The following is a 65,084-nucleotide window of genomic DNA, read 5'->3' on the forward strand; positions in this document are numbered from 1 at the left end:
TACAAACACAGATGAAGAAAGAATCCCTGTCCTGGAGTCCATGGGACAATCTTGGTCGTCAGAGCTGTGCTTGCAAGTAGAACTTTGCAAGCTCTGATCATAGATTATCAAATGATCTGGCTCTGCTGGTATCAATAGCAGTGTTGTTTTCTTTCTTTGTCTTATCCTTTCATTGGGTTCAGGAACAGAGGATGACGCTGGTGGGAGTCATTTAGTTTTGCTGGGGTTGGTCAGAGACTCTTCTTCCATGTGGGGGTGAAGCATCTAGTCAAAAAAAAAATCACACTGTCTACAAAAGGATACATATTGTCGTAATAAAAAGGAAACTGAGATACAAAATGATTTAAACAGGAATTACCTAATTTGCAGAATGTCTTGTTTACTTTAGGGCAGCCTTGAAAAATTCTAGTCACTTTCTTATTAGGTGAGTATAATCTCATTAGCTTTTTCATCATCATCATGGAAAGGGCAGGTGAGTAGCATTTTGGCCTGAGCTAGCAAATCTTCATGATGATTTTGCAACTCTGGTGAAGGTCTCCCTCCGAATCTATTTTTTGTTTAATTTTCGTAGTCTAAAAGACATTCTGAGAAACCCCTCAGAGTTTCCTGACTGACCTCACAGAGGAGTAATCCACTTCTAGCTGGTAGATCACTTAGTCAACTGGTTAGGAATAATTTAAAAAATGAAAACAAAAAACCTCTTTCCCCAGGAGTCTGGACTGTATGTTTTCCAGTACACAAGTTTGCTGCATCCAAAGTTCACTTTGTAAATTCCTGTTTCAGAGGGATGAGAAGAAACCATTTACATGGTGTGCCAGGGCCCAGAACTGGGAAGAAGAAGATCTGGTTCTTTTTATAAGTAACTGTAGAAAGGTAGTGGAATGTCTCCTTGTGGCACAGTGGCTCTCTCTCCATCTGGTACCTCCTGCCACCAGCCACTCTTATCCTCTGCTGGTCTGCCTCGTCCCGTGACTTGACCTTCTGGGCATATCATAATTTGTTTCCACACAGTCCAAGGTTACAGAGTTTTTTAACCAGTCCAACAGAAATATAAAAGTAAATCTTCAGCCCAATCAGCAACCCTCTCACTCAGGTGAGTCTCAGCTATTGTGTGACTTCTTCACATCTGTCTGCAGTCTCCTGTGCCCCACTCCAGATGCAGGCCATCATTCCTCAGCTGCTCCTGATCTTTCTAGAGCCTTCAGGCTCACCTCAGGAACAGTGTGTCTGCTTCTGTACCCTCCCAACCTTCTAACAGGTCCCTTCCCAAAGAAAGGGCACTCCCTCCCTCTTTCCTTTGGGTCTCTTCCTCTCAAATGATCTCTCACTCCTCTGCTAATTCCATCTGCTTCACCTGACCATGTTCTCCCCAGGTACAATCAGCAAGGTTACTTGCACTCTCAGGCTCATTTAAGAATTTTGGTGCCTGCATGGGGCTTACACCCATCACAGTGACATTTTTAAATGCCTGATTGTCTTCTATAGAATTCTCTCTTTGGGTCACATTGGCCAGGGGAAATCACTGGAGTTTTGCCCAAATACGTAATGTTCCAGTTGTCCTGGAGGCTGTTGGGTTAAAAGAGCAATGGGAGCAGTGCAAGTTGGCTGCTCAGAAGAAGCCTCATGGTGTTTGGAATGTTTGTTTGTTTGTTTGTTTAAATGGGGAGACCAAAACAGGCGCTTTGGGGGTGGGGGTAGGGGGTGGGGGTCAGCATTAAAAGACCATTTGATCCTCAGGGCCAGCATTTCCAACCAGTAAGTGAACAAAGGTGACGAGTTATGTTTACCACAAGTAAGAGTGCTGATGCTTTAATAAAGTATATAAATAATTACTAGCCTGTATCCTGCACTAGGCTAGATTAAGCTACGCCTGAACGGTACCATTGACTCCTTTTCTAGTAACCTGGTTATTTGACTTTCTTTAACTACCCTTGATTGGAAATGCTGGCCCTCAGGATAAAATATTTCAACCTTGCATCATAATATTTTCATGCAGCAAATATCTCACTACCATGAGGTCTCAGTTCAATCATTGTAGTGTTGAACTAGGCCACTTTTAGGCTTAATCCAACCCAAGGCAATGGTGTTATAAATGGATAGAGTGAACAATTTACGAATATATCTACAAAATATTGTTTGTACTTATGTTTGCTTTGCCTTAGTTTCATTTTCATCACACAGCAGGTTTAGGTCCACTCAGAAGTGCCATTGTCTATCACATGGAAGATTTTTTTCCAGATGCTTTCTATGCTTCAGGGTTTAAAATGATCTCTAACTATTAGAAATCAGAATAAACTCTATGTGGGGCATGGAATACACACATCTGTCTAGTGGGAGGTTCTTGCACTTGTCTCTAAAGCATCTAATGCTGGCCGCTGTCAGAGACAGGATACTGGACTAGATGGACCTCAGATCTGATTCAGCATTGCAATTCCTATGTTCCTCAATGAACTACTCTGGACTGAGGAGGGTGTGAATAAAGTTTGTCTGAATTTACCACGACTGATATTGCCAACAAAATCTCGTGACATTTCTCTAGACACTCACCCATCCACCCACTCCTTTCTTCTGCTTGGCCACTCCCTTTACCTGCACCCCTGCTCTAGAGATCTCACAGTCGCTCCTTCCTGCTGCTTCATTACCTCCAAAAGCTAACTGATCTGACAGATATGCTCTTATTTATCTCTGCTGAAGCGTACTATGTCAGAGTACATCAGTTTTAATAAATTACAGTATATATATATATATATATATATATATATATATATATATATATATATATATATATTAAAGGATGGAAAGAGGCTGGGAAGAACATCTAGGTACATCCCACTTGTTTGAGTTGGTGTATCTTACAGGATTTCCTTCTTCCAAGTATTTCTCTAATTCCATAGATACATCATGTATATCCATGGGGGCAGTGACCTGTATGGCCCTTTGGACCCACAACAAAACCCCAAATTTGATCAAACCGCTGTACCAGCAAAACCTAATTGTGCAGCAGCATGTCATGACCCAGCTATGGGCCAAACTGTGTCCATAGCTTGCCTTGGGAGTCACACCACCATAAGAAAAATGTAATCTTCAAGAAGCACAATCTCTCCCCAGTGCTCGAGGAGAACAAGTGCACTGCATCATCCCTTCAGATGACTTCAGTGGGACGTGTGGATGCTCAGCATCTCTGAAAACCAGGCCATTTACTTAGATCCCCCATATGTAGATTTAACATTAGGCTCCTGAGGTTAAAAATGTTGGCCTTAATAAAGATTAATTCTGCACCAGAGCCTTCATCCATAAATATTATGTCATCAAGGGATTAAACTACAAGCTTTGTACAATGTATAGTATTTACTGCACTGCTGCCATTGGTAGTTTACTTCTATTTTCTGAGCTCCGTGGAGAGGATTTGTTTCCAAATTCCTTGAATGCCCTTAACTTAAGCTGCCATATTTTTGGTTTGTTTGTACCTGGCATTACTTTAAATATCATCTTTTTTTTCCCCCTCAGATCCATGTGCACCTCAGTGAGGCTCTGTCTTCATCACTATATCATCACTACCAATAAAAGAGCTCTAAAGAATATAGACCCCATTAATCTTCTCTTTTGGAATAACTAAGATCCTTGAGTCCCTCTCCTGTTGTAGCATCCCCCAGCACTTCCTTTTTCATTTTTATTATATATTTATTTGATAAAGAAATGCAGAACAGCACATGATATTCCAAATGTGTGTCTCCATGACATCTCAGATCTGTTTTTTGTACCTGTATTGCACATCTTACACTTGTTCAGAGTGTGGCGTTCCTACTGATGTCAATTAGCCTGGTTAGCCATACTTATCCCTGTAGTTCCATTCATACATGGAAATAGAAAGTCACAGAGTAAATCTGAAAGAATGAACTGTTAGGACGATCCTACAACTGTTAGCTGTATCTGCATCTCTCTGTGCATGAACAGATGAGTGGCAGGTAGATCTTAGGTTTCAGAGTAGCAGCCATGTTAGTCTGTATTCACAAAAAGAAAAGGAGTACTTGTGGCACCTTAGAGACTAATAAATTTATTTGAGTATAAGCTTTTGTGTGCTACAGCTACATGCATCCGATGAAGTGAGCTGTAGCTCACGAAAGCTTATGCTCAAATAAATTTGTTAGTCTCTAAGGTGCCACAAGTCCTCCTTTAGGTAGATCTTAGTGTTGCATATCTAGCTGAGGGAGTGTTTTCACCTCAGTTGTATACACCTCAAAGAAGTGGTCAAGACCAAGTAGCTGCAGCTCAGACAAACTGGTTCAACTCTAGCCTTGAATATGAATCAATATTTACATGTGTGCTTAATACAAGTTGATATGTTTCAGCTTCCAGCTGTCAAATGTGCTCTGTATTTTCCCAGTCACCTGATTGCATGCAAAATACCCTTCTAAGACTGATGCACAGTTGTGCGAGTGTAAATGGCACCCTTGTGAGCCCACCTCAAACAGCAGACCTTTGGTTGTTGTTTACTGAAAGCCTGAGACGACTGTTTAGTTGTGGTACATATGATATCATGTGCTGCATTACCCAGTGAAGAACTCGGGAGTCAGATATTTAATAGGTAGAGCTGTTTGAATAATTTGTAACAAATAGTGAGATGAATTTTCCCTTTATCGCTTTTGTGGAACATCTATGGGCAGATCTGTATTTTCTTGAGTGTACACTATTCATTACTCTAAATTATTCAGTGACTTTGTTACATATTTCTTCAAGACTATGGCTTTCATAGTTGAAATTTGAGCTGTGTTGCACCGCTTGGTAATCACATAGTATTATTTCAGCTGTCTGACTGGATGAGCAGAATACAGGGTTCAGGGCAAGTTTGCAGTGGTCAGGACAAAATATAAAATGGCTGGCTTCGACTCTCTTGCCATCTTCCCCTCATCTCCATTTTTAATGTAGATTCACAGAATTAAGGCCAGAAGGGACCACCAGGTCATCTAGTTGGATCTCCTGTAAATCACAGGCCACCTCTACCACCTACTCACAAAACACTAAAATCAGCAACCAATACTAGACCCTGGTTTAAACCCCTACCACCACTCTTCCTCCCTCCAATTCCCTTCAGTCAATCCCCAAATCACCCATGTGCTCATCCTCAGAGTTGCTCACCCCAAACTCTCACAGGCATCAAACCTACATGCTCAATAAACCAGGACAAGAGTTCTTCCCTCCCTACCCCACAGTTCAGTGGAAGGGAAGCAGGAGCTTGTAGCAACAAGGATATCCCTTCGTGGTCCTATCTAGGAGCCCTAGGGGTTCTTTTTTTCTTCTCCCCCAAAGACCAAGAAAAGGTTATTCTTTACCCTCTCTTTTCCCATGGGGATAAGGAATTCATCTGGTGGTGGAGGCCCACTGGGCTCAGAGTACACTACTTCCCTTTTCAAGCATCTGTCTCTCTCCCTGTGCCAGGGGAAAACAGATGAAGGGGCTGCCTAGAAGAGGATTCTGGTGACCCTTGCTACTGTTTGCAGGATATTAGTGGCTTCAGATCAGTGAGACTATTTGGGTAAATAAGGCAAACAGGATTTGGCTCTGGACATATTATAGGACTGAGCTGTTACCACGTTGTTGTTGGGAAAGAAGAGAAATAAAGGATACTAAGAAAGTCCCATGGAAAATCCACTTTTAAGCCTGCAATAAAGAAAACAGTTGGTCACCTCACACAGAATTATTAAATCCCATCTGAACATACCTATGGGTTTTTGAGAAACTTCTAGGTAACTTTTTGAATTGTAAATGCTGCCATCTGCAGGTAGACACTATGTGGTAGCTCTCAAACCAAGTATAAAGAAACAGTGCAGAGAGAGTCACAATAGTTATCGTATGTACACTTACTTTGAGAGCAGGCAATGTAGCTTGTCAGTTCCTACCATGCAGCTACATTGTCTCATAACATAGGCTGTATGAGTGTGCAGATGTGACTTTGCTCTATGGGTGTGTTGCCTAGAACTGTGACTGGGCAGTTGTGAAATGATCAGATGAAATGGGATGCATTCCTTGTGCTCAACGTGTAATAGAGTCTTCTCAAAAACAATATACAATAATAGAACATAAGAGCCATAGCCTGGTAGTTTGTTTGATTGATTGTTGCATGCTTGCTGCTTGCCCTGTGCCTTCTTGATTGAAGTTTACAGTGTGGTCTGTTTGGGGGGCTGTGTGCTGAGTTTAGTGGCCTGCTAGGCAAGGCTGAGAGCTTCCTAATGAGGCTCTAGCCTGCCATCCTTTGAACCCTAATTCCTTTAGGATCCCTTAACAAGGGGGCAGGGCTATTCAGGGAAAATGGGGGTTTAAAAAGCCAGTTCCTAAGTAACCAGAGGAGCTAGCGAACAGGAGAAGCAAACAAGGAAGTTTTGCAAGGGAGTTTAAAGAGGGAGCGTGAAAGCCAGATACACCTACCATTCTCTAAATCAGTGGTTCTTAACTGTGGTCCACCACTTGTGCAGGGTAAGCCCCGGCAGGCCAGGCCGGTTTGTTTACCTGCCACGTCCGCAGGTTCGGCCAATCGTGGCTCCCACTGGCCGCGGTTTGCCGCTCCAGGGCAATGGGGGCTGCGGGAAGCGGCACGGGCTGAGGGATGTGCTGGCCGCCTTTCCTGCAGCCCCCATTGGCCTGGAGCCGCGAACCGCAAACTGTAAACAAACCGGCCTGGCCTGCCAGGGGCTTTCCCTGCACAAGTGGTGGACCACAGTTGAGAACCACTGCTCTTGGGGGAAATATCTGAGGGATTGCTGATTGGAGAGGGGGCAACAGAACATCTCCTGTGAGTAAGATAAGCAAGATTTAGCCTTAGAGTGCAAGATGTGTTAAACACTATGTAGTAGCCACAGTCAGCCCATAAATACATGTCAACTATTACAGCTAGCTCCAAGCCAAAGGATCTGAAGAATTAAATGCCTGCAACTAGAACTAGGTGTATGTTGTGTTTTAAGGGAAATTGGTTTAAGGATTGATTTGGCTTTGATTCTGTATTGCTTCCCTTCATTACTAGAACTAGACCTTAGTATTATTTTCATAGGATTTTTTTTCTTGATGGGTTTTTCAGGGTCAAAATTTCAAAACTGGTGATCTAAATTGTCCTGACTAAATCTACATTTGCATGTTAAAAAGGTATACATAAGTAACCGTTTTGTGCATATAGAAATTGGGTTATTCTTTCTCATGGAATATCCAGTTACCTATCTTCTTGGTTTTCTGATTCACAGAACAAATACATCATGATCTTTTGCCTATAGCAACTATTCTACATTCTGCGGTGGTACTACAATGTCAGATTATAGTGGACCAGAAACTGTGAGGTGGTGTAGCAAAGTGAGACTCACTGCCACAGTGCCTCCTGCTGGTTATCCTGGGAATTAGGTCTTCCAGCCCAGAGCACCCTCTGCAGGCCAGTGACTCACCTGCCTTAGGGCCCCCATGTCCCTCCCGGACCCCGGTGCCCCTTACCCTGGGGTTGTGCCCCTGCAGTACCCCCACACTATGGGTCTCCCCGCCCAGTGGGAACCCCCACCCTCTAAACCCACCTTGCCTCAGTGGCTACTGCCAGTCATTATCTAGCCCCCACTCACTGGGGCAGACTGCAGTCTGTAAACCATTCATCATTGGCAATGGGGTAGGACCTGCTGCCTTTGCCTATTCCCAGGCTACACCTTTGCAACCCCAATACCTGTTTTGGCCTTTGACCAGGCCCGCAGCCTGGGGGTTTGCCAGGCTGGAGCTCCCCAGCTCCTCCTCCCTTTCCCCAGCACTGCTCTGTCCCAAGTACCCTTCTCTCCCAGACAGCTAGGTCCTCCTCTCAAGAGCTAGAGAGAAAGTGACTCTGCTCTTGGCTCACAGCCCTTTTATAGAGCCAGCTGTAGCCTAACTGGGCGTGGCCCCAGCTGTGGCTGCCTTCCCAGTCAGCCTATTCTTATTGGCTCTCAGCCCCAGCCCTCTCCAAGGGCTGGCTTTTAACCCTTTCAGGGCCGGAGCGGGGTGACTGCCCTGCTACAGGTGGTTGGACACTAGAGACTCCAATTACTCTGGAGATTCTGTGAGATGGGAAGCCCAGTTACTCATAACTGCCTTGTCCTTTCTTGATAATGGATCACATCCTGAGAAGTGCTGAGCATCTCAGACACGATCCTATGAGGTGCTGTACTCTCAGTGAAGTCAACAGGATTGCAGGTGCTCAGTCCTTTTCAGGATTTGGCCTAGTAATTGTAAAGTTAGGTGATGCTATAACAGCAGTTGTAATGAACAGGCATCCTCACTTGGGGGGAAAATAAACGTAAACGGTATTATTCTTTGGGTTCTTACTCTCAGCTGCCATCACCACCATCTTTTAAACATGCCTAGGTATTTTCTAAAGTGCAGGCTGTTCTCAAATATAGTGAAAACACGCTATAAAATATTACTGTTTTTGTTCAGTAATTTTTCATTATCTTGTCTCCCAGTCTCTTTTCCCTGATGCACTGTCACAACTATAAAGTGTGGTATTTATGCTTTAACCATGAAATTTCCATTGGCCTTAACAAATTTCAGACTAAAGCTCCATGGTTCAAATTCAAAATCCCCCGTTAGTGTAAATACTTTTATTTATTTATATTCAGAACACACTAATTATGTCTAATGTGAAAATTTAGAGGGCTGTCACTGATGGTGAAGTGAATACTAGACACACAATGTAACTGTTCACCTTAAACCTCTCCTTCTAGTACTGTCTTAAATTGTCTTGCCTGGATGCACTCTTTATAAGGACACTTGCAATTGTATAAAGCAAAGTCTTCATGTTTGGTTGTTGTGCTTTGACTGTCTTGGAGAAACAGCATGTAATTATACAGCAATATGTGAAAGCTACTATTTAAAAGAAGAAAAACTTCTTTTATATTCTTCTCTAGGAGCACATGACTCCCACTAATGTTAGTTTGGGAATTACAAGCCAGTATCAAGAGAAGAGTATAAGAACGTAAGAACGGCTATACTGGGTTAGACCAAAGGTTCATCTAGCCTAGTATCCTGTCTTCTGACAGTGGCTAATGCCAGTGCCCCAGAGAGAATGAACAGAACAGGTAATCATCAAGTGATCCATTCCTTGTTGCCCATTCCTGGCAAACAGAGGCTAGGGACACCATCCCTGCCTATCCTGGCTAATAGCCATTGGTGGACCTATCCTCCATGAATTTATCTAGTTGTTTTTTTAACCATGTTATAGTCTTGGCCTTCACAATATCCTCTGGCAAGGAGTTCCACAGGTTGACTGTGCATTGTGTGAAAAAATACTTCCTTTTGTTTTAAACCTGCTGCCTATTAATTTCATTTGGTGACCTCTAGTTCTTGTGTTATGAGAAGAAGTAAATAACAGTTCCTTATTTACTTTCTCCAATCTGTCATGATTTTATAGACCTCTATCATATCCCCCCTTAGTCGTCTCTTTTCCAAGCTGAAAAGTCCCAGTTTTATTTCTCTCCTTATATGGCAGCCGTTCCATACCCCTAATAATTTTTGTTGCCCTTTTCTGAACCGTTTCCAATTCCAATGTATCTTTTTTGAGATATGGTGACCACATCTGCATGCAGTATTCAAGATGTGGGCATATCATGGATTTATAGAGGCAATATGATATTTTCTGTCTTATTATCTATCCCTTTCTTAATGATTCCCAACATTTTGTTCGCTTTTTTGACTGCTGCTGCACATTGAATCGATGTTTTCAGAGATGTATCCACAGTGACTCCAAGATCTCTTTCTTGAGTGGTAACAGCTAATTTAGATCATTTTATATGTATAATTGAGATTATGTTTTCCAATATGCATTACTTGGCATTTATTGCATTGTATTTGTAGTATTACATTAACACTGTATAGTATTAACATATATCATAGACACAATAGACACAATGGACCAGAGTCTCCACTTCTTGGAGTGCACTCCTAGCCTTACTGAAGTCAAAGTCAATGGCAAAATCATATTGACTTTCGTGGGGGGCCAGGATTTCACCCCTTAACTTCAAGGTGAATTTCAGATGCACCAGCAACGCAGGACTAGGCCCTGTGTAGAACAGTTTATCATCATGAATAAACTGTCCTTATGTCTAACAAATGGCTTTTTCAGATATTTTCTTTATCAGAATATTATCCATGCCACTATTTTGTTGCAAAAAATATATTCAGTCTGCATTATACAGCATCTAATACAAAGCTGCTTAATTAATCATACTTTTTAGTTACTATGCTTTCTACAAAAAAGCCATAATCTTAGAATGTTATATTTTCAGATGATCAATATACAAGAAGCAAATCAAGTATTTTCTTTTTTTTTCAAGTTGCATATATGTTTACTTGCTCTAACAATAAATGCAAATCTGACCATGATAAAATTTCATGTAAAAACCTATAATTAAGTTTTGCTTTTGGTTTGATGTGCAGCGCACAGAAAGTTTGAGGCTGAGTATAATTAAGCACAGTATCTGGACTAGGGAAATCTTTATCAATGATCTTTATCCAAGTGTTTCAAACTTCTGTTCTGCTCATTGCTTTTATTTAGGCTTTTAAATGTGTGCTGGTTAGGCTACAAATCATTAAACTCATATTCTTTAGTTTCATTTAAAAACAGGTCAGACTGGATATCGATTTCCAACAACCCACAATACAATCAGCAGCTACAATTTCCAGACCCAGGAAGGTTGTAAATGAGGTTTTATTCCCTTCCAATTCTCTGCCTGGTGTGTTTTAATGTGGTTTCTTTTCTCTTTCTCCCTCTCGAGGGCAAAATGACAAAAGGCCATTTTGGGCTGTGCAATTTAAGATTTTAAGAGATGCTTTTGTTTTCTCTTGCAACAGGAAACTTGCACATAATTATGTGTGTTTGCTTATATTATTATTTTATTTAAAATATACAATCAGGACAAGGAGGGAATGGTTTTTGATGATTGTTTTCAAATGAAGGAGAAAAATAACATGCACAATGTTCCCTTGGTATAAACAAGGGATTCTTAAATTTTCTGTGGAATAAAAACCAGGAGCTTGCAATAGAAAAGTAGTTGATTATATAGCTTGTACGTTTTTTATTTACTGAGTACATACTATAATTAACTGGCATGCTTTAAAATTAAACTGCCACGACTCTCAGCTGTTCTATGACAATACCATAAGCCATAATGGCAATGCTATATAATAGTGCTATCTGCAGCCATACCACTTTGTGCTGTGCTCCTTATTCCCAGGGGAATTCTACACCAAAAAAAATAAAAATTCTGTGCACAATATTTTCAAATTCTGAAAAATTCTGCATATTTTATTTGTCAAAATAATACAATATAATCACTCAAATTTCAATTATTTTGGTAATTTATTTCAAAATACTAACCAGCAAGTATGTTTGTAACAATACAGACAACAAAAAAGATTCAGGAAATGTTTTTTGACAAATAGATACCTTACTTGACATATTAATACAGAACTCTGAGTAATAATTCATTTAAATTACAATACAGAAACATACTGCAAAAGCTTGGGGGAGTCAGGGGTAACCAAGGAGCTTAGGGAGAGGGAAATAATTGCTGGGAAGGAGCCTGGGAGTGAATCTGGAGGGTTGTTGGGTGTGGATGGGAGAAGTATGGAACAGGGTTGTTGTTTGTTTTTTTTTTGGAGGGGAGGATTTTTAGGGGGCTGGGATGTCTCCCCCATGCAGATCCTGGCTAACCCCTAGCCTTTCCCATTCAGTCAGGCACATCTGCCCCAGTCCCCATGTGTCCCTGCACCCCACCTGACCTCATGTGTCCCTGCAACCCCCACTCCCATTCAACCCCTGGCTCAATACTGTCACCCCACTAGCTCCTGTGCCCCCACCCAAGTCTGTTCCCCCCACTAACCCTTCTGAACACCAGTCTATGTGATCTCCCTCCAACAGCCCCATGTGCTCTGCTCTGTTTGTCCCCCCCATATCCTGTGCCTTCTCAGCTAGCCCTTTGGGCAGGGTGCTGTGAGGAAGGCAGCCACTGCCCCCTCCATCTCCATGGCTGGCTGCTCTGGCCCTCAGCTGGCTGCTCTTTCTTATGGTGGCACAGCAGCCCCTTGTGGGCAAAAGGTGTAACTGCAATGTCTCCCTGGCAGAATCTATTTTCTGTAGGGGGAAAAATCTGCAGGGGACATGAATTCTGCACGTACGCAGCGGCGCAGAATTTCCCCAGGAGTAGATCCTGCCAAATCTCATGAGTTAAGCGGAATTAAACCTGTTCTGTACTTGGATGGGACTCTACCAAAGAATAGACAAGGATGCTACAACACAGAGGTACATATAACAGTGCTCCTGGAAATGCTGTCTTTTGGATAAGAACTAAGAGTGGAGCCCTCTCAATTTGTGGTCATTGAAGATTTTATGGCAATTTGTGTAAGAGTAGGGACATTAACCCAAATGTTCTGGTTACATTCAAGTTTGTTTAATTACATTCCACGTAGACAACATTCTCCCTGGATTCTAAATTGGTAACAGGTTATTTTTATTCTATTATGATATTTTATTTCAGATTATTTATTTTCATTCACTTCCTGCCCTAAAATAGCACTTTGGGATTCTTTGGAATGAAAGGCAATATGTAAATTTGCAATACAAATCTGTCTTAAGTGTCCACTAAAAGGATGGACAAAAATGGTCACTTCAGGTGCGCTGTCTTCTAATAAAGATAGAGCAGAACTGAACTCATTACATGTGATGATATTTTGTCAAAACATGAGGTTGCCTAGTAAGGGAATTCTCTTGATATATAAATCAATGCTAGGACCTTTTAATGTCAAGCTTATTTATTCATTTGTTTAGTAATTTATAAAGTACAAAATGTCACATTATTGTACAAAAAATGGCTCTTTGTTAGGACAGGAAATCTTAAGGCAATGTGCATCATCTTAAATTTCCAGAGTTCACCATCTATTTCTTCCTAATTGCAAACGATGCTAATCAAATTTGGGTTTAAGAATCTTTATAGGAAATGATAAAACCCTTAATATTGTGTGGAAAATATGATAAAGGTCCCTCTTTGATTATTCCTTTGGTGTAAAAAATGGCTTTGTTTGTTGTATTTGCTCTGTCTACCAGTAAAAGATATTTTCTCTAAGACGTTGTGAATCTGAACTTACATTGTAAAATTTACTGTCAGCTTATAGTGATCCTTATCTTGCATCATCTGCTCACTCTGTGAAATCACTAAAGTGTTGGGTGATCTATGAATGCGGGATCAGGCCCAATGTAGGATGCAAAAATTATACAAGTTAATCTTCTTAACCAATTGGACTGAGGCCAGAAAGTCTCAGTAGCATAAAGATTGACTTTTACCAGTAAGGAGACACAAACACAATAACAGACATTTGAGAGTACATATGTATAATGTCAGGATACAATATAGTCTTTATAGAATAACTATTTGGCAAAGAGGCAGTTTCATGTTTATAGTTTAAAAGCAGAATAGGAGATCTTCATTATTTTTGTTACAAGTCTAATGAGCTCTAATTAGAAGCATTGTAGATATTTAAAATGCATAGCCATGTACATCTTCCTGTGGTTTTGTGATGGTCAAATGATATTTCCTTTTTGTTGGTTTAACGTCTCCTGAATTAAACAGAACATACATATTATTGTTTACTGACACAGATGCATTCTATCAATTGTTTTATGCCTACAGTTTACATTCTCTAATTTCTTTATTTGATCTCAAACTTCATTTTGACTCAGTGTTGGATTTGGGGTAAAAAATATTTAGAAGTGCCTAAGTCCTATTTCCAAGACCCTTAGGAGTCTATGTTTCATTGAAAGTCAGTGGGGGACTTAGGATCCTAAATCAGTTAGGCACTTTTGAAAATTGTGCCTTTAATCTCATTCTGATCTGGTCACTCTCTTCATGTGGGACTCACTTCCCAGTCCTCAAATGCAAAGGGGGTGGAAGCCTTCCACAAGTCCTCGATTATGGGGGAAGAGCCAGTGAATGTAAAGCCAGGGGAGCCACCTTGAATGCCAATGTCCCATGTCAAAGAAGACACGTCAAGTTCCAGGAAGGGTGAGTAGGGGGAGTAGCTAAGTGCACACTATTGTCCTCAGCTGTCAGACAATCTATTGGGAAAGATTACCAGTTGGCACAAGTTAAAGTAGTCTGTGCCAGGACTGTGATTGGAGCAAAGAATCAGGGAGGTTGAACCCGTCTCCGAATTTCCTCTCTTTCTCACCACCACCACTTGCACTCCTTCAGCATTCTCATCTACCCCTTCTGTCACTCACTTCCTTCACAATGACCAATTTGTTACTTCTCTCTCTTCTCTGTTGCTCATGGTCCTCTACCTCCCTCTCTGTCTTTGCTCCCTTTTGCTGATGCCATGTCACCTACTTTGAACTCTGCCCTTCCCACTATCCTTGACTCCTTCACTCCCTACCCTCACTGTGCTATCTACTCCTGTTGTTTTGGGGCCTAATCCTGCAAACTCTTAGTTATATGAGTAGTCCTTATACAAGTGAGCTGTCACACTGACTTTAATGGGACTGTTGGTATATTCAAGGACTACTCACATGATTAGGGTTTTTCATGTTGGGGCCCCATTTTTTTAAAAGTGCTGTGCAAATTTACAGTGTTATGGAGATGTAGTAAAGTAATTATGATGGTAATGATGAAGATAATAATAATGAATTAAAATATAGCTCTGAAAACAGCACTGAACTTGATTTCTGAGTTAAATACAAAGGGCCCTTCAGTCATGAATGAGGTGTACATATTATTTGTTCCAGTTCTGTGCCACTCCCACATAATGTATACTGAAAATGTACTAGATAAGGACAGTAGAAAGATTTTTTTTGTCCTTTGAAATATTCTGCTCATAAAGAGCCTAGTAAGTCTCTAATATATCTTCTCTTTTACTTACCTTCCTTTAGGAACTGACTTAAACTTTTCGGTGCCTGGTAGTGCTATTTTCTACACCATTGCTATCTTCTGATTTACTGAAGAAAGAAACAAGTTTAAATCCAAAACCCAAAATAAGCTTTTAACATGCATAGACTGTATAATAAAAATCATAGTGTTCATCCCAATCCAATGATCTAATTACCTAGCATGCACTAAAAGCATTTTACATTTTTCCACTGTGATATTATTTGAAGGTATGAGAAAAAGGAAAAGAACAAATATGTATTTTACATTAAAATATTATTATAGCAAAATAACCTATTCAGAGACCTTTACCAATCAGGCAGTGACTAGCCTAACCATACAGTGCTTTCTGCATTCATTTCCTGAAGTCATAAAACCTTGGAAAGGATTATTACAGTGAAAAATTGACAATGTTTTTTTAATAGGTTGTGCCAGTGTTCCTACTACAATAAATCAGTAGTATAAATTCATTTTGTGCTGAAAATCAGGATATAGGGTGTTGTTCCCAAGTGGAGGTATAATAAAAACACACTTAAAATTACACTTCTATAAACAAAACATAAGAAATATACTGATTTTATTATTATTAAATTATTTTGCAAGTGTTCAGTATGGTTCATCAGTTCACCAAAAACTGAGGAAACAGTGTATAGTATGGTTCATCAGTTTTTGGTATTTTGGGTTAAAAAGGCCAAAATGTTAAGCTTTTAAATATTAATAATATAGGGCCCAATCCTTCAGTTGTTACTCTGGAAAATCAAGAAGGTTTTTGTCTAGCTACAGGACTGAATCTACTCAGTGGCTATTTTCTAAAGGTTTTTAAAATCCCTTGTTCTTTTTTAAGTTGGGAGTGAAATCTGTTCTTATGAAGAATGTCAAAGAGGCAGTCCTGGAATCCAGTCCTATCTGTTAAAAACATGGTTACACTACAGGCAATGAAAATATGATTTCCAATGTGCCCAACCCATTCTGGAGGGACCACCTAAGGGCGAGAGTGTAGTTTAGGCTCCATAGCGTTCAATCCCTAGCCTCTCTCTGATGACTGTGCTAAAAAGGGGCACATTAGCACCAATTGTTAATGTGGTTTTTGTGTGATGGACACTTGTCCAGCAGGAAAAGGACTAAAACTATCATTTCATTTCATGTAGTCTCCCCTTACAGTGCCTACATCTATTATACAGTAACTGCTGTTGGTCAACTCAGACCTGGGCTAGATTTAACTAGTGTAGACATGAAAAGTTCTACTTCTCCCATTACTTACACCTGAACCATCCAGTCCCCCTTGCAATACACTTTTTTGATGAGACTATTATTTATGACACCAACCATAAGGATTCAGGACAGCAACACACATCACAAAAAGTTAGACTCTGATGGAATGGCTCCAAAGGAAAAATTCCAGGCCATCTGCTACATAACTCTTTGCTTTAAACAGCTACTAATATATAGCTATTTAATTTAATACCAGAGAGCTTTAGCAATCACACAAACAGTAAACTCTATAAAAACACCTTAACTGTGTATTTATCTAGTAGGATAGAACTCCAACCTTGTAGATAAATAATGTATTAAATAAAGATCAGATGGCTTCAAAGGAGACTTTGCAGGCTTTCCAGTGAATATAATGTGCATTTTATATACTACGAGTAAGAACTTATTTTGTTCTCTTTTAAAAACAATAAATCCCGGTTTCAGTTGGATTGTTTGTGATGAAAGTACAGCAATGTGAAGCTAACACAGCTACTCAATCCTCAACATAAGACATACCCTCGGTATCCCAAAACACTTTCCAGCGTAATCAACATAATTACAGAGTTAAATAAATAACAGCAGCACTAAAGAGGAACTAAGAGGTATAATCAAGGAAGAAAATACTATATTTTTAGCTGCCTTTGGAAATGAGTGGGAGGGGGATGAGCAGGAGACTGCTCCAGATGGTAGGAGAGGTAGAGGAAAAGGCGCTTGCATCAGCAGTGTGGACACCATATAGAAGGACAAAGAGGAGACCAAGCTCTTGATGAATGGAAGGAGCGAAGAGTGGAGTAGAGAAAAACAAAGTTCATGGGAGCCTAGAGCAACTCCATGAAAGGAAGAGTACGTTTGAATAGGATCTTTAAATGAATGGGAAGCCAGTGGAGGAGTTTGGGGGAAGTTATTGTGCTTTTTAAGGTAATTGTAGTTTATTTCAATAAACTAGTACATTAATCCTGGTATAAGCATGGGTATCAAAGAAGGCTAAAGCTTGTCTTTACTGTACATCCAGAGTTCCATAAGCCTCTGGGAGAAGGAATTCACCCATAAGCTACACAGCAGCAGCAGAGCTGCCTCCCACCTGCTTCTTCAGCCACAGTGTTGCAGTACTTCTTGTGGCTGGTGTACTCTGCTACACCGCATGGATGGGAAATTGGCTAGTGCATCGAACTAGCTTCATAACTACAGCTCCTGCCCATGACCTTCTCCCAAAATCCACTACCATGGTGGCATGGTGATCCTAACTCCCAATAAAAGCTCCCCAAATCATCACCAACCCATCCCCCCACCACAAAACCTACCCACACCAGTTCTACTGTATGAAGGGTCTTTCATGTACTATATACAGAAGAGCCTTGTGTGTCCCATAATGCAGACTAAACTAGAAACACAGTACAAGTGAATGGACGGAAACATTCTGGACGAGTTTTCTATCCGAGAATTATCTCCCTCACCCTGAATAATCTTTGATGGGAACAGTATCAGGCCATTCTACCAGGTCAATTCTGTGGTAAACAATAAATGAAAACACCCCCTACCACCAAAAAAACCCCCCAACAAAATAAATAAGAGGGAAGATGGCAGCATTTTACACATGCTGGACTTACAGAGAACTGGGAGCTAGGGATGTATTAGGGAATGAAATTAAAACAATACTTTGGCATTCATACTTATACCTTACAATATCTTATGTTAAGAGCAATATATATTTCTTGGCTCTAAGTTACCTAGTTTCAAAGTTATTTAATATTCCATTAAATGTTAGTACAGTCTAAGTATTGTAAAAATATTAGTCACTACTTACAGTTGCTCAATTTGTTCAAATTCTTTTTCATCTTCTGTGGGACAAAGAAAACTGTATGGTTATTATATTATGTGTTTACTGTTAAGAAGTTATTTGACACTGAAAACTATTTCACTTCATTTTTATAATAAATTAATTGTCTAACATATAAAAGAATCAGTAAAACAGTAAACAAGGAAATTCTATACTAATCGGCATACAGGATACACAGCTGAAGTACAATTTTACTATTCTCCCTTTTGTTCAAAATACCTTCCTGTATCCTGCCTAAGATTAAGCTGTTGAATTTCCTACAGACTTCTCATTTTAGGAAAGTTTGGGGAATCTCTAACAGTTTATAAAACTGAGCATTGAGCTTTTTCTCTGTACAGAAGTGACTTTTAAGTTACGTCCCATCAGTTGTCCTGAACACATGGCAGTTTGAGTCACATATACGTGCTTTTAACTTTTCAGATCCTTGGGATAAATTCAGCCCTCAGGTTATGCACTGGCAAATGCCTGAAAAGCCACCACTAAACTATGGAATTCAACTTAAGCATCCTCTTCCAAAATCCACTGAGATCACACTCTGCAGGTCTGTCCCAGCTCATATCACAGAATGGATATCTGAAAGGGATATTTGGGCACAGGGGCTGTGATCAATGCATTTTGTTTTAATACATTGCTACCTTCCCCCTCTGCACTATAATATTCTTGACATGAGTAATCTCCATCAGTGCCTGTGAGGGTTTGTGCACTCACTGTTCTGGGAGCATTTAAAATCAATCGTTGAAATCCTTATCTGCTAATTTTACTTGTGTGAGTAAGGTTGGATTAGACCTTACATAGGCACCTATGTCCCTACTAAAAGCATTTAGGACATGAATTTGACCCTAAATATTAGGAAATTAAAACTGAAATAATGATTAATACTCAAAAAAAGATATTTTCATTTACAGAAAAATATATAGACAACTATCATGCAGAATTAGGAGCCACATTTTGTCCTTGACTATAATTTAAATTGAAACGGTGTGTAGAGTATGCCACTGTATCTAACAGATTATAGTATTACAAAGTGCAGTAAGTGTTATTTAAAAAAACAAACAAAGAGATCATACCTGCATGCTTCTGTTTCTTTTTGGAGTACATCTCATACAGGAAAATAATGGCTACTAGAATAATAACTTCAGCAGCTATTGCAAGAAATGGTTTGAGTGGTGTCATATACGTGAGAACTTTAAGGGATACTTTTCCTTTGCTCTCTCCTAGTTTAAATACAGCTTGGCACCAGTATGATCTATCATCTTTCTCTGAGATCTTCAGAATCTTGAGTTTTGTTATGTTGGCATATTTTTCATCGATTATATACTTATCTGGCATCAAAGAATCATTAACAGCAACCTAATATAAAAAGATATTTGAAAATTATATGATTGCACTGTCAAAAATGTTTAATAAAATCCTTTATACTTTGAAAGTGGAAAATCCCTGTATTTACAACAGGTAATGTTAGTTATAACATTAAATGGTGTTGCATATGATCAATTCAAGAAAAGGCACTAAATAATAGTAAGTGAACATTTAGTTACTGCACAAAGACCATATGTTCCTCTAGATATCTGCGCAAACCATTAAGTGATACCAGTGGGCATTTCACTTGGCACTGTGTGGCGCGTATAGGCCTGAATTTATATCCCAGCTCACAGATAATAATTAAACATAGAATTCTTCCCTTTCTTCCAAGATAAGTCTGACACCCCTGCTTTATAGACTAATTACAAGCTATGTCCACACAGCCACAGTACACAACTGTTCAGTTCAATACATAACAGTACAGGTGAAGAAAGAATACCTTATTTAGTTCAAATAAGAGGAATTTTAGCTAGGCAACTCCAAGGAAAACAAAAGTGCTACAAGAATCAGGGCTTGTCTACACTTAAAATGCTACAGCGGCACAGCTGCGCTGGTATTGCTCTCCAGTATAGACACTACTCACACCGACGGGAGGGATTCTCCCATCGGCGTAGGTGATCTACGCTCCTGAGAGGCAGTATCTAGGTCAATGGAAGAATTCTTCCGTCGACCTAGCACTGTCTACACTGGGGGCTAAGTCATTATAGCTACGTCTCCCAGGGGTGTAGACATAGCTATCTATACCAGTGTAAATTCCTAGTGTAGACCAGGCTGAATTGTACCTTCAAAGTCACCAGTGAATTAATTGCTCAGTGTTCTGCTAGAGGTGCTCGCTTCTGGATGAGATGTAACACCTTGTTCTTGATCACTTAAAAATACCATGGCACTTTTGGCAGACTCAGTGCTCATTCCTGATTAAATTCTACTTGGATCATCAGTCTGCCTGGCTAAAATGCCTCTTTTGTGCATCCCCATAACACCTCACTGAGCAGTTAGTTCATGCATGACTCTGAAGGCAGAATTCAGCCTAGTGAACTACCAACATTGATTCTACCAGCATTTGTTTTTTCCCTGGAGATTATTAACCTGGCCCAACCCTGCTTGGTTTATGTGATCTGACAGTAATACTGCCTGAGGTGCTACAGCTGCAGATAAACTACACATATTCAGGGATAGAACCTGGGAAGCGTTGAGTACTTGCCGCATCCCTTGAGCCTGATCTTCTGGCACTTGCCGGACTCTATAGGAGATTTGCTTTTGACTTCACTGATGTACGATCAGGCCTATTAACTAAAATAAGAGTTGGAAGTGCTCAGCACCTTCAGGACTTGGTCTCAGAACATACATTATTTTCCGAATGTGATCAACATTTTTGTTTTGATCAACTTCATTTGTTGCTGTCCTTTGCATTTTGCCCACTCACTGGCACAGTTTCTTTGATGTTGAAACTTTGGGCCAGATCTTCAGCTGATGTAAACTGGCTTATCTCCACTGAAGTCAGTGGAGCTACACTGGTGTAAACATGTGAATTCAAGTATTTGTAAATAATGGGAATTGGGAGAGTGTGATGGCCACTTAAATAACATCTCCAGGTTAAAAACTGATCATTCATCAAAGCGAAAAGTTGGCAAAAATGAAAAATGTAATCAGTTCTAGTTATTACTTAGGATGAGACCTGGTATAAATGACTAAGGAACATTACAGCTGTAAGGGTTAATGTGGCTGTGTTGGTCTAGAAATTAGAGCAAGGAGTCATATGGATTTGGGTTCTAATCAAGGCTGTACTTCTAAATTACTGTATACAGTTGGGCAGAACACTTATCTTCTTTTGTCTTAGTCATCCCGAATGGATAAAAATCAAGATAACTTGATACTGCATTTTAGTTAAACTTTGTTAGGAAACTAAAGCCTCCTGTCTTTCCTATATAGAGTTTTCCAAGCTACTGAAAAATTAAATATCTGCCCTAAATGTACTGTAGTGGTCCTTATTCAGGACCCTGGGCTCCACCATAATTCTCCTAGAAGACAGATGCTGCAGGGGAAGGATGGATGGTGTGGAAATGTGGAAGCAGTGATCTTCCCATAGGGCTTCAGCTCCACAGTTGTGGATAGTTCAGGCAGATCGTCACAGATGTCTTCCAGGACATCATTCCTCACACTAGTGGTGATACAGCAGTATAAGGTAATGATTATGCTCTCGGCATTACCTTGTGCTTCCTTCCCCTCTGTGTTGCAAAAAATCTGAGAGATTATTTTAGACAGCAACAAGGTGGGAGACCATCTCTAGATGGGTTCTAAAGAGAAGCCATGTTGCGTGAACAAAAAGGTAACCCAGGGTATTTTGTGGAGACACTGGAAATACTGTGAAGCCATTGGACTCCATACAAAACGCCTGCCCTCTGGACTCCTGAGGATTAAGAGAGATGGCTAACTAGGTCCCACAACAGGATGATTAGGAGGAAATTGTAAGTTGAATGAATAATACATATTTTTCCCTATGGAGGACAGTATGTCTCTCGGTTCCTATTCAGAAAAAGCTCCCACAGGAGTCAACAGAAGTTTTGACTGAATGTGAATAAAGTGAACACCTCAGGATTGGGCCCACCCATCTGATTTGTTTTGAGTACATTTGATTGCGTAATCATATGGTGCAGGTCCTCAGTAAAGATATCTATGATGTCCGATACTGATAGATTATAGTTTTATCATTTGGGTGAATTCAAATCAACTCTATCTAAAGAATAAGGTAGGATTTGTGAAAGCTGCTGTAGGTCTACAAAGCATGAATTAATTATACCCTGCAAAATGACAATATGTTTGCAATCAATTGTTTCATTGTTTTGTGTGACCAATGAAGGGAAATCTTACCTGGTCACTTCCATTACTCATGTACCAGATCCAGTTGATGGGAACATATTTGATACTTTTACATACCAGGGTAACAGAATCTCCTACATAACTGACTACGTGATGTTCTTTTCCTTCAATCTGGGGTACTAAGAATAGAGAAAATTTATTAAGTTAGCTCTAAGGGTTTTAACTGAAATATATATCACATCAAAGCTTTTAATTTTTAAGAACGTGTTAGTAGCAAGTCCATTCCCTTTTCATATCCCCAGTTAATTTGCAAACCATTGTATAGCATATGGCTTCTAATGTGTGAACTATGTAAGGGTTACTTCTGGCTGGTGTTCCACATACAGAATTTTTATTGATATCTATGGGAATTCTGCTTGCAGAGCAGTTGCAGGATTTGGCATCAGTGCAGTAGCTATCATAAATTAACTTTAAAAGCTAAAGTATTAACTGACTTGTGGTATTTCTACCCTCCCACCCCCATACCCAGCTGTGAGAAATCCATGATTCAGATTCTGCTACAATCTATATGAATACATAAGCTAAGCATAAAAATTCATACAACTTCCAAAACTGCAAGACTTCTTTTCAAACTATAGTAACATAAAATAATAGTATTTGGTCAGTTTTGTGTGCTGAGAAATATTGCTTCAGAACAGTTTTCACTTCGTCTTGATTGAAAAAAATGAAGGGGTGATGGAAATGTTATACTTTCAAACACTGACTACTAGATGTAGATGCCAAGTGAAGTGCCAGCCCAATCCTGCAAGACACAGTACTGGGCCACAAGAAACAATGAATAAGATGTTAATTTGGAATTACTTGTGCTATAATTTTATCATCATTCTAGATGACCTAAAGCCTTCCCAGAAGCCCATATCCTCTGCTGAACATATTGCTGCACCCCCAATATAATTAGAACTGAGCAAATAAACCATGACAGATCATTTATCTGATGAATGTCACCTCTTTTTTTCCTGTTCTTGGAATGTCTACTAGCCGATCATGATTTTCTCAAATGTATTTTATTTCTTACATTTCACTGGCTCTGCCTTGCTATTTGAAATATGAGATGACGTGCTTAGTGATGCTACGTCACCACACAAGACATAACAGGCCAGATCCATGCCTTCAATGGAGCTATGATAATTTATAACAGCTGAAGATTTGCCTCAAGTAATTTTTTTCTCTTCCTTAATAGGATGAGTTTAAATTCTATACGTTTTCTGTTTGAATTTAAATAAATAAATGTAATATTCACTTTCTGTGAGTATTCAAGCTTGAAGTCTTCAAATTCACTTTCCAGGAGTATTCATGCTAGTAAAATGTGATTGCTTGCATACTCTGTGATTGCAGAAAAGTGTGCAAATGTGACTGAAGAGAATTCATAAAAAATTCAAATGAATATTCAAGAACATTTCTCACTACTTGCTCAACTCTAGATGAGTCTTACTAGTGGAAGCTTAGTTGTTACACACGTTAGCAATGTACATCAATCCAGCTGTCACCGTGTACCATCATTCCATATTTTACTCATTATATCTTTAAAAAGGGCCTTTAAAGTCAGAGTAACTTTAATCATTAGCCTGTTTTAGTAAAAAGGGACAGTATCAGTAAAAACTGTTGCCAATCCTGTGCAATTTGGGGGAAGAGGGCAAAAACAAAACAAAAAGATCAGAGCAAAGGAACTGGCACAAATAATAAAGGCGGCAAATTTGAGTAAAAAAATCTGAAAACGCTTGTATTCTTCCAGAGGATTTTTACTGAATTAAAAAATATTTTAGCATGCAATGGCAGAATATGGTTCTAGGTATTACAAGTACAGCTGCCACTGGCAGTTTATGTGACTAACACTATACATCAGGGAAGCCGTACACATAATTCATGCAGGGAAGAGAGTTTGGAGTCTTCGCCCAGGCTTTTGCATGGTCTTCTTGAAGGACACACAGAATTACGGCTCAGGGAAATGCAGTGGCTATTACCAAATTGATCCACTTTTGCAGCACCTTGGAGGCAGAAGGGGTGCTGAGTAGGCAATGACTTTGCCCAGCTCTACTTGCACTAGGGTTAGAATGCTGCATTGCTTGAAGTCCTAGATTGCTCCCTTCCCTGTGGGGAGCCACAATATAGCCCTAAATAAGGATGAACAGTTACAACTGAAAAATAAACCTCTCCTTTTAAGGAACAGCAGGATTTGAACTCAGGCTTGGAGGGGAACTAGGTAACAAACATCCCCACACTACACCAGTGGCAGATATAAGCTAGCTCCTCCTTGTGACCCACACTCCGCAGAGGTGTACCAAGAAGTGTTCAAATTACAGTGTGGATCCTGAGCTGGCTGTCATGACTGCCCTGCTGCTGAACACCTAGTAGTGACTGTGCTCTGACTTGGATTCTGACCCCTGGAATCCTAACACAGACCCCAATACCTGGTACTGATCCTTGGCCTGATTCCTAAGTCTGGCTCTGACCCTTGGCTGACTCTTCACTCTGACTCCAGCTTGACCTTCAGCTTCACTCTTGACCCTGATACTGGCTCTGACCTCTAGCTTCAGTTTCTGGACCCCAAGCTCCTGAAACTAGTCCTGCCTACGTTTGCCCAGGGTCCTGATGCTCCTATATCTTCTTGCTTATTGTAGATATGTATATGTGTTGTGTGGACATTTAATATTAATGAATACATTAGAGCACTCTCTGAGTGTTAGATCCTATCGTCTCTATAATCTCTTTCTCTTAGCTTCTCTTACATTCCTGTTGTTTCTTGTAGGCACCCTAGGTGAAATCCTGGCTCCAGTAAAGTCAATGGAAGTTTTGTCATTGACTTCAGTGGGACCAGGATTTCACCCTAGGTCTTTTTCACAGAATTCTAGCATTCAAGCTTAAGTGCTGTTAGTGCTAAATTCATCCCTTGTTTGTAATCATGGAGTTAATTTTAGTCGTGTGGACTTTAAACCACAGTGTTTAGCAATCAGATGTACTAGCATATCTGTCATTGCTTGTGATCTGGAAATTATTCTCACCACATTAGCAACTGGAAGATTCAGATCTCACTCTTTCCCCATTTCCCGCACATTGGCATCAATCTGAGAGCATGTCAAATCAGCAGCTTTTATGGCATCAAAAGTGGCAGCTCTTGACCATTCTGAAGCAATTCTCCCATCTTAGGTGATAAATCAACCAGTGCCTATTCATCGTGTTTTGACAGAGGTGACTTCTCTGATTAACTTTTTGCAGTAGCTATTTTATACTTTCAAAAGAATAAGAGTTCCTTTGGCCTATTTAAAATACACACTAGAATAGGCACTCAGCTAAAACTTATTCAGATGCTCATAATGAAAAAATATATTGCCATTTCAGACGATGAAAGAGAGTTTGAATAAAACACTATGCTTCTTTCTTTCTTTTTTTATCAACCCAGAAGTAATTGCACTGTAGCAGTCTTGCTCTCCAGTGGTTGGAGGTTTGAAAGCAGATGTCGTGCTTCTATGAAAGACTGCAGTGTAAGGGATAAAGTTTCTTCTTTTTTATTTTTTCAAAGTTATGTGGCCAGGTCCTCAGCTGATGTAAATCAGCGAGTTCCACTGATTTCCTTGGAGCTGTGCTGGTTTCTGGCCCCACTGATTACAAGTTCTGTATGGTTTATTTTTTTTATTTTAAAGAATGTCTCCAAGCAGAGTTCTACCCAGTGCTGCATACTGGCTCCACTGGTTTTCTAAACAAACCAGTGAGTGCTAACCTCTTTCTTGTTTGTTTGCTTGCTTGCTTATTGGTTTTGGGTGGTGAGGGTAGGGGAGCTCCTCAAGAGCACATTACATTTCCTTATTTGAGCATCTCTTTTCATTTTAATGGCTCCAAAAGTTAGCAAGGGGCAGAATGTCTTTTGGATTAAATGTCACTAAATTTTACAGTCCATTTTACCTGTTTCTCAGTCAACTGAATTTCACCTGCCAGTATTTAGGGTACATCCTAAAATTTCTAACATATTCTAAAATGCATATATTTAATGGACACACTAATATAGTCTATTCAAATAGATTGCAAATATATGTGTTTTTATATATATATATTCTTTGTAAATTCGCAAATGCTCATTTGAATCTGAAATTGCCAATATTCATCCAAATCTGAATTTATCCCAGATCGGTCTCAACTGTACCAGTCACTAGTGATTTTCCTATTAAACTCAATTATGTTTTGAGGTTTACATTTTCAAAAGTGACTAGTGATTTGGTTGCCTCAATGTCTTTTTCAATGTCTAAATTGAGACATCATTAAGAGGTCTGATTTTTCTAAGAGTAACGAGCCTCCACTCTGAAAATCAGACCACTTTAAGATGCCTCAAGCTGGGCACTTCAGAATTTAGGCTTACACCCTCTTTTAGCCTTTTCCATGTAAAGAAAGGAACTAAAAGGAAGGAACTAATTTAATCCATTGTTAAATAAAAGGTTAGCCTTTGTTCAAAACTCTTCATTTCATATCTTAGGAAGGGCTAGAATGGATAATTACTCAAGATTCTCACTATGGCCTGGTCTACACTGGGGTGGAGAGGATCAATCTAAATTGCGTAACTTCAGCTACGTGAATAACGTAGCTGAAGCCAATGTACTTAGATCTACTCACCGCGGTGTCTTCACTGTGGTGAGTCGACTGCTGCCGCTCCCCTGTCGACTCCGCCTGCGCCTCTCGCCTTGGTGAAGTACCGGAGTCAACAGGAGAGCGCTCGGAGGTCGATTTATCGTGTCTAAACTAAACGCGATAAATCGACCCCCATTGGATCGATTGCTGCCCGCCGATCCAGCAGCTAGTATAGACATACCCTTAGCTTAAGAGGCTTAGCAACTACTGCTATAGTTTTAACCATAAAGAAATAATAACGGTTTTCAGCTTTAATGGCCAATTATTAATATGATTAGCCAACTATGATTATAGGAGTTCAATGTGTTATATTGGAGGTCAGAATAGATGATCACAATCGTCCCTTCTTGCCTTATAATCTATTAATGTTTATATGATTTTCAAGTGAAACAACCAAAGTTAATACAACTTGCCTTGTAAATGAAATGTGGCTTTAACTTCTTGGTCCCTTTTAAAAACACAAGTGTAATTTCCCATTTGGTTTCTATCTCTGATCTTCAACCTAAAAAAAAGCAAAATAATTAATGCCTATATCTTTGCTGTCTCACATTTAAGATACTAGACACTTATAGAAAAAAAGGAAACTAGAAAATATTAGTACTGGAACATGAAATACAAGTTGCTAAAAGGGTTGGGTTCAGGTTTCATGCAGTCTGACAGAAAGAGAATAAATAAACTCTATGAAATATAAAAATTAGAAAATGTACGGATGGGTGAATATGCACATATATTGTACTCTTTCTGTATTTCACAAATTCACACATAGACACACACTCAAGATAGGATGTCTTTCTAAATGATATGCTCTATTCAACCACAAGTTACTGGGTTACATGCAAGTTTACTGAGTGAAATCTATGGCCTGTGTTATGCAGGAAGTCAGACAATATGAGTTCCTTCTGGCCTTAAAGTCTATGCATCATCATGAAGCCTATCGATCTTGCAGCTGTAGATCACCATACAGAATAATTTTTAAAGGGATGTCATACAGTAGAGCAAGTGCTGGACTCCCATTTGGCTCTGTCACAGCCAGTATGGAAGTCACGCGTGTAGACTGTGCATGCACATGTGCAGTAATGGGTAGCTGTGTACGTGCACAACCCTGATATTCCCTATCCCAATTTGAGAATTTGTAGTGTTATAAAAATGGTGGCTCTAGAGTGTTCTTCTCTGGAAACTTTTGAAATACCTGATAAAACTTCCTTTTAGAAGATTTAAATACAGTTCAATATTTTCCCCCAAAATATATCCACCAGGTAATATATGGAGGAGGAGTTAGTGCAACGGATGGAGTGGGGGGAAGAGAAAGGCAAAGAGCTCTTCCATCTCTTCTTCCCATGGTAGTGAATACAGGTGGTTTAGAAGAGAGGCTAACAGGTAGTATAGAGCAGTGGTTTTCAAACTTTTTTTCTGGGGACCCAGTTGAAGAAAATTGTTGATGCCCATGACCCAGTGGAGCTGGGGATAAGGGGTTTGGGCTGTGGGAGGGGCTCAGGGCTGGGACAGAGGGTTGGGGTGCGGGGGAGAGGGCTCCGGGATGGGGTCAGGAATGAGAGGCTCTGGGTTTGGGGGGGGCTCAGGGCTGGGGCAAGGAGGGGCTCTGGGGTGGGGCCAGGGATGTGGGGTTTGAGGTGCAGGAAGGGGCTCCGGGTATTAGGGGGGCTCAGGGCTGAGGCAGGGGATTGGGGTGTGGGGTTGGGGCGTGGCCTTATCTCCGGCAGCTCCTGGTCAGCAGCGCAGCCGGGGTGCAGAGGCAGGCTTCCCGCCTGGCATTGCGGACTGTGCTGCACCCCCGAAGCAGTGAGCAACAGGTCCGGCTCTTAGGCGGAAGCGTGCAAGCAGTTCCATGCGGCTCTCACCTGCAGGAACCGCCCCCTCCCATCTCCCATTGGCCGGGCCGGTGCTCGGGGCAGGGGCAGCGTGCAGAGCCCCGTGGCCTCCCTGCCTAGAAGCCGGACCTGCTGCTGGCTGCTTCCGAGGCACAGTGCAGGGTTGGAACAGGTAGGCACTAGCCTGCCTTAGCTGTGCAGCACTGCCAACAGGACTTTTAACATCCCAGTCTGAGGTGCTGACCAGAGCCGCTAGGGTCCCTGGGTGCTGAGCAAGGCAACCCAGTGCCTTACATGCCATGACCCAGTACTGGGTCACAACCCAAACTTTAAAAAACACTGGTATAGAGGCTGCTCTAGTTACTTGAGCGAAGGGAAAACCAACTTCTCCTTCCTAGCCAGGCACCATCTCCTCCTACTACTCCCATTTCAGATTCCGCTGCCTGGAGCAGTCTTCTGTTTACCAGACAGAGAGGAGAGGGGACTGAACCACCTCAAGCCAGGAAGAAGCGACAGAGCTAACCCCAACCCCTTACATAATCCTTGGCTCCCATGTATGGGTCATGGAATTGTTCCTCATTCAATGTGACCTTTTTAATGTCTATATCTTTTGTAACATACCTGGTTTTATAGATATCACACCTTTACATGGAAAACATTTTTCATCAGATATACTAGAGCACATACAGCCCAAGCTGATAATGGTTACCCAACAACATATGTATTTGATTTAATTCCTTCAGTTGTGCCAGGCAAACTGTAAAGAAGACTCACGTATATTGAGTACTCCAGACATTTTTGGTTTCATTAACGGTGACATTGCTACTTTTGACTGTTTCATTATCCTTCTTCCACGTCACTTCAACAGTTCCTGAACCAGTGGATGGGCGAGTCAAGTCACACGAGAGTGCAATGTTAGCTGGACTGTATAATATGACATTTTTTTCCTCTGGAGCACTGGAAAACCCTATCAAAGAATAAAACAGATGAAATTATCTGAAGGAAACATACTACTTCCTTTTGGGGGGTTGGGATATCTTTCAATTATTGGGCCAAATTCTGGTTTCATTTACACTGGTGAAAATACAGAATAACTGCACTGACAGCAATGGAATTAATCTGGATTTTACCAGCATAAATGAAAGCAGAATTTGGCCCCATTTTTTCATATATATGCTGCCTAATGTGGACAGAACCACAGTTTTAAACAACTATCCTTTAAGACAGTGTTAATGTAGAAAAGAGTGCTTTGCGTAAGACCATAGAACCAGAGCTTTAAATTACAGAAGAGACTATGGTTGTCACTTTCAAAAGTGTCCAGTATGTGTGACTGTCTTGGGGGTCACACATGTGACTGTTTTGCTGTGTGTGCCTAAGTGACTTAGGCACACACATCCCACTGAAAGTCAATAGTATGTGTACTCCTAACACATTTAGGTGCTTTTGAAAATTCCACACTCTGGTCCTTTTGGGCCTACAGTTTTAGATAGTCAGCAGCAAAACTCCCAAATTCAATGCTGCTGAATCAGGCCCCAACACGACTGTTGCTTGAGCTGATCATGTGTTGTTTAAGCTATCTTTAGATCCATCTGCTGCTGCTGTTGTTGCTTTCCCAATGGCAAACTACCAATAGTGCAAGCAGCAATGTGAGAACATTCCCATATCCACAGTGAAAATGACACATTTTTGGCTTTTAACAAGTTCCTTTTGGGTGTAATGATTTGCAGAACCAAAAAGGTTTTGAGTGCAAATAGACATTTTCTACAGGCTGAAAAACCATGTGAACAACAAGCCTTTTGATCCTGAAAGATATAAATAAATCTTCATATCCCCAAGCCCTGTGTTGACATTTCATTCCATCCTTGCACCTTCCTTCTTGGCCTGCTGCCTTAACTGCTGTTGGCCTGACTGTATGTCCGATGGAGTTCTGCTCTCTGGGAGCATACCCTGCAGCATACCTTGCATATAAGAGTTGCACTGCATTGCACAACTCAACTCCTTTTTGAGAAGAACAGCGGTTGAAAGGAAGCCATAAAGCATGCCCCACTAGTTCATCAGAGAAATTGGAATCTAAGAGTCAAGTAAGATACAACACAGGAAATGGAAAAGCATCATTCCAAGGCACACAAGGCCTCACCACAAAACACTTTTTTTTAATATGCTTTTGACATAGGCATTTGAGGCTTATAGATCAAGGGAGCTTAAAATTCCACAGGTGGAATGTTAAAGCCCCAGATCAAGGAATATTAAACTTTAAGTATAAGGCCTAGGTCTTGTGTTTTCTTCTGTAGGAGAGTGGAGTCATAACCACAATCCATTTACTAAAAATAACTATCTATTTCTGGTGACATCTCTTAGATGCAAAAATATAATAAGAGCATTAAATCTGCCAGATTTGTGTATAATCAAGAATCAAGGTGATTCTTCAAATGGATATTAGTGTAAATTTTGCAATCAGATGAATCATGAAGGCTAAAACAATATGGGTGACATTCAAGATTTGTTATTTTTAAAATGCTGCACTCCAGATGAATGAGAAATTACACTTCTCTGGTGTTAGATGCAGGAATTTCTATAGTGCCAAGCACCATAGCATCTGAGTAGCTAGAGGAAAATGTACTGAGAGATGTAAAAAGATAGAGATAACTGTTAGTGAAATATTAAACTCTAGTGGCTTCACATGGAAGTCTAGCACAAGGTCTATGCATCACTTCCATCCCAGTTCAGCCTTCAAAATATTACACTGGCCCAATGTACGGCATGAATTTCACCCAATGGAAGTTGAGGATGCTCAACACCTCGTGGAATTGGACACTTAGAAACTGCTGTCTATTTTAATCTGCTATAGTTGGGGATGGCTTGGGGTTTTTGTTTCTGCTACTAATTTGTTATAGCTTCCAGTTGGGTAACTGGAAGTTTCTGCCTTACATGATCCATCTGTGGCTCTCCATTCATCCTCCCAGAGTGCCCACTCCTGTGAGGAGTGGGCACTCTGAGTGGCCACACTTTGCTAGGAATGACAAAATGTGTGAACCATAAATCACTTTAAGGAGTGGGAAATACACTGTTCTAGTGAATCCACCTATAGATAAGTTTAGGGCATACTGCACCTTGCAGAGTGTCTCCTGCAAGGTGCAGTATGCCCTAAACTTATCTATAGGTGGATTCACTAGAACAGTGTATTTCCCACTCCTTAAAGTGATTTATGGTTCACACATTTTGTCATTCCTAGCAAAGAAGACAAAATACTTATTGCTCCAACTTGTGTTTTTAATAAAATGCTGAGTCTGATTTTCTGCAGCGTAAGTGGCTATTAGAATGGAATAACAATGAATAATGGGCCAAGCTTATTATTCTTTTCTCTCCTAGAAGGCATGTAGTTTAAGATTTTGCCTACTGTGGTATTACTAGTTAAACTGTGGATAAGAGACATGCCTACCTTAAATACATTTCAGGCATAAAGATGAAGCAGCACAAGCAAATAATTTTGTACTACCACAGCCATTTGATGTTACAGAATAACTGGAAAATAATTCTAACATTAAACATGCTACAGGGTGAAGAATAAGCACATTTACCATCTATGGATATGCTATACACCGCTAATGTGAGATTAGATACAGTCTCCTCAGTCTGCTGATTAAAATCTTGTGTGGTGAGATGTGAACCTATCAAAAAAGAAAAGTTGTCATTATTCAGCAGAGTGTTATTGATATATTGTAACTGTTTATTTTAATAATCTTAATAGAAATGCAGGGACCTTATAGAAGACTAATTTCCACTCAGCTTTTTTGCCATGTATCATGTATTAATTGTCAGAATATGAAATTAGTGGTGGCGTGAGATCATCATTATTGTTATGCCATTTTAAAATGTTAATTTCTGCCCGCTGGCTCTTGCTACAACACTGTAGCCATGACCATGACAAGTGGAAAGTGGAATATCTAGCTATGTTAGGACTTGATTCAGCAATGCAGTTAAGCACCTTGATGAAATGGGTCCTCTATGAATAGCTGGGATTACAGTGAAAATAAGAATCACCACGACTAGACATACAGTCCCGGGGTAAAATCAATGACTCAAATCTCACATTGATTTCAATGGAGTCAGGATTCCATTCCTGGTCCATAAAAATTCCTCCTATCATGAAGAGAATCTCCTGCTCTGCATAGTGATCCTATTAAATAACATTGCATTCATGTTTAAAAGACACTTCCTTCCTGCAGGAATAGAAGGAATTTTATAGGGCAAGGACTGCAATGGAAACTGGGGGTGGGGGAAAATTCCAGATTTTCCACATAAGAAGTTAAAACTCCTGTGCCATTAGACAAGAGACAATGAGCTGTTCTGAGGCTGCCTTTTTAGAGCTCTAGATAGCCTTAATAATGGAGGAAATAAGCAGCTGTCATGCAAACAGTAACCACTGTAAAGCACAATTCTATTTCTTTCAAATTCAATAGTGCTGTTTGCTCTCAGGTGTTGTCTGTATTTCAGGAATAAAGCAGGGAAGTAACTAAACCAAAAATTGCATATTTGAACAACAAATATATTTTGCACAACTAAAAAGACATTTTCTGATTAAAAAAACCCACAAACTGAATCTGCACAATATTATCAAGACCGACAAATGTGCGCACACAGATCACTAATAAATAGGAGCCCAATCCTGAGAGGTGTCAGTGACTGTCAATAGAGCCATTAGAAATTGAGCCTGGGGAACGGTCAGCATGAAACCTCTGCAAAATCATAGAAATTCAGAAAAAAATGACTTGCAACGACTGAGGTTTGCAAAACTGTGACCAAGAGGGTTAGTGCAAATTTTTTTTTTTAAGGAAAAGTGTTAAGATGGGGGAATTAAAACACAGAGGTTGAGCAACTTGCCTAAGAGGCATCGTGGTGTAGCTGATTTGGCCTGGCCCAGGACGTCAGAGATATGGGGTAAAATCCTAATTCCACTAAAGCCAAGGCAAAACTCCCACTGATTTCAGGGTTCAACCCATGAGTTCAAATTCTGATTCTTACAATGACTTGTTGTATGACCTTGGACAAGCTACTTAAACGTTCTGGGCCTCAGTCTCCCCTTCTGAAGAATGGAATTCATGAGAGGTACTTACTTCATAAGACATCATACTGTCACGGCCATTTGAGAAAAGGGATAACGGGGGAAAAGAATTATATTCTTAAGCATACTGTAGTATAAAAATTAAGATTTCTGTTTTTTACCAGGGGTAGATAAGTCATGTCCCTTTATGGTATAATCTGAAATGCTCTCTCGAGTTTGCTGATTGATATCTCGTGTTGTCATAGCTGTACCTATTGGGAAGAAAAAAGGGTTAAAACTATTTTATTTCCTTTCAGTTGAAATGATGGGACAGATATAACTGAATTAGAAATTGGTTCTTTTCATGATAAAAATATGGGCTGAATTTCTTTCAAACAGCTGTCTGGCTCAGTGTGCACAGCTATAGTTACCTTGCAGAAGAATTCCATTCAGTCAGTTTCCTTTACCACATACATGTCAATTGTCAGGGTGTGATATTAGTGGTAAAGCAGTAGTGTGAGGTCTTCATTAAAATCGCTATGGGCCAGATTCTGACTGGCCCCACATTGTTACACAGTAGGCAGGGAAACCACAAAGATCCTCCCTCCCACCAATTAATAAGGGATAGAAACATTCCAGTATGTATACTTAAGATGGGGAAGGGGTTGCTCTGTCACTCTTCCCTTGAGAATGCCTGATGCCCCAAGGTGGTGGAGAAAGATGAGGAGGAAGTAAGGTCATGTCTTCAGCTGCTCCCAAACGCTGGCTGACAGAATTTGCCAGTTTTGCAGTAGGCTTGCTATCTCTGCGTGCCTGGGAGCTCCCCAAAGGGGTACTATGGCTCCCCTAAATGGCATAATCTCACCTCAAGTTATTTAATAATTATTATTACATGGGCAATAACCAAAAACAAATGATTGCTACATTTATGACTAAAAAGCACAGAAAGAACAAAATTTGTTCATGTCTATAAGTAGATGAGATTGAAACAAAAACCAGGCTTTGCTAAACAGCCAGGACTGTAGCAAAAACAGGATGTGAAAGATTGCTGCTGCCCTTTGAGTAACTGTGAGCAGGCGTGTGTCTAGATGGAGTGACACTGTGTACTACCTTCAGCAGAAGGCAAAGTCAGAACATTTGCCAATTCCATAAAGTACTTTCCGCTTCCTACCAACAGCATTGCTGTCCAATATAGATTGAGAAGGATCTCTTTGACCTCTCTCACAGGTGTCTACAGCACAGAATCATATGAACTCTTTGTGCCACAATCAAGTTCAGACCAGACTTGTCTGACGCCATCTGTACTAGTTCTTTTTCTTCACACTTCAACCAGTCATGGTCATCAATGAACCAGTTTGATCGGAGGGATGATGTTGAGGGACAATGCTGCTAAGGGCCTGGGTATTAATGGGGTTGACACCAGGTATTTAATTGTATCTTACAGATAATCAGTACATTTGTTCCATAGCCAAACAGCTTTCTCCAACAAAGCATCAGACTCTGGGTTTTGTTTTTGTTTTTTCCCTATTTGCTATATCCCTAGAGTTTTACAAATGCTTCAACCCTCTTTACTAGAGTGTCAGGACCATGCTTGAGGAAGCTGGCTGATTAGCAAAGCTTGGGATTTGGCCTGCCTCTTTTTTTTCTTCTTTTTTTTTTTTTTTACAACTCAGGCTGAGTTAGGTCCACCTGCCTCTATCAAACAAAGACCCTGGCAGCACACGGTGGAAGCAAGTAGGGTTAAGAACATGAGGGCATCACTGCACATTGCAGGAACTAATAAAGAAGGGATGGAAAAATCCTAATCCATCAGGTAAATGAGGTAAGTGTTGTTATTGCACTTGGAAGCCCAGAACTGCTGCAGGTGACCGGTCTGATCAACACAAGGATTGCCTGGAATTGTGTCTGGCAGCAGGGTTCTAATCCTCATGGAAGGACAGCATGTACATGCTGCTGTATAGACATCAATGCACTTAAAGACACAGTAGGTTTTGAAAGCTTACAGAAGACTTAGTAGAAAGGGACTCTTTCTGGACTTTTTATCTTCTCACGTTTTCATAATAAAATTATGACAAGGCCATGCCATATCAACCTGAAGAAAAATATGTGGGGGCGAGACAGAAGACGCCAAGAAACTACATGAGTTTCATATTGCACAGACTGACTCAAACAGCCCTATCAGAGTGGAGAGGTTTGTGAAGACAGTTCTCATCTTACATGCCTCTGCTCAGTTTTTATCAGTTCCCCCCACAACTATATGCATTAGTAGATGGGATTATAAAATAGTTTTAAAATTAATAAACCATAAATAGCAGCAATACAATGTTCATTTATATAGGCCATGTCTTTTTGGCTGTAGTACAGGACACTCCAAAATAAGATAGAAAGTGCCTTGTGTCAGAGAAGTCACTGACCCGAGCTTTCCTTCCACTACTTATCTATCCAGCGCTGACACACTTAATTCAAGAGAGAGACCTTTGTGAACAGGCTGATCTTTCCTCCGAATAGATTGGCAGGCCCTGGAGTTGCTGAGAACCATGTCAATTACCCACAGGGTACAGACCATAGCCTTGGGGTCCTATTTCATGCTCCATTGTTTAAGTGCTGAATTTTAAAATATCATGATGTCCAAATAAATAAATAAGATCTTCAACAGCTGCCAAAAGTAGGCTGTCATGGTTAGTTTACATGGAGTTTTTCCAACAATAGCTTTCAGAAAGTGCCTCTTTTATAAAACAAAGACTTAAATAATAGTTTTGGCATTAGACTAAGGCTCTCGATTAATCGCAGTTAACTCACGCAATTAACTCAAAAAAATTAATCATGATTAAAAAAATTAATCACGATTAATCACAGTTTTAATTGCACTGTTAAACAATAGAATACCAATTGAAATTTACTAAATATTTTGGATGTTCTTCTACATTTTCATAGATATTGTGTTCTGTGTGTTGTAATCGAAATCAAAGTGTGTATTATTTTTATTACAAATATTTGCACAGTAAAAAAGATAAAAAATAGTATTTTTCAATCCACCTCATACAAGTATTGTAGTGCAATCTCTTTGTCGTGAAAATGCAACTTACAAATGTAGATTTTTTTGTTACATAACTGTACTCAAAAACAAAACAATGTAAAACTTCAGAGCCTACAAGTCCCCTCAGTCCTACTTCTTGTTCAGCGAATTGCTAAGACAAACAAGTTTGTTTATATTTACAGAAGATAATGCTGCCCTCTTCTTATTTACAATGTCACCAGAAAGTGAGAACAGGCATTTGCATTGCACTTTTGTAACTGGCATTGCAAGGTATTTACATCCCAGATATGCTAAACAGTCGCATGCCCCTTCCTGCTTCGGCCACCTTACAGAGGACATGCTTCCATGCTGATGATGCTTGTTAAAAAAATAATGCGTTAATTCAATTTGTGATTGAATTATCTGGGGGAGAATTGTATATCCCCTGCTTTGTTTTACCCGCATTCTGCCATATATTTCATGTTATAGCAGTCTCGGATGATGACCCAGCACATGTTGTTCATTTTAAGAACACTTTCACTGCAGATTTCACAAAATGCAAAGAAGGTACCAATGTGAGATTTCTAAAGATAGCTACAGCACTCGACCCAAGGTTTAAGAATCCGAAGTGCCTTCCAAAATTTGAGAGGGACGAGATGTGGAGCATGCTTTCAGATGTCTTAAAAGAACAACACTCCAATGCGGAAACTACAGAACCCGAACCACCACCACCAAAAAAAAAAAAAATCAACCTTCTGCTCGTGGCATCTGACTCAGATAATGAAAATGAACGTGCATTAGTCTGCACTGCTTTGGATTGTTATAGAGCAGAACCCGTCATCAGCATGGACGCATGCCCTCTGGAATGCTGGTTGAAGCACGAAGGAACATATGAAACTTTAGTGCATCTGGCACATAAATATCTTGCGATGCAAGCTACAACAGTGCCATGCAAACAGCTGTTCTCACTTTCAAGTGACATTGTAAACAAGAAGCGGGCAATATTATCTTCTGCAAATGTAAACAAACTTGTTTGTCTGGGTGACTGGCTGAACAAGAAGCAGGCCTGAGTGGACTTGTAGGCTCTAAAATTTTACATTTTTTATTTTTGAATGCAGGTTTTTTTGTACATAATTCTACATTTGTAAGTTCAACTTTCATGATAAAGAGATTGCACTACAGTACTTGTATTAAGTGACTTGAAAATACTATTTGTTTTGATTTTTTTACAGTGCAAATACTTGTAATAAAAATAAATATAAAGTGAGCACTGTACACTTTGTATTAATATATTTGAAAATGTAGAAAACATCCAAAAATCTTTAAATTGTATTCTACTATTATTTAACGGTGTGATTAATCGCACAATTAATCGTGATTAATCTTTTTAATCATGTGATTAACTTTTTTATCATGCGATTAATTGCGATTAAGTTTATTAATTGCTTCAGAGCCCTACATTAGACTGCTGATTCTTAGACCTTTTGCAGTACTTGACATTTTCAAAGTACTGTACCCCCATTAACTAATGAATCCTCCCAATAAATCTGTGAAATAGGAAATTTAAACTCTTAGATTAGCCCCTGGATTTTAGTATCCAATATACCTATGTGTAACCCCACACCCGAGAAAAAGAGGAGACTGGCTACTAAATAGACTGTGACGTGGAAGATGCTCTAACTTGCAGTCAAATTAGGTCTCCTCAAAGATCACAGTGCAAGAACTACTTTGCACTTTCTACTGGTACACACTGAGACTGTTCTTAAAGTTTCTAAGGAGCAAGAACAATCCCCAGCCACTGCACAAACACAGAAGGAAGGGAGGGTGATTGAAAAAAAAAAAAAGTCTAGCGCAAAGCGGCAGGAAGCGTCGGTCGCCTTCCAATTAATGCTCTAGTTTCTTCTGAAGAGGAACAAAAACAAAACAAACAAACAAAAAATACAGTAAACCCCCCCGAACCCCTGCATCAAACAAATCTGACGTGCCCATATAAAGTGATTGTTTTCTCATGGGGCGTGTGGGAGAATTTCACTATCTAAGCTAGAAACTTAGGGATGCTTCAGGGCGGAGAGGATCTTTGCTGGGCTGCAGTTAACAGAGACAAGAGAGCGCGTCCTCACTCCCAGTACGATCCAAAGAGGGGATGGATGTCCTGAAGTTAGCCTAGCGAGACTGGCGGCGGCTGGCGACGCCACTTGCAGGAGACCCGCTCGCTTCGCTCGCCTAGCTGCCCTCCAACACCCCCTGAAGGACGCAGCTGCCGGGGGCCGGTGCGGAGAACAACAGGGAGGATGCTCATATTTACCTGGTTCGTTAGCATCCGACAGCCACAGAGCAGCCAGGGAGAGCAGCAGCTGCAGCCGCACGGAGCCCGCCCCGGAGCCGGAGACGCGCATGGTGCGGGCCGGGCAGCTGCAGTACCTCCGCAGCGAGACTCCTTCTGCGCCCGGCTGCCGCGCCGGAGTCACGCAGCGGCGCCTCCCGCCTGGCTGGTGCTCAGCACGCGCGAGGGACAGGAGCAGGCTCAGTGCGGACAAGAGAAGCCGCTCTACTGCGCCCGCCCTCACTTGCCGCCCGCCTCTGCTCCGGGAGCAAAATGGGACAGAGGTAGGGGGCGGGAAAGAGTCGGAAGGGAGGGGAGGGAGAGCAGATGGCTAACAATGGCGGGGGGAGGGGGCTCAATCTGGGGGCAAGGGGGGTTTGTGCTCCTCTCCAACCAGTGTGGCTCTGGGCTACTGCCTAGGCAGGGATGGGGCATGGTACCCACAGGCTAGGCCCAGCTTCCTGTAACCCTGCTGCTCTATCAGCAACGCCAAGTCTTTGCCCAGCACAATCCCCCTCCCCTGGCCCAGCATCACTACGCCTAGTGTTGGTATTTAACTAGGGTTGCCAACCCTCCAGCATTGGCCTGGAGTCTCTGGGAATTAAAGATTAATCTTCAAATAAAGATTACGGCATGTGGTGAAATCTCCGGGAATACACCCAACCCAAATTGGCAATCCTATATTTAACAGCCTGGAGCCCCTACCAGCAACCTTTTGAAAGCATGGGGCAAATTAAACAACATTAAGTGCCCTGGAGAAGGGAACTGCAAGGAAGTGGCTGTATCCGCCCGTTCCTCCAGATACTCGATAAGTGTGAGAAAATGACAGGTATAAAGCATGGAAGCCCTTCTATGACCAATCTCCATGGCTGTGTGTGATCTCTAAATGTGCATAGAGGCCTCAGTAAGATGAATAACTAAATTAATTTAGAAATTTAGACTAGTGTCCTAAATCACATGAGCTTTTAAAAAATGTTACCTTCAAAGTTTTGGCTCATCTAGACCGACTATTCCTTATTGATGGCTTTGGTCAGAGTTATGTGGGGATCCTTAACATTCCGTTTTCTTTGAGAAAAAAATGTTTTGCTTCAAAGCAGTAGTGCTGGAACTAGGAGTGCTGGAGGTGCTGCTGCACCCCCTGGCTTGAAGTAGTAATAACAACCACCAAATACATAGTTTCCATCATCAGCACCCCCACTTTAAAAATTGTTCCAGCTTCAAAGACAATCCTTTATTTTTAAATAATACATTTTAGTTTTGTGCATAACTTCATAATTGTTTGCAGTGTTGTAGCCATGTTGGTCCCAGAATTTGAGACAAAGTAGGTGAGGTGATATCTTTTACTGGACCAGCTTCTGTTAGTGGAAGGGCCACGCTTTTGAGTTCCACAGAGCTCTCTTTTCGGGTCCAGGGAAGATAACCTGTATTTGGCTAAATACAATGTGGGACAGATTGTTTAGCATAAGAGGTTCACACATGCTGTAGGAGATCTGTAACAAGGCAGGGCCCTGCTCCTCTGTCTTTTTAAGTTACATACAGTTTGGAAACCTTCTGGTAAGCACATCATGTTGTTTATTTCACTGTCCTCCCCACCACCTTTACAGACTGTGCAGCCCCATATTTACAGTAACATGTAGTTCTCCTCAGTCTTAATCAGGCCTACTCTAGAGCAACTAATTGGAGCTGTAGTGACCAGAGTGCTGGATCAGTGGGTGTTTCCCAGCACTCTGTCACATACCTGCCCCCTTTCATAACAGAAAGGTTTTTTCTTCCCCCATGTTCTCCCTCCTCTCCCATCCTTAGGGTAATTATACAGGTCCCCCTTATGAGGGCCTCTCAGTCTCCTCCCACAGAAATCACACTTGGTGGGGCAAGGTTGCCCCCACAGCTGTGTTTTGGCTCACAAATCTTCATACCATAGGCACCCTGGGGAGCCCATCTCTCCCGAGAATGGTTGAATGGTCTCTCCTCACCTTCCTGATTACTCAGGGACTTGGTCTCCTAACCCTCCAATCTGCACCTCATCTTCTTTTCCTTGGCATTCTAGTGTTTCATTTGTGTTTCATTTCCCCCCTCCCAGGATTCCTTTCGGACAACTTTGGCCCCTACATCAGCTCAGTTTCCTGTTGGGAAGGGGCTTCAGTCAGTGCCCAACACAACAGGTAGAGCAACCCCTCCACTATCCCAACCTGTTTTCAAGGAGGCACCTTTGCCACAGGGCAGCATTTCTTATCCCCATGGATACATTCAGTGTTCAAACTTGCTCCTGGAATTATCCAGTGGGGTTTCACCAGCTCCTACCAGACCAGAGAGCAAGCTGAAGCTGTATCTACGAGGTCCCTTTGAAGTTTTTTCCCCAACATTACTGAAATGCGGGACAGTTTCTGTCCCTTTTCCTTTCCTCCAGTCTTGGCCCTGCCACAAAACTTGGCAAACCTGCATTCCATGTACGGCCAATCCTTTTTCATTTGTTCCTGATACCCACACTGGTAACATGTAATGGACGCAGCCAGAGCTGCTCTGGGATCTTCCTCTCTATACCCTTTCCAGGTGTAGGTTCTCTGGTCCTCCTCCCAAGCTCCAATCCCCTATACAGTTGGCCCTCTTTCCTGGGGTCATCTGCCTCTGAAAATTCCTCTGTCAATTTCATGGCTGCTTCCACAGTACCCAGTAAATGCCACCTGACCCACTGCTGTATATTCTTATATATTCTGCGTCTGGTTGCCATTCCCCACCATGGGCTTACCACCTTCTGCAGACATTGCTGCTGCATGTTGGCTTGTTCTCTTACAAAGTCCTGTGAGCTCTTTTGCTGCTCCAGCTGCCAGGCGACCAAGGCCTACCGTCCCAGGTGGCGGAAGCATTGGAAACTTTGCAGGGTCTTCTGCATTTCCTCTTCTTGTTTCACCAGCCATTGCAAGGTCTCCAGGCCACTGAACCTTTACACCAGCTTCCCACATCCAGTTCTTTGTCTACTCAGACACAGGAGGGATCCCAGACAAGCCCCCATGTGTGATGGGGTGGGGAGGGAGTCCCACTCCTCTCTCTTTTCAAGTTGCAAACAGTTTGGAGACTTCTGCTTGTGTGATTTATTTCACAGTGTTCTCCCCAGCACCTTTAAAGACTCATGCAGTCCCGCATTTACAATAACATACAATCCTTAGCTTCCTTGGCCAAGGATAGGGGGAGTTGGAAGGGATCTTCCTCCTTAGAGATCCCTCGGACTCTGGAAACCTCCCTTTCCCCTTTTGCACTTCCTCCCTGAGTCTTTTCTACCTTCTGCCTAATGGACTAATTGTCTTCTTAGCTCTCCTCCTCCCATTCCAGTCTATCAATTAGGCACAGCTCTTCTTAATCAGGCCTACTCTAGAGCACCTAATTGGAGTTGTAGTGACCAGAGTGCTGGGTCACAAGACCACTTAAAATGAAGTGGGCAATTACAGGACAGCAGGCAGGGGTGTTAAAAATTGTTTAATGAGTCATAAACCAGTATCTTTATTAAGTCCATGGTTTTTAGTGTCTAACAGAGTTATGAATTTCAGTTCTCAGGCTCATCTCTTTAAGGTTTTGTGCAGGTTTCCTGTAAGTAGAAGTAGAATGACTCATGAAATGGGCCATCCAAATGCCCTGAGAGAATCTACTTCTATATGGGAAAAAACCTCCAAACACTAACTGCGCACCCCTAGTTGTCACCTACTACACCCACTGGAATCCACACAAGCTATCATGAAACAATTAAAACTATTACTCGATGGGGACCGCATCCTGAAAGAAATCTTTCCTGAACTTTCTCTCCTGGCATTTAAACAACCGCTCCAACCTCACCAGGATCATCATCAGAAGCAAGCTCCCCACAGACCGGGGCACACCAACCAAAGCAACAACAGACCCTGCCATAATAATAGATGAAAAAGCTCCAGACATATCTCCAGCGCTACGAGGCTCTGTATTCCCCCAACACACCTTTCAAGATCTTTAATATGATCCACCACCCCTCCCCCCAACCCTACACTAATTTCTCTGCCTCAGTTTCCTCATCACTCAGGGGCATTCTTTGGGCTGGGCTCTGAGTCCTTTTGGCACAGGCAGAGTCCTTCTACTGCAGTACATGGCTTATATTCTGAAACATGGAGCCTTCTCCCTAAGTCAGCTTGCTTGCTCCCTCTGACATTGGTAAGTCTTGGTAATGGCTTTGGTAATGGCTTCCTCTGCCCAAATTTCCCGTGTGTCTTCCCCACTTCTCTCCTATGACATTTTCCAACCTTTTGCTGTGGTAACCTGTCTTTGTCCTGTTTTGGTAACTTTCCATTGTTCCCCACTTCCTACCTTACTTCCCGCTCTGTCTGAAGGATCTGTTCCCAGCTTGAGCAAACTCCCTTAGCATATATATTGTCCAGTCAAAGCACTGTCATTAAAATAAAGTACTTATTTGATTTGAATGAAGGCCCGATCAAGGATAGTGGATACACTTTGACACGGGCTGTGCATGATACAGCAGTTCATAATAACTTAATAAAACCAACCAGAATTTGTATGTTACAAAGAGAGATCTCCAAATCATTGCTGTACTGAAATGTAGGCATCATCTGTGAAAATAAATCCATTTTTTATTAAACATTGGGATCACTAGGTTTTAGAGATGGGTTTGAGCTACTAAGTTTGGATCTGAATGTGAATGTCTTTAAAGTTCAGAGATGTTTGAATCTGGACCTTCAAGTTCATCTGGGTTCAAGTCCATCTGTAGTTTTCAATCAGACACCTGATGTATTAAATAGGCAGTATATAGCAGATTTAATCTGATATGTTAGATACTATAGTTGCCATGTCTCTCACTCTCACCATCTGACTAATGATTACTGTTTAGGTCCCATGTTTACATGGAACCATACAAACTTCTATTTACAGGGTAAGCACAGTTTATTAACCATTCCTTCATGAGCTACTGGATTCTGCCACTCATGATATCAGATGGGGGAAAGCAGCTAGTGGGGGGGGAAGAGCAAAATTTAAAGGAATATCTAACAGATTATAGCACAGAGGTAGGGGGAAAAATGTTTTCAGCAGGATTTAAAAAATATTCTGGTTTAAGGTCCAGAACTTGCAATATTGAATAGTGGATTACTCTGAGATAAAATAGCTTAAGGAAAGATATCTCACAAACCACCAGAGTTCTAAACAGCCAGACACCACTGAAAAACTGAGATTCTGGCAAAAAAAATGGGTTTAATGAATTAGATGTCACCTTTGCTTTAAGGTTCAAAACGTTTTGGCAGACCCATGATTCAAGATGCAGAGAGTGCGATTGCTGCTTAAACAGTGAGCTAAATCCATCCTTGGTGTAATTCATGTCCATGTAGAAATGTCCACAGAGTATTTCCCTGTTCTTCCCTGCCTACCTACTTCTCATCCCCATCACACTAGAACTATATTAGGACTTTGGGGAGACTTCTTTTCACAAGGCAATCATTAGGAAACTGTAACAGTTTCAGATGGGCAGCAATCTCTGAGTTGGAGCAGATGCTTGACTATCAAAAAATCTTGAAATCAAGTATAGCATCCTGAAAACTGCTTAGTGTTGATTTGTGGATTTAGTCACCTGGAATGTCTATGCTATAACTTGTCATGTCAGCTGACTGAAATGAGCCCAAAATGAGCTTTGAAAATAGCCTCAGTATATCAGATATTGCTGAAAATAAACATTGTGTTAATAATTAATACTTGCAGCATTTTATTCAAGTACCCCTCTCTGATTCTCAGAGCCCATGAGAATTTTTGGTTCATCAGTTTCTTTTTATCGGTTACTGAAGCAAGAAATTCAACCCATTCCTCCTGATAACCCAGAAACCTTCCTGATCAGGCAGGCTGACAGCACCGCTAGTCCAAAAAAGTAACATGTATTTATAAAAGAAGTTAATGGGGCAAAAATGCAACTACATGGAACGATAACAAAGGAATTGTCAAAAGTGATTGGAAACCCATTGACCTGGCAATACCCAAATGTGTATTAGAGATGATGCCTGGTCTTTGTCTCTGAAGCTGAGTGATCAAGCTGCTCATTAGGACCTGGTGGGATTTTACTGCTCCATTAGTACTGAGTAGGGGGGACAACTTGTGGTGATAGTCAGAAATGTGGAGGAGTGAGAGTGAAGGGAAAGAGGATGAATGGGGAAGAGAGAGAAGGAGCAAAGAATACAACGGTAATCTAGGGGAAAGGTATGACATTATTGACATGAACTGTGACTGTATAGATCATTGTTGTAACCATGGTCCTATAGTTGCACCAAATCTTGTACAAAGGAGGTCAAGTAAGGTGTCTGTGGAAAGGCTGTAATTTGCTGGTTATGATTATGCTGTCTGTGTGTGTATCATTTTTGTATTTTAAGTTATGAATATTGGCTAGTATTTGTATCTCATTGTGTTTGATTTGAAGTAGCATCAGTGAAGCATTTGGTCAGCTTCTTGAGAAAGGTCTATTCTGAGTAAGTGCCCAATCAAGAAACACTTAACTGACAATGGACTTTGGGAGACGCCAATCCACATCTGAGCTTTTCTGGGAATGTTCAAACTAAGATGTAAACAATGGTGTCAGCCTGCAAAAAGCAGCATCATTCATGGACATGTGACTTGCCCAGGTGGCTACAAACTCCATCTTGTTGCTTTGATTTTGCACAGAAGAACAAAGGGGTTTCCATGCACAAGAGAGAGAATATAAAAGGCCCTGGAAGCCCCTCCATTTTGTCTTCAGCTGGCTCAAGAGATGACCTCTCCGCCCCAAAGAGATGCCTGAAAGAAACTAGAACAAAGGACAATAACTACGGGGATGTGAGTGATTGTGGGACCCAGACCATAAACCACAATGTTGGTCTGAAAAGGACTGGGCCCAGACTAGGAAGGATTCAAGTCTGTGAAAGAAGCTTATTGGAACATCTCTGAGGGTGAGATTTACCTGTATTCAGTTTCCTACTGCATTAGGCTTAGACTTGCATGTTTGTTTTGTTTTTGCTTGGTAACTTACTTTGTTCTGTCTGTTATTACTTGGAACCACTTAAATCCTACTTTTTGTACTTAATAAAATCACTTTTGCTTATTAATTAACCCAGAGCAAGTAATTAATACCTGGGGGAGCAAACAGCTGTTTGCTATCTCTCTATCAGTGTTATAGAGGGTGGACAATTTGAGTTTAACCTCTATAAGCTTTTTACAGAGTAAAACAGGTTAATTTGGGGTTTCGGCTCTCAGAAAAGACTGAATACTGTGTGCTGGGAAAGTCCCTGTGAACTGAGAAGCCCCTGGGCTAAGTGAGTCTTACTTTCTGTGTACTGCAGCGGGGTGTGGCCCAACCTCTTGATCTGTACTGTAGCTGACTGGAGTGTCTAACTCAGCAAGACGGGAGTGGAGGGAAGCTTTCTCTGGCAGGGGGGTTTGTACCCAGTGGTATCCCAGCACATATAGTGACAGTCTTGAGGGAGTCTCTATGACCAAACCTGTCACAAAAGGGAATGGCTGCTTTGAGTGAATAGAGGGAGTGCACAATTGGCTACGTGTATATTTGGAGTGGGGGGCTGATAGACTGGGTTTTATTTCTCTGGACTCCTGTCAAAGACAGGTAACTGGACTAGATGGGACCAGTGCTCTGAATCAGACATGTGCAAATAATGCTTTTTTTTGGAGGGGCCAAAATAAAAAAATTTCATGTCATGCAAAACCAAACTTTTTTCATCGTCATCTCTTTTTTCCAATAACAAGGTTGGTTAGGGATGAGGTTATGAACAGATTCCATTCATGGCTGTTTTGAATCACTATTTGAGCCTGTTGGGGTTTTGCCTGGATGGTTTTATATACTATGTTATACCATTGTCTCCTTAGATGTCCATGGCCATCTCACCATGCACTCTTCCATAGAGAACATTTTTAGGCAGTCAGTATAAAGTGATTCTAGCAAAATGACTAAACCACTGTGACTGGTGCCTTTTGATGATTGTAGTTATGCATTGTACTTTCAATCTTTTATGGCTATCATCATTTCTTGGTTTATCTAGCCTTGTCATGCCCAGGATATGCCACAGTCCCCTAATTTACAATGTTTACAGCTTTTGCTCCAGACACTTTGTCAGTACCCATGTATCATGACCAGAAAGTAATGTGGGTACAATGAGTATTGTATATAATCTGCCTTTAGCTGACAGGGACATTGATTTAAGGTTCCAAACATTTATATTCAGAAATACAAACTTTCTGCTGGCAAGCTATCCTCTTGTCAATGCCCTCTTCGTATTGGTTGTCATTTGTTATGGTGGAACCTAAGTCAGTGAACGTGCAAAACTGGGGACTGCTGAACTCTGTGCAGGTCTCCAAGATATGACAAAAAATAAATATCTGATCTACAGTGGAATGTCCAGGTCTAAAGCCAATTTATGACTCAGAAAGGATTTACTCTACTCTTTTTTCATTCAGCCAAAAATCACTGTACAGAATACCTTGCTAGGAATGCTTATAAGACTTATTTGTCTGTAGTCATTGCACTTTGTTGCAGGGGTGGCCAGCCTGAGAAGGAGCCAGAATTTACCAATGTACATTGCGAAAGAGCCACAGTAATATGTCAGCAGCCCTCCTGCCCATCAGCTCCCCCACTCTGCTCCCAGAGCCTCCTGCCCACCAGCAGTCCAGCTGATCAGCCTCCCCATCCCTCCCCGCACCTCCCAATCAGCTGTTTTGTGGCACGCAGGAGGCTTGGAGGAGCGAGGGCATAGCAGGCTCAGGGGAGGGGGTGGGAAGGGGTGGAGTGGGGGCAGGGCCCCTGGCAAAGCCAGGGTTGAGCAGTGTGCACCACCCCCGGCACCCTGGAATGTTGGCGCCTGTAGCTTCATTGCCGGAGTCGGTGCCTATACAAGGAGCCACATACTAACTTCTGAAGAGCTGCATGTGGCTCCGGAGTCACAGGTTGGCCACCCCTGGTCTATTGGGCCACTTTATTTAAAGACTGTCAATGCTCAATCATTGTATCAATCTTCAGGGATTTCCCCTTTCACCCTAATGAGGTTAAATAGTCTGCAAAGGAGCATGACCATGCCTCTTGTGCCCTATTCTGACACTTCAGATGGGAAACCAACTGGACCCAGGTGCCTTGTTTTTCAGGAACCTGATTGTGGCTTCAGTTTCTTCCTCCGATATGTGGTGTTCCTCTTGTTGCAGTTGATAGCCTCAAGGACAGCTGTGTCTACTTGACTATACATGTTCAATAGCTGATGAAAATATGCTTTCCATCTTTTCAGGTTTTGATCTTTATCTATTACATAGGTCCCCTAAACATCACACAGCTTATTTAACACCTGTAACGCCTTTGATAGTAATCTAACTTTCTGAAAAAGCCCTCTCACATTACTTTTTTGTAAGTGTGGTTCAAGCTCTTCATTTTCTCTCTCAATCCAGTTTTTCTTTAGCCTTTTTAGTTCCTTGTTGAGCTGTCTGTACTTTCTCCTTGGGGCAATCTTAAGCTTTCAGATGTTCTTGATATGCTTCCTTTTTTATTCTTGGTAGGTTTTTTTTCCTCAGTTTCCCCGTCTTTTCCGTTTTGCATCCCTAAAATACTCCTTGCTCAAGGTAGGAATGATGTCTTTCATCTCTGCCCAGAGAGGTTCTACTGTTGTGTCCTTTAGGTCTATGAGGGACAAAGCAGCCACCGATGGTGTTCTGAAAGGTTACCATAGTGTCTGTGTTTTTCAAAACTTCACCACTATAAAAAGAACAGGAGTACTTGTGGCACCTTAGAGACTAACACATTTATTAGAGCATAGAGTCTCTTGTCTAAAATAATAATAATAATAAAAAATTAAGGACTGGTCTGATCCTGACTCTTGCAACCAGTGATGGTCTGAGTCTGCATTTAGGTGCCTGTAGACCTTGCAGTCTAGTCCACTTGTTTTCCAGCATGGCCTTACTAAGATGAAGTTGATCATGTTTTTTGTAGTACCATCATTAGAAATCCATTCTTCTATACGGACTTACCTGTGCTGAAGTGCGGTATGTGTTATAAACAAGTAATGTAGAACTGAAGCAAAAATCAGTCTGTCATCTCGCTCATTTCTTAATTCTATTCCTCCTTTTCCCTTATCCACTTTAATCTTGGTATTAAAGTATCTCATTACGAGCAAAAAATCTCTAGATGGGGTTTGAGAAGTCTCTGAAGTTCATTGTACAATTGGTTTATGACATTATCTCCTGCATCGTGTGGGTGCATAGGTTTGTATTATGTCACAGGGCCATATTTCCCCTGTAGTTCAATGCTCATTATGTGGGCTGGTCTTCACTATGGGGAGACTGATGCTGCTGCAATTGATGCAGCAGGGATCGATTTAGCAGATCTAGTGAAGACCCATCGACGCAGAGCAATGAAGACACTGGAGTAAGTCAATGTGACGGTTCCCTGGTGTTATCTGGACTGGTGATCTCCTAGGTCACTCCAATCCTTGACTCTGGGAGCCAGCCTTACCCTGCTCGGCTGTGAGAACTCCTGGGCTGTTCAGGCACAGCCTCTGGCATGTAAGATGCTTGGATTGTGCAATCGAATGACACTAGCCAATATCTACGGTCCCAGACACAACCCTAGGAGTTTTGCCTGGTCTTGTTTTAAGCCATGAGGACGCATTTTCAGACTCATAACTATATAAAAGAAATTACAACCTATAACATTACTGTAACAATGCTCAGTGCATCATGAGCCTCCCGAAGACACCCGACATGACAAACTTTGCATTGGACACCATATAATCATATTATAAGGATGAACATGGGGGTACAGGGTGTTCCCCCGAGATAGTGTCACACCTGCCCCACTGACTATCTCGAAGGCAGTTTCTGTTATAGTTCTCTTGGCATCCTGCCATCAAGGCCATGAGGCAGCGTGCCTCAGTTTCCCCCTCACCCAGCAAACCAGGTTTGTTATGGTTTCTCTGCTGTCATAAGCTGTAAGTCTGTTTACAGGTGTTAATTGAAAAGTTGCATTATCATAAGGTTTAACATCCATGTCAAAAATTCTTTCCCAAAACTCAACATTAATACCAAAATTTTTATCACAGATGTGCGTTTACAAGTATCTTTGATACCATGCCCTCTGTTCAGATATGTTAGTTTGTTCCTTACCGATGGTGTCCTTTGACTCTCTCCCATGCAATCAGTTACTGGCTCTTCTTTCCCTCCAGTGCTCCCCTCTATGTAGGCTCTTAATTTAATCATGTTTCTGGAATTTTGGTGCCTCAGGGTCTAGCAAGATAGGTGTTCAGGGGGATCCTGCACATTGGTTGGCCCTTTGGTGAGTAGTCTTCCAAGCCCAGGACTGTACCTATACAGACAATTCAGCTCCCTTTTTGGGGTTACCTGGTGTTTCCCCCTCCCAGCACTGAGTCCTTCCCTGCCCCATAGAGGGCTGTGATCTGATTCACCTTTTCCCAGCAGCTTTCCCATAACTGTTCTCTTTGTCTCACCAGCCTGGGGGAAAACACCCCCTTCTCTGTCAGTTGGGTCATTTGTATTCTGGCAAACTATCACCTGGCAATTTCCTGGTTCCAACTCCTCTGTTACCACAGGCATTGGAGCTGCATCTTGATTTAAAGAAACAGTTACTTTCCAAAAACTTATCAGAAATAGCATCCTGAAAAATTGGGACCTGGATTGGGGTACCCTCCGCCACCCCTTTCTCTGTCCCTGAGAAGTCAGCTGTGTGACTGCTCCCCTCCAGGAGGTCAGTTACACAGTTCCTTCTCAAAACCTGGGTCACAGGCTGAGTGCCTGGGTGCACGGCTGCTGACCCAGCCATCCTCCTAGTGCCCTGGGCATCCTGCTTCAAGTGACTAGTGAGGAGACATTCCTGTATCCCCACTATTCCTTCCCCAGTTTCCACCTCTGGGCCCCCTCCTAAGACACATTTCGCTGTGCTCCGTAGGAAGGGTTCTATCCCTTGTTGAACTGCAAGCTAACAACTGGGACGGTGTCCTTAATCATTGAAAACACCTCTCCTGAGCCTGAGGGCATGTTGCCTTCTGCTGGAAAGGAGCTAGTCTCGGCCCCTCCCATACTTGGAAGTACACTGCTTCCCTGTGTTAGAGTCACAGGAATCCTCACCCACCTCAGTGGTTTCTGAGATTCCCTGCCCCTTCTCTGGGCTCTCCTCTGGGACATATTTCTCTATGCTCCCTAGAGCCGGGTTTGTCTTGGGTTCAGTAGCGACCTGCTGGCAGCTAACAACGGGGCCAGTTCTCTCCCTGGCAGGCATTACACCCCCATCCCTTCCTGAGGTGGTGTTGCCTCCAGCTGCAGTGCAGGAGCTGGTCTCCACCACCCTCCCACCTGGAAGCATGTGGCTGCCCCCTGCTGCAGAAGAATCCAGGAGACGCTCTCCCATTCTCTCAGCAATTCCTGAGATCTTACCCCTTCCCTGGGGGGTCCCAGCATAAAACTCCCTCCTGCTGCAGGCAAATACTTTAACCTGAGCTCCACAGAAAAAATCATTACCAAGAAGCAGGTCAACTAGGAGATGTTCCATTACCCCCACAGTCAAAACACTTTCCAAACCTTCCCACACCACATGGATTTTAGCTAGTGGTATGAGGAATCTGCTTTTGCCCACCCCCACAATCTCTGCCATTTGGCCAGGTATACTGGCCTTTGGGACCACACTCTGCTTAACCAGAGAGATCTGGGGCCCTGTATCCCTCTACTTTAAGCATTCCCTGTCATTAATTTGGACAGCTTTAACATGCTCCATATCTGGTTCTGCAGAGGCTAATCTCACAAAACCAATATGATAGGTTCCAATTGCTTGGGGGGTTTCTGTGTTGAGGACAGCAGAACTAACATGAGGTATTGGTTGCCTGCTTCCTCCTAGCACAGGGCATTTATTCCTCAGGTGATTAGTGGAATTACACTGATAGCACCTTTTGGGCTCTTCTGCTTTTACAGGAGATTTGGGATAGGAGTTACCAGTAGAGGTAACCAGTAGATTTCAGAGTAGCAGCCGTGTTAGTCTGTATCCGCAAAAAGAACAGGAGTACTTGTGGCACTTTAGAGACTAACACATTTATTAGAGCATAAGCTTTCGTGGGCTACAGCACACTTCATCAGATGCATAGAATAGAACATATAGTAAGAAGATATATAGATATATACATACAGATAAGTTGGAAGTTGCCATACAAACTATGAGAGGCTAATTAGTTAAGATGCGCTATTATCAGCAGATGGTCCATTTAGACAGTTGACAAGAAGGTGTGAGGATACTTAACTTAGGGAAATAGATTCAATATGTGTAATGACCCAGCCACTCTCAGTCTCTATTCAAACCCAAGTTAATTGTATCTAGTTTGCATGTTAATTCAAGCTCAGCAGTTTCTCGTTGGAGTCTGTTTTTGAAGCTTTTCTGTTGCAAAATTGCCACCCTTAAATCTTTTACTGAGTGGCCAGAGAGGTTGTTCCAGGGTAGGAGAATGTTTAGGCTCCCAACCCGCTTCTCTCTTCCCAGGGGCAAAATGGGATCCTCCCTTCCCACCAGTTTTAAACCCCTCTTTCTGTGGCCTGCCCTCAATAGACGCCTGAGTCTGTTCAAAGGCATCAGCTAAAAAAGCCGTCTCAGCCAGTCTTTACATCTTTGTCCTATAGACACTGCTTTACATCAGTCTTACATATGCTTAGGAAATGCTCTTGAGCAACAAGATCCAACATTCCTTCGAGGGAGAGAGTTAAGATGGAAACCTGATCAGCCCTACAAAGGTACTGTACAAGCATCTATAGGTTTTGATAGGGATTTAATTAAATCTAAATCTAAAAATAATGAAGCTTTTCTCCCTTTGTGACATCAGTGCATATGTTTTGTCACAGGGTCTGATGCTCTGAAACACACAGCCTTGTTTTCCAAAATATCAGCTTTAGTATCAGGGCGAACAGAAAAGCATGACTTTGATGATAATCTCCTTCCTGTGATCGCTGCACTTCTTCCTGAATTTTTTTCTCAAGCATCTGTATTCTTTTTTTAAGTTTTGATCTTCTTCTTTTGCAAAGATAAAATCATCAAAGGCCTTGCAAGTAGAAGACTACATTGGGAAATCTCCCACCATTGTGCTATACTGCCCTTGAAGCACCATCGGGAGTAGGAATGGTGGGGGCATGAAACTTAGGCCTTGTCTACATTACTGGGGTAAGTTGACCTAAATTACACTATTGCAGCTATGTGAATAATGTAGATGGAGTCGATGTACCTGAGGTCGACTTACTGCGGTGTCTATACTGCACTGCGTCGACGGGAGACGCTCTCCCATCGACTTACCTTACTCGTCTTGATCCGGTGGAGTACCGGAGTCGACCGGAGAGCGCTCTGTGGTTGCTTTATTGAGCCTTCACTAAACCTGCTAAATCGACCCCTACTGCGTCTATCGCAGCAGCGTCAATCCCTGGTATGTGTAGACATGGCCTGAGACAACATCTGGAGACAGGCCGGAGTATGCACAGTCAGGAAAAGAGATAGGCCTGAGTATATTTGGTATTTTACTCCAGGACCTGTCCAAAAGACTCATGTAAACATCAACAGTGAGCAGAAAAATTATAATTTTTGAACTGAATGTTTTGCCAAATATTTCAGGAATTGTGATTTAATGTGCTTTGTTAGAAAACTGAATTTTAAAAATGTATCTGCCTTTAAAATTTTAAGTTGGCAGTGATCCTTTAACTTCACTTTAGCATTGTTTTTATTGAATTTCTTGGATTTTTTTTAAAGAGGAAATAGAACAGTTCATCCTTAATGTTGCATTTATGTAGTTTGTTGCATTTTTTTCTGAAAATGTAAACAATTGAATTGTTTACCCTCTGTAGGATATATCTTTTCCACCAGAAGACTGTAGACCGCCACTATAAAAGACACAATAGCAGCATCAGTTAACCAAAGTTAAAAGTCAAAGAATGGACAAAAGTGGATAGGGATTGCCAACTCCTATGTTAAAAAATCAGTAGTCAGGCCTAAATATTATGTGAGTAAATAAATACATTTCGGTTCATTTTCATTTGTGTTTTGATTTTTGAGCCCTTACGTTGCACTTGAATCACATGTTCAAGCTTTTTTCTACAATCTGTAGGCCTAGAAGATTTGTTTGTTTTTTATTTGCTTGTTTTTTTTTAATGAAAAAGAAACCCGAGATTCTCATGTAATCACAAGACTCCATGAGCTGGAGCTTTGAGGAGAAATCTCAGACATCACAAAACTCATAATAAAATCTTGAGGTTAGTCAAAGTGTGGGAAGCAGAATTAGAAGTGGTTTATCTCTGTAAGGATTGAAGCACATTGGGAGGGAATGAGGAAGCTTGCACTATTATTATTAATTTTAGAGCATATGTAGCTCATGCAATGCACATTTCTCCCTGTCCTGGAGAGTTTACAGACTAAGGCCCCAGTCCTGCCAACAGTACTTAATTGTAAGCATGTCAGTAGAAGAATATGCATAAGCATTTTCAGGATCCAGGCCTAAATAAAGCAAGAAAACCATTAACTTTTCATGCAATTTCAGCTTTTCTACAAGTTGCAGCACAGTTGCCAACTTTCATGCAGTAAATAAGCACCCCCGCTTTCACAATAAGCCAAAAATCAAGCTAATCTCATTTTGAAACAAGGCCAAAAAACCCCTACATATACATACAGAGAACATGAAAAGGTGGAGTAAGAGGCTAATTAATTAAGATGAGCGGCTTATTGCTCCAGCTGATAATAGCTCATCTTAATTAATTAGCCTCTTACTCCATCTTTTCATGCTCTCGCTCTCTCTCTCTGTGTGTGTGTGTGTGTGTGTGTATATATATATATATATAGATAGATAGATATAGATATATATATAAAATCTTCTTACTATATGTTCCATTCTATCCATCCAATGAAGTGGGCTGTAGCCTACGGAAGCTTATGCTCAGATAAATTTGTTACTCTAAGGTGTCATAAGTACTCCTGTTCTTTTTGTGGATACAGACTAACATGGTTGCTACTCTGAAGCCAATCCCTAAGAACCCCAACACTCTGTGACTAGATCTCATGCAGTCTGGGACTGTGGTGGGCCTGCTGTGCACCCCTGACTCTTTCTTCTCCCTCCCCCTGCCCCCCGCTTGCTGAGAGCCAATCAAAAAAAAGAAGCAACAAGCTAAAGAAGCAACAAGCTGCAAGTCAAAAACTAGCCAACAAACAACTCACAAGCCAATTAAGCCAAAAACTAGCCCAATTTCTGTGATTTTTTTCGTGAGTTTGGCATGCCTTGTAGCGGTCACTCACTGTGCTATCCCTGTTCTTTTGACAACCCCAACGACTGAAGGCTTCTCTCTATCATTCTGGTATTTTTCACATGCACTAAATTCCCTCACTGGTAACATCTTATATAACAGACACAGATATATTGAAAAATACTTATTGACTATGAAATGATGCATGTATCTTCACTAAGCAGTGAGAGCTAATGTAGAAACAAAATTTATATAGCACACAAATGGAGTTGAGGGGCAGAGTTTTAGACTGGTTAAAATGTGTCCGATTCAGTCAAGCATAATCTTGGATATTGTTCTTTGGGGAAAAGGTGTTTAAAACAACAAACCAACCTGCAGATATCTCTAGTTCCTTGCACCCAGAAAAGCCTCTCTTGGAGAGCCTGCATGCTTTTTGGTCTGCAGATGTTTTGCCTGTGGTTGAGGAAATTGCACACAGTGACAGTAGGGTTTTGAAAAAGGAAGGAAACCCACAAAACTGACTCATTTGTCTGCAGTAAGAAACTTTCAAAAGAAAATATTTTTTGTCTATAGCCAGTGAATAACTTGTGAATAACATTAATGGAAAATGTTGGCATTTTAAAATCAAATAATCAACAGAAAATTTCCCCATGTAGCCAAGGCTTAAGAAAGACTGGTACATCGTTGTTTACTTCAAAATAAAACATTAAACATGAATGTTAAGATGGAGCTCTTCTCTCACAGTCTACATTTCAGGGGTTGGATTCTGAAACTCTTGATAATTTTATATATTTTCCAACTATGCCCTAAGCTAAATTTTGGGGGGATAAGCAAAAAGAATGATCTATTTTCCCTTACTTCTCTCCTAGCTTATTGTATACTGCCTCTTAAAGGACCTTCCACAAGAAAATGTGGAGCTACAGAAAAATATATAGGATACATCTACACTGCAATGAAACACACATGGCTGGCCTCGGTCAGCTGACTTGGAGTTGTGGGGCACAGGCTGTGGGACTATAAAATTGCAGTGTAGGTGTCTGGGCTCAGGCAAGGGGAAAGGGCCCAGAGCCTGGGCTCCAACCTGAGCCCAAATATCTAGACTGCAGTTTTATAGGCCTGCAGCCTGAGCCTGAGTGAGCTGACCCATGTCAGCTGTGAGTGTTTTATTGCAGTGCAGACATACCAATAGGGTTGGATACTCAGCTGGTGTAAATTGGCATAGCTCCATGGAAGCCAATGGAACAATGCCTGTCCTGAAGTCTCAGATTTTGCAACTCCTACAAGCAGAAGAGAAAAACAAAGGGTTCTCCTAGTTTCTCATCATCACAATTCCCTTGGCAGCTACTGGAGCCACTGATAAATTATCTTCTGTCTATTGTATTGTCACAACTTATATCATTTGATACAATTTTGTCTACAATCACATTTAGATCAATTCAACCTGAAGTTAGTTTTAGAGACTACCAAATGTAACTTTTTAGAGGAGTATGTTTAAAAAACAAAACAAAACACCACCTAGAGGAGACTGCACCAAGACCATAGCAGGTGCTTTGATTAAAGATAGCATCAAGTCTTAAGAAACTTGAGGTTTGTGAAAATAATATAAAACAATTAAATGCTATGCTCTTGGGTCTATCTGAGCATTTAGATGACTCAGATCCCTGTGACACACTTCCTCCATTCTTTGAAACAATCTTGTAAGCAGAAACTTTGCGCTATCTAGCTCACGTGGCTCTGTCCTACCACGCCTGTGAAGCATGCTGGACTTGGAAGAGGAGCCTTGAAAGAGAGAACCCCAGCCTAGAGATCCCTAGCCCTTGGAAGTGGACAGCTCTCTCATTCTTAACTTCCAGAGAGGAGCACAGCAGAAAGCCAAGCTGCTTTAAGTATCCTGAGAGCACGGAGGGTTCATACAGATGGCTGGAGGGTTCTTGTGGGACAAGAGGCCTAGTCCTCTTTTTTTATTTGTTTAGTTTTCTTTGCCGTGTGGGAGCTGGGGCCCAGAAGCAGAACCCTGCTGATAATGCAAGCACCCTGAGGAGAAAACAGGCTGACATAGGAAGTAGTTCAAGAGCTCTGAGACAGGTCTTAATCACTTATTGTAAGGTCCTGGAACTGGACTGGGCTGGAACCTAGGATAGAGGGAGGGACTGGGTCCCCCTACAGCCTCACTGAGGAGGCTAGCATGAAGACCCCAGACATAAAGGCCAGCAGGACTACTGGGCCTGGACTTGAGCCAATGATCTGATTTGCGGTTGTGGGTCTATTGTTGAGTTGAATTCTGGTTTACCCTGAAAGGGGCTGGACTAAAAGTGACCAGGCCTGAGGGCCAAGTTACCAGTTGAAGGGGCCCACCAGCAGATCTTAATGACCAGTCAATGGGACTATAAAGAGGAAAAATACCACACTGGGGCACAATGGCTGAGGAGGTACTTTGTCACGGGAGGTACTAAGTGACCTTGCCTAAGGTTACATAGGAAGACTGACCCATTAAAATGTTTTCCTCTAGCAGCTTCTTCCTTGTGCCAAACACTAATAGTTACTCTTGCTTCAATAAATGATAAAGACGAAAATTCCTGCAACTAAAACAATTTGCCATCTTAGGAGGTAATGAAAATGTGGAAGAGTCAAAAGCTTCCACTGCTGCATGAGCTTTGTCACTTAAGATCAGGTCCAGGATGTGGTCAGCTGAGTTTTTGGCTCAGCTGGGGACGGTTGTGTGAATCCCATGGTTTTCCACACAGGCAAAGTGTTTGGGTGCTCTCATGTCATTGGCATTGTCTATAGAAATTACAGGTGCCAAGTTCAATCATCACTTGATAAATTGCCCTGTTCTGTTCATTCCCTCTGAAGCATCTGGCACTGGCCACTATTGGAAGACAGGATACTGGGCGAGATGGACCATCAGTCTGACCTCATAGGGCCATTCTTATGTTCTAACTGGAGTGTGTACCATCCCTTTAAGGGACAGGTTGGAGCCTATGGCCAGGGACAGCCTGGAGTGTAATCAAGGAGACCCTGCCCTGAGCTGGGCTTTCTGAACAGGAACATGAAGCTGAGCAAGGGAGAGGGGAAATAGAAGCTGTGCAGGCTGAAGTGGGTTGTGGTTTCTCTCTCAGGCTCCAGGAAACTAGGCTGACCAAACTCAGACTGTATTTGAGGACTTTAAGTTTTGTAGTTCTGAACCAGGGTCCTATGGTGAGGGCCTTATGAACTGTTGATTATAACTGCTCCTCTCATAAAACCTTGTTAAAGGGGACATGCTATTTTGTTAATATGTGTTGGCTTCTCCTTGCCCAGACCTGTTAAAGTGAATTTTATTGATGCCCAATCAGGGAATGTAAAGTGGGGCTCAGCTGCTGTGCCACACCTGGCCACAAGGGAGCACACAGGGACAGACTGCTCCTTTCAACTAAAGAATTCCAGTTGGGCAGCAAGGTCACTATTATGTTTCACAGCATACAAACAGAAGTTAGATCAAAACAGGATTCCTGTGGGAAGGTTATAACCTAACATTCCTCTAATATTCAGAATGATAACACAAGAACCTGAACAGACAAATCAGGCTGCTCCCTTAATCAGAGGCACAACTCCCGCAACCTTACTCTCGAGTGGCTGGCTGCTAACTGCTGCTACACCCACTTTGCACACTTCCTTGCAGAGCCCCCTAGCCTGAAAGCAGGACTAGGAAATATCTCTGAGCATCTCAAGTGACCGCTTACAGTTTTCAATAAACAACAATAAACCCTCCAGGACTTCTGCAGGGTCTTCCTCTAATGGCCTGTTAGGTCTTGGTTCCTTTTCTTTTAATCTTACAGAAAATGTGGGGTGCACTTAAGGAGCGGGCAGTGGATGCACTCCTCTGGGCACCAAGATGCCCCTGGAGGCTTTGTGACACTGAGTTCTGATGCCTCCCATTGTAGTACTTCTCATATGGTCACCTGTTCAGGGGTCCCAGGTAGGCACAGTTTGGCTCTCATTGTGCAAGTTATACTAACTTATCAATGACACCCACTTTATCACTAACTTCAGATGTGTGACTTATCCCACTGCTGAATTTGGCCTGTACAATGATCTCCTAATTTAGAAACCAAGTTTCAGTTGTTTCTCATTAATACGTTTAATTTAATTGCATGGCTGAATGTTTCATAAAATATCTAAAACCTCTTGCAAAGTTCCCTAAGTAATTTAGAATTAATAGGCCTTTTTTTAAGATTTTTCCCTTCCCTAGGTAATACACCCTTCAGGGTGATAGTATATAGTTATTTCAATACATAATACCTGGGAGGCACAGGTATTAATTACACTTTTTACAAGTAATTGTGAGATGGCTTTTTCTTAGCATGGAGACCTAGAGCTTCATACTGTAAGTACTACTGAATAAAACAGAAAACTAGAGGAATATATTGCTAAATAAGTCACCTACATAGATTCCATGAACAAAGTGGCTGGAAAATATGCCCCTCATCTCTTCTGACTCCCTTAGTCATTGTTTTACTCAATCTTGATTAGGAAATAATAGACTCATAGACTGGATAGGAAGGGACCTGCTGGGTCACTTCGTGCATCTCAATTTATCACTGCAGGATAGTTGATCATTATTCTTACAGCCAGTACATCTGAAGACTGCAACCTCGTGAGAAGAGAAAAGAAAACCTAAAGAAAGAAAGATCTTATTATAATTTATATTTTCCCCAGCTTTTGTGTACAGCAGAAGTCACCTGGACCGCTGAAAATTCATGAGTCTTGTTGTCTTCTGATATCCAAAAAAAGTCAAACTAAAATATTTATTTTAGGCAAGGGCTATCAAACAATACATATAGAATTTGCAAAAGAAAAACAATTCCTCTAATTTTTAATAATTTCTGTAGACAATAAAAGTGGGAGTTAAGGATATTAGGCCAGATCTGAGGATTCCAGCCACCGGAACATACAGAGCTAATGGAATCTGTGAAGATACAAATATCCATGCGAGAGGTTTGGGACTCGAGAATAGCTCTGGTGCTCTCTACCTCCTTCACCTCGAACTAGCTTTTCCTGCCAGGCCTAGAAACAAGGAGGAGGTAAATCCGTGTGGAAGTGGAGAATGTGATCTGGCCTGCATGCTATTTAACTTAATCCACCAGTTGATTAAATAGTGCATCTTTTCATATACTCTGCTCTTCTGCAAGCCTGTTTGTATTGCTGCTGACAATCTCTTGCTAAGTAATCTTCGGTATCATTAAGCTGATGTGAGAGAGGATAGGTTCTGTGCATCTCCAGTAATAGATCACAGAACCTTAAAAAAAAAAAAAAAAAAAAAGCGAGAGTCTTACAATAGAGGAACCTAAAAAAAGTCAGAATCTTGCAACCTGAGCCAACTGTATCTGGAAACTACATACTTTCCATTCCCTTGTCTTTGTGCCAGCTGTACAGCTTGTCTGATCTATGGTATGACTAACACAGTTAGTAAAGCGTGCATTGTGTTCCCTCACTTGGTTTAAAAAAAAAAAAGTGTTCTGGATCTTTAAAGGAAGCAGGGCCATAAAGAAAATAAGTGGCGAGGGGGTGCAAGGAGTAGTGCAAGATATGCACCATGGTATGCAGAATTTCTCTATGGCCTCAGATGGACACTGGTACTATTGGAGAGCCACACCCAGATAATGCCTTAAACTCATTCAGGGTTAACTCAAGAAATTTTGTGAGTAATTTTCCCCTCCTGTGGGAAAGGGCAAGGGTTATAATTTACATGTTAATCTATTTGTTCTCTATAAATAAATATGACCCATCATAGCTTTATTGCCATATTTTCCTGTGCCTATGTTCTACTTTAATGCTACTTTCTCTCTATCCCTTCAGTTCAAGAAAGGTTTGAAAATAATAGAGAAGATGAGATAAAATGTGTAGGTCATGTGAATATCCAATCACTACTATTTTACTTATTGTTTCTATCATAAAACTTCCTGAGTAGTCCTAGATATTTGGTTTGTACAACGGATCTTGATAACCGGCGTCCCAAAAGACTGGCTGGCATCTAGGAAATGTGAGTCTGTGTACTCCTCTTTAGCTCTTGAGGTGAAGAGTGTATAATCCAAACTATGGATGTGCTAGATCATATTAAAGAAGTTCTGTATTAAAATCACAAATGAGTTTGATTCCCCATAGTTTAAATTCCAGGGTATTACTAATTAAGAGGTCTCTTGGTTTTTGGTACTGTTTCTCTCCCTCTATGTGTGAAACTTGCAAGCTGCTAATTGTCTTAGTACATTCTAAGACAGAGTCTGTTCTCAGAGCAATTCTTTGTAACCACAACTACTCACACAGAGAGAGACTCAAAGCAATACTCTGTAACAATAGAAACAGCACCCAGAGACTCCCCGCCCTTTTGTTGTATTCATCTCGCTTTGTTAACAATTGTGATTAAAATAGAGATAGAGGATGTATGTGGATGGGTGCTTGGTGTGGATAATAACTGAATGATCAGGGAGGTGCCAGCCTAAGAATGCAGTGTCCATCGGCTGAAGAAGGTGTCAAGTGGAAATAATCAGAGGACCCCTGGAGGGCAGACTGGAATCCACCCAACAGCCTCAAGAATGGGAGAACCAAAGAACAAGATAACATCTGGCAGCACGGAGCCGTCAGGAATGTGACATCTGCTGATTGATTCAGCAATAGCATGATGAAGCAATTCCCATAGACTGACATAGAAAGAAATTCCTATAAAAATGGACTCTGGAAAGTGAGACCTTTGGGGTCTGATTCTGCAAACCAACTTCCAGGAGCATCAGATGTGCATCTGACGAGGCCCTGCTCCCTCCTCATGTCCAGGCCACCTGGCTAGTGGCTTGGCATGAGTAACTCTAAGGCTGGTAACTATGATAACAACCTTGCAGAACCTGTGTGTATGAATGAATGAATGTGTGAATAAATATGAGATTGAATGGAATGTTATAGCTATAACTAACTGCTTACTATGATTCTTTCTGTATTCACAATAGATGTGGTATTTTGTTTTTTCCCCTTTAATAAGATCCTACTGGTTTTTATTTTATTGGTATAACAGATGGGGAAGCCAGTTAAAATAAGAAACTCATTTTGTCCCAAATTCAATGAATTTTTGCAAGTTTTGCAAGCTTCGTTAACTGTCCTATGCTGCATATTTGCCTCTGGGCACTTAACTGTTCGCACTGAAAATTAAAGCGCTCCGTATATCCATAGGAAACAACAGCGCAGGGCTAATGTGATCCTTGGATGCATAAACAGAGTAATCCTGGGTGGACAAATTACCTCTGTATTTGGCACAGTGTAACCACTGCTGGAATAGTGTGTCCTGATCTGGTGTCAACAATTCAAGAAATATGTTGATAAATTTGAGAGGGTTCAGAGAAGAGCCACCAAAATGATTACAGGATTGGAAAATATACCTTATAGTGCAAGACTCAATAATCTCAATCTAGTAACCTTAACAAAGAGAAGGTTAAGGGCTGAATGGATCACACTGAAGCACTTACATGGTGAACAAAAATTTAATTATGGATGTGATAGGTTCCCCCCTGGGGTGCCACCTGGAACTGGGGTACCACTGAGTCCTCTGACCCACCAGCCTGGGCTCCCTCTCACACTGTGTTCCTGTGACAAGGTGTAGACCCGCTCCCAGTCCTACACTTCCACCAGCATACACATAAGCATAGGTGCTGACTCTGTGGGTGCTCCAGGGTTGAAGCACCCACAGAGAAAAATTAGTGGGTGCTCTCCTCCCTCTCCCCCATTCCCACCCACCACGGGCGCCCGCCAAGCAACTCCTCCCCCTCCCTCCCAGTGCCTCCTGCATGCCACGGATCAGCTGTTCAGCAGCATGCAGGAGGCACTGGGAGGGAGGGGTAAGAGTGAGGACAGGGTGTGCTCAGGGGAGGGGGCAGGCAAGAGGTGGGGTGGGGGTGGAGTGGGAAGAGGTTTGGGGCATGGTTGGGGCCATAGAAGAAGGGGTTGAGTGGGGGTGAGGCCTGGGGTTGAGCACCCCCAGGGAAAATTAGAAGCTGGTGCCTGTGCACACAGGGAGGGACACACCCAGCTGCAGTGACATGCATGCTCTCTGACTAGCCGTTGCATGAACCAACAGTAGAAAGGCTAAAGCTGTCCAGGCATGTACTCCCTCTGGAGCAAACACCCAAAATTATACTGTCTTGTGCTGCACAGGGAACTATATAGCGTAAGCTCATAGAGTCCTCCCCCCCCCTTTTTGGAGAGGAATATGCAACAGACTTTCTCAGCTAAGATTCCTAAGCACTTCACTCCAACTCACTGGTGTAGATAAAGCAAAAACAAGTTTATTAACTACAAAAGATAGATTTTAATTGATTGATCTATTTGCTATCACTAATAAAGTAGATTACCAAGCAAAAAACACAAACTAAGTCTAAGATACTAGAAAGATAGTATATGAATTAGCAAATTCTCATACTGAGAGATGGTACAAGCAGGCTTGAAGATTCTTAAGGGACAAGCTACACTTGCTTTACAGCTTAGAATTCCCAGGTCTTTCATACACAGGCTAGAAATCACTTTAGCCTGAGTCCAGCACTTCCCCCAGTTCAGTTTTTGTTCCTCAGGTGTTCCCAGGAGTCTTCTTGTGTGGGGAGTGAAGAACCACAGATAATGTCACTCCCTGCCTTATACAGCTTTAGCATATGGCAGGAACCCTTTGTTCTAAAGCTTGGGTCCCAGACGGGTTTGCGGAAAAATACTGACATCCCAAGATGGAGTCCAGAGACATGTGGTTTCATCACATGTCCTTGTAGAGTCATAGCAGCCATTACTCAGAGGCTGTCTGGAGTGTTCTCAGAAAGGCTCACCAGGTGGGAGATAAGCTTCTCCTAAGGCCTGTTGTTTTCCCTAATGTCTCCTTGCCCTGAATAGGCCCTTCCCAACAAACTGTCGAGACTAAAAGCATCGTCTAGTGGGAATTACCCAGGTGTGACTACATTTGATGTACAAATACATAGTCAGTATTTATAACTTCATATACAAAAATGATACATGTGTACAAATAGGATAACCATATTCAGAAAATCATAACTTTTCCAATGACACCTTACATGACCTGTCTTGCATAAAATACATCATAATTCTATAATCAGATAATAATAGCGCTATGAAGAACATAGGGTGCAGTGTCACAATGGGCTCTGTAGTCTAACAAGATCCAAAAGTGGAAGTTGAAGCTAGACTAATTCAGGCTAGAAATAAGGCATGCATTTTTAACAGTGAGGGTAATTAGTCACTGGAACAATTTATCAAGGTTTTGGTGGATTCTCCCTCACCAGCAATTTTTAAGTCAAGAAAGGGTCTAGTTCAAACAGGAATTACTTTGGGGAAATTGTATGGCCTGTATTAAACAGCAGATCAGACTAGGTGATCACAGTGGTTCTGTCTGACCATAGAATTTATCAATCTGTGAATGCCACACTGTGGCAAGGCAACGTGATTTAAATCTGTTGTGGAATCACCACCATATGTAGTGGGCGAGCACCGTTTGATCAACTTGGTTACTCAGGCCTTAGTCCTACTACTTGGCCTACCTACAAGGAATCTGAGCTGCTTTGGTTATTTTTGAGGTGTGGACACTTCCCTACTTGGAAATAAAGTGAGATAATCTAATGCAGAGAAACTGGAGATGAAAAGACCTATTGGATGATCCAGTCTATCCCCTGGAAGTGCATGAATGTTCCCTACTGTATATTCTGGATTCCTTTAAATATTTTTAAATATGTTTCAATTCAGAGAGCCATTATAGGCATGACAGCT

The 65,084-nt window shown here is 41.5% G+C and overlaps 1 protein-coding gene across 1 annotated transcript; it reads right to left on the reverse strand.

Moving 5' to 3' along the window:
- Positions 1–11,906: 11,906 nt before the first annotated feature.
- Positions 11,907–39,330, reverse strand: EMB (embigin). Its single transcript, XM_074953935.1, has 10 exons — positions 39,042–39,330; positions 33,903–33,992; positions 32,258–32,347; positions 29,454–29,646; positions 27,264–27,352; positions 22,228–22,355; positions 19,065–19,347; positions 17,965–17,998; positions 14,905–14,980; positions 11,907–13,606 (listed from the first exon to the last, which is right to left on the reverse strand). The coding sequence occupies exons 1-9, from the start codon at positions 39,130–39,132 to the stop codon at positions 14,923–14,925; spliced, it is 1,056 nt and encodes a 351-aa protein (XP_074810036.1). The 5' UTR covers positions 39,133–39,330; the 3' UTR covers positions 11,907–13,606; positions 14,905–14,922.
- Between the last annotated feature and the right edge of the window lie 25,754 nt (positions 39,331–65,084).

This window comes from Natator depressus, chromosome 5 (assembly GCF_965152275.1).
Source record: "Natator depressus isolate rNatDep1 chromosome 5, rNatDep2.hap1, whole genome shotgun sequence".
In the NCBI taxonomy this organism is placed as follows: domain Eukaryota; kingdom Metazoa; phylum Chordata; order Testudines; family Cheloniidae; genus Natator; species Natator depressus.

Bases quoted from the DNA above. Each gene is read 5' to 3' on its own strand.
- EMB (XM_074953935.1), bottom strand. From the start codon at position 39,132: ATGCGCGTCTCCGGCTCCGGGGCGGGCTCCGTGCGGCTGCAGCTGCTG. The intron at 33,993-39,041 runs GTAAATATGAGC...TCTTCCCAATAG, and splicing joins GTCGGATGCTAACGAACCAG to GTACAGCTATGACAACACGA. The intron at 17,999-19,064 runs GTATGATCTCTT...TTTGTCCCACAG, and splicing joins AAAGAAACAGAAGCATGCAG to AAGATGAAAAAGAATTTGAA.